Below are 72,089 nucleotides of genomic sequence, written 5' to 3'. Positions count from 1 at the left end.
TTGGAGAAACAATATAGAACTCTGCTTTTGTATATGATCACAGCTGCAAGACTGTTATATGCACAAAGAAGGAAGGATCCACAAATACCTACAGTAGAAGAATGGAACATTCAATTATTGGATTTGGCTCAAATGGTGAAGTTAACAGCATTAATAAGATATAATACTGTTTCTAAATTTGTCTCCTTATGGCAACCCTTCTTAGATTACGTGCTTATGCGGGAAAAAAATGAGGCTTTGATTGTGGGCTTTAATGGTTTGTGCTGATAGAAATAATGTGAACTTGGATTAATTAGTGGTAAGAGATTAATTTTTTAAAATTTGTATCTATATCTGTATTGGAGATAGTGGGAAGTCACTTTCTGTTTCAATTTTCTCTCTATCTTCGCTATTATCGTTTTTGTCTTTTTTCTTTTAGCTCTATCTTGTCTCTTTGCTGTACTTTCTGTTTTGTATTTTAATTGTATCTTGAAATACAATATAATAAAGTTCTTATTAAAAAAAAAAGTTACCATTGCCAAGGGATTGTGGGAGTTGTAGCCCAAAATAACTGCAAGAAATTGTGGTGGATGCAATATAAAAACATTCACAGGGAAATTTTACTGAGGTTTGATAATTTCCCTCAGAATTTCTCATATGATTTGTCAGGGATCTTTCAAATTTTGCTTTTATTGTGGGAAAAAATCTACAAAGATAGCAACTTACCCACTGGCAAATACAGTTTGCAAAATAACAGAAAAAGAGACCCCAAATATGAACATATAGCACAGTCTTGAAGTATGTTTTTGTACTTATACCTCAAAAATCTTTCATTTTCTTTTGCTTTTGTACGGCTGTAGAATTGTGCTAATGCAGCTAAAGCTAAATTTCCCAATACAAATGAGGGCTGAATGAAAAGTAATGCCTCCAATGTTATAAGTTGCCAATAGGTGGTAATACCAAGGTGCTAGAAGCTCTGCTGTGTTCTTTAGCATCTGTTCTTTCACTTCAGTTGGTAGGAAGCTGTTCTGAGAAAAGATGTTGCTGTGGTTCATGAAATGGAAAACTTCAGTGAGTACTTGTCAATGTGCTTTAAGCATCATGATTGAATGTTGACTGCTGAAGAAATCCTCCCAATTAAAATTCACTGGTGAATGCAGGTGGTTTATGGTGATGACGCAAGTACTGTGAGTTGCTAGGCCACAAAATGTAAAGATGGTGAACTGGGAAGAGCTGATTTGTGTGATCAAGAACAAAGTCGACAATTTGTGACAGCACCCAACAAATCTCAGATGAGAAACGTTGATGAATTCATTAAGAACAATCAGCAAGTCACTGAAAGGGAAATTGCTGTCAAGCTTGGTATTTCACAGTAACATGTGGGTCATATTACTGATGTTCTTCAATATTGGAGGGTTTGTGCAAAATGGGTTCCTTGCATGCCAATGGCAGAGATGAAAGCTTCAGGAATGGACATTTTCCGACAATTGTTGTCATTCTACAAGAATGAAGGTGAGAATTTTTTTTCACAGCATCATGACACCCAACAAAATGTGGGCCCGTCATTTTGACCGAGAAATGAAATGTCAGTCCACAGAATATCATCAAAAAATTAACCTGCAAGAAAAAATAATCAAGTTTGGGGGGATGCAGATGGTTATTCAAATGTATTTCCCTTGAGCTGACACTACTATCAACTCAGAGTGCTGCACTAAACACTCAAAACTTTGAAACAATGATTAAGCAGAGTTCAGAAGCACAAGAAGGAAATTTTGCTGCAATATTACAACGCTACACCTCAAACCCCACAAAATACCCAAAAGGCAATTGTTAATTTGGTTCTTGCCATCTTACTCCATCTTCCATACAGTCCGGACTTGGTGGCATGTGACTTCTACCTTTTCCCAAAATTGAAGGAACATTTTATAGGCACCTGTTTGACTCAAATGAAGAGGTAAAAGGGACTGTCAAAACTGGTTAGAGAAACAAAGTGTAGAGTTCTTTTGAGATGGCTTTAAGAAGCTTGCCCATCGCTGGCAGAGTATGTAGTGAATGATGGTGATTATGTGAAATAAATACAAGCAACAAAAGAGCTCATTTCAAGGATTACTTTCCCATTTCATCTATTAAAATATCCCTATTTAAACTAAAATTATGGAGATAGAGGTACTACTTTTCATTCAACACTTGTACAATCATCTTTCTGGCTTTCTTTTTAAGATAATGTAAGCAGATAGAGGATTACAGGATAGAGAAAGCCCAGCTTCTGGAATTCTTTCCAACCCTTACTTACAGCTTTAGTTACAGGTCCCATGAGTGGAAAGGAGGAAGGAAGGTGACTTAGGATGGTGAAATCAGATTCTGAGCTACTATCCAACCACTTTTCCCACAGGGTGAACTTTTCTGGATTGTTTTCTATGCAATTCCCAGCCAGATCCAGCCCATTTTTAATTCAATTTATCTTTGCCGGTTCCTCCCATGGTACCACATTTAGTTCCTTTCCATTCGGTTTTCAGAATTACTCTGATAGACAGATGGACAGACAGAGAGAATCCCATGCCCCTGTACACAATTTCTGTATAATATTCCATTGGGTTGGAAACAACTGAAAGAAAAGGAAACCAGCTGGTGCCTACCTGTGGTGCTTCAAAAACTAACATCTTTCATGTTAAGGTGGCATTTGATAAATGAGTAGCTGGAGAGTAGGGGAAATTTAAGTGTTTACCTGTTTCTATGAGAATTAGACTGCTCGTGACTACACTGTCATAAATTAGGGACGTAAAAGAAATCCATGATGGATTTCTTTTTAAGTCAACTAGGATGATCTGCCAAAACAGAATTGATTATGGCACAAACAGGCATGGAATTCATGGAGTCTGCTGGTGTCTCTCTCAAAATGGATTTTGGCTCAAAAATTTCAGACAAAAAAATGTGCGTTTGGAGAAGTTATGAAAAAAAGAAACCATATATCATGAAAAGTTTTATAACATGTACTGATTAGTAAAAGGTGCATATAAAGTACAAATGTAGAAAAATGCATTTATCATAGAAAGTTGTATAAATCATGCCCATATCAGGAAATAGATGCATGAAAAGCAATGTTGGGGAAAGTTATGGACTACAACAAGGGTATATTTTTAACAAATTGCAGAATATTTGACAGAAGAGATTAAAAATTGAATGCATATTGCCATAGCCCAGATTTGAGATCTACACACTCCTATCATAAATAAAAATCAGAAAGATAGATACATACTCCATATTTAATGTATTCTGCCATTCAGTCCTTAATAATGTAGTCTTCCCACCATAATCTCCAAGGGCAAACAAAACTGGAAGGAATAAAAAAGTGCAATTTTAAAAATAAATCAATTGCAAAATATTTCTGGAGTTTAGTTCTTTATAAAGTGTATCCATGTTATCCAGGATTTTTAAAATTATTTATTACTTTTTTCTCCTTAAATATAATTCTAACCTAACCATATCTGATTTGTAGAGACTGTTTCCAAACATTTGCCACAGAAATTCAGTAGCATAACATCAATAAGTCATTCCACTGAATTTGATTGTTGAATCAAGGACCCCAGATTTACAAACATATGCCTTCAGTGTGGGATGAGGCCTCAGATAGAACAGGTGTCTTTCCTAAACCATGCAGTCCACTTCCAGGAATCAGCAACAATTCTATCTTGCTTGAATTCAGTGTGATCTTGTTCTCTCACATTTAGTTCCTTAAGTCTGGAAACATGGGGACAGTCTCAAGTTATCTGAACTCACAGGACACATCAGTTTCAAATACTATAGATATTAAATAACGTGGGGGGCAAGAAAGAATTTTTCAGAATCCTCAGAAAAATTCCTGAGGGATCCAACAGACATCTTCCAGTACAATTTTCTGATAACACCTAGAAGGATATGACAGAATCATTACAAAACTCCCAGTTTCTTCAGGGACTGATCAACAGTATCAAAATCCACCAAGAGAGCCAGGAGACTAAAAGAATCTCATATTCTCTCTCTCTCTCTCTCAATCAATGACCAAAGTTGACTCCATGCTAAATCTGGTTCTGAACCTAGACCGGAAAGTATCTAGGTAATCTTGTTCCTTCTAACCACTGCCTTCTTTATCAGTTTAGCTAAAATATGGAATATTGGACATCAGCTATAATTGCTGACATCAATTCCAAAAATGGCTTCGAAGCAAATACCTCACTTCTGGGACTCTACCTCCCAAAGAGACGTTTTAGTAAACCCATGATGGGTATATTGCAAATACTACTTCCCAACAGTATAAATGTCCAGGTGAAAAGGTGTCCCCCCCCCCACACACACACACCTTGATGGAAAGGCACATAAGCAGTTAGGAAAAACATGCTAAGTCCTTGCAGCACTTCCAATCTGGCATGTATGCTTTTTTGAGACAAAGTATGTAACAGCCAGAGTAGGCAGGCAGTGGGGAGTGCGTGATTCTTTCGGATTCTAGAGGAGATGCTAGCAACGAAAAGAGTGACCAGGCAAGCAGAGTACCAAGAGGATCCATGGCTAAAGAACAGAATAGGATTGGGGAAACATCTGCAATAGACTCTAGGAGAACAGCTGGAAGAAGAAGCTGCTGAGCAAGGAAGTATATCCATACTGGAAAAGAAAACCATATAACTAGGCAGCCCTGGAGTAAGAACAATTGCAGAGCAAAAAGGTTGGCTTAAGTGCTGGTGGTTTTCCATGGTAGTTTGGCTTAAAAGGAAACATGTTCTCTTTCTTTTCTCATTTGGGTAGTGCAGGGCTTTTCTTTCTTGGAGGAGAAAGCAAAGCTAGCTAAGAAGAATATGTCTGAATTGGTTCCTATTATTACCCACCCTCTGACAAATCCCCAAATTCATTGTTAGAATATTCTTGAAGGTCTTGGAGGGAACTAGCAGGCAAGTACTGGGTGTGAATTGATCCAAGGATCTTATCTACTATATGTCCTTAAGAAACAAGCAATAACACTGGCTGAGGCAGATGCTATAAAAAATTGAATTATACAGATCAGGCATATTGCTATTTAAAGTGGCATCATCTCTGGTTCAGATCCAAACAAATTTATCCTGAAGAACCATGCAAATTTGGATGGTACTAGGGTATACCTGAGGCCTCCAAAGACCACTGGAATTATAACTTTCTCTTTCTTCAGGGATTTTAGTGACTTACACTTCACCCTACTTCCTGTTCTTCTCATTACAACTCCATGAGGTAGATTACACTAAATGACTATCAAAATGCTGTTAGGTTACATAACTGCACTTGGATCTATTTTTTCCTAATTGGGATTCAACATGTCAACCACTACTCCATATTGGCTCTAACTTGAACATAAAATAGGAATGTTGGGGTATTCTTTTTTGTTTATGCAGGTTGACATAATGAGCTCAAAGGGATGAGCTACTCATTGTTAACTTGATTTCAATCAGGCTAAAGCATGGTCAGTTAATCTAGGTTTAATTGATTGACGCTGAAAACCATGAGAAGATAAATAGCAAGGAATGGAAATGGGAGATAGAAAGAAGAGTTAATTTTTGTTATGGTCTTAGCTGCACAACTGAATTAAAACTCAACCATTGGCCAACATAGTCCCTCAGATGGGGAATACAATTATTTCAGGATACAGAAATGAATAAATAAGTAAAAGAACAGATGCAATTAGAACAACAAAACGTTCTGCATTCTTTAAAGACTTTCTGCTGTTAATGTGTTTCTCATATACTCCTATAATCCTTGTGCCACAAATTAAGCTACATCATTATAATTACATGTTAAAACCCAAGTAAGCACACAAGCACACTACCATTTTATGTCTTCCTTCCTGTGAGTATATAAATAAGTACTTCAAATGACTAAATTGCTCCCAAAGAAATAGGAATTATGTTGAAAGTACCCTAGTGCTGCTGGAAGGTTCCTACTGCAGTAGCTCCTGCTGTTTTATATGGCCTACAGAAATACCAGTCCTATTTCTGAACTTGTATTTCAAATTGTCCCCCAAGGAAGGAAGGAAGGGGAAAAAAATCCTTTTCTGCAATCAATCCCTTTGTGTACTGATAATACTAGAAATACTAAAATGAAATTAAAAATAGGCCTTTCTATATTTTTACCAGCAATTGAAAATGTATTGCATATATTCTGATATTTTTCTTTAGCCTAAATAAGAGTTGAAAGTAAACTATAATATATTATTATCTTGTGGGAAAAGGGAAGATAGCACTTGTAGATTAATATAAGAATGGAGATTGAAAAGAGAAAGTAAATATATGCATACTCTGTTTCAGAGAAACTTTAAAGCAAGAAGATACACTACTAAAACTAATGGGGATGTTTCCTTTTCTTTCAAGTTATGGATATTCCCCTTCACACACACACAGACATACCCTGGTGATTCTGTTGAGGGAGATTTTGGACTTTTACCCAAAATCCTTGTTTTTGTTTTTGTGTTTTTTCCCCCCAGTAATAAGAAACCTTTTGCAATATTTTCAAATGTCAATGGGAGAGCTATGGGGCAGAAATGGGAAGAGCTTATGGGGCAGAAATGATGGTCTGTCATTGATGACTAAACGTGTAAGCATAATTATATATTACTATGCATTATTATTAACATCATCATTTGAAAAGCTTACCATCTGGATCATGCAATAACATTGATGCTCAGCTGGAATGTGGCTTGTTAGTATAAATACAGTAAGATAAATCAACAGGTTCACAAGTACTAGGATCACAAACTTTGTCAAGAATCTATCTGAGAAGACTAAATTATTAAAATCCTATATCTAGCTTCATTTCAAAACTACTGGGGAGGTGCATGAGGACTCCAGAAGAGTGAATGTCATCCCTCTCTCCAAGAAAGGGAAAAAAAGGATCCCAGTAATTATCAGCTACTGAGCCTAACATCAATAACTGAAAAAATGTCAGAGAAGCTAATAAAACAAGTTATATGTAAGCATCTTGAGGACAATACTATGACTGCTGAGAGTCAGCATGGCTTTGTCAAAAACTAATCTTGGCTCCTTTGACAAGGTAGCTACTTTAGTGGATTTGGGAGAGCTGTGAATGTAATCTATCTCAATTTTAGCAAAGTTTTTCACAAGGTGCCACACTGTTTATCTCTGGAGGTTTTAAGAAGAAGCTGGACAACCATCTCTTAAGGGTGGTTTAATTGGTTTTCCTGAATATTGAGAAGGTTGGACTAAATGATCCCTGTGGTCCCTGCCAATTCCACAGTTTTATTGTTCTTGTCATTCCTCTTCCATAGAAGACATTACTTCTAAGACAGGGAAAGCTAAAGGACCATTATGCTCTTTGTCAGCAATTGTACTGAATGTTTTCTTTAACAAGATTTATCTCTATGTAGTTAATAGTTTTCTTCTCCTGTCATGTTAAACATTTCACTTCACTAGAAACATTGGGAGGGACTCCGCAGACTGCGATGAAGGCCTTTTGGGCCACAGATATGTCTGGACATTAGGGGGGTCTCAGGACTTCATGGAATCCAAGAGATTCTTGAATGTGAATATACCACAGTATCAGAAGCAAACTCATTCTGATTCAGTACTGCAACTAAGAAAGTAATGAAACTTACATGATACTTTTCTTGGTATAAATAATTTTTAAGATTGATGATGACAGATAATGAAAGACAGGAGTGTTTGATGCCTTCTTTCTAGAAAATTCCATAGCCTGTGGGGCCTGCATTGCTATACACATTTCACAGTTGCAAAAATTTACTTTAAAGATACACAGTGCAAAGTAACTTATAGCAGCCTCAAAACAGAGAACAAAAGTTGCTTTGTCATTAATAATCTTCCTTGTTTTGATGCAGCAGCCTTTGAAATAAGGGAAAGTATGCAAACAAGAATCATTTATTTTTGTTCACTGACTTATCAGCAGAATTTTCCCTTCCTCTTAAATATTAAGAGGGAGGGGAGGGGAGGGGAGGGGAGGGGAGGAAAGGAGAGGAAAGGAAAGGAAAGGAAAGGAAAGGAAAGGAAAGGAAAGGAAAGGAAAGGAAAGGAAAGGAAAGGAAAGGAAAGGAAAGGAAAGGAAAGGAAAGGAAAGGAAAGGAAAGGAAAGGAAGAAATTTTGGGAAATAACCTTATACTATATGTTTATAGATTGAATTCATAGTGCATATGTCTGTTTCTCAAAAACTAGAAATATCTTTTTCCATTTTCTTTTTTATCTTTCTCATCTTTATAACTATTACATATATATATATATATTCTGAGTATATATAACATTTTGAAAACAAACATATTACACCAAGGAACAAACTTTGAATACAGCCTCAGAAATCTTATTCCTCTAAATTTTTATGAAGAATTCAATGTCTACTAATTTGGACACATATCTTTTCTCCAAATACTTTGTAATGCATTCATTTATGTACAGCAGATTTCCAAAATGTTTTCTCTTCAAATGATTCCATGTGTATTCAAAATGTTGTTGGAGAAACTGTTCCCTGAAAAAGAATGTGATCAAACAACTTCCTGGGTAGTTCGTCATCTTCATCATCATCACCACCATAATATATTAAGCTTGTATGCTACCCAACTCTCAATGATTCTGGGTGGCTTTTGGTCTTGTGATCCTACCTCCCACAAATTATAACTATATCTATTAACAATAAATCAAATACTATAATTTTTCCTAAATGCATAATAAAAGTATATAGTGTTCAGTAGTGTTTTGTAATTTTTAGCAGCTTAGTTGTGCAATTTCTATTCTCAAGTCAATGTGCAGAGATTTTCATTCCAGAAAAATGAGAAAAAGAAGATAGGAGGACAGTGGAACAGAAATTTCCTTATGCGAATGGAAGGTTAAATAGAAAAATCTGAAAGATGTGAACCCTCCCTTCTCATTTATTTCTGTAGGAGAGTATGGCTGTGAAACACTGGAAAATAGCAATAATTTTTCCTTCCTCTTCTGAGATGTTTTTGGGGGGGGGGGGGCGAGGGGAGAGCCAGTGTGGAGTTTCTAGAAGATGTACATTTTCCTTCCCTTCCTGTAAGCTCTAGAAGCAGCACAAATCTTTGTACTTTTTCAACCTCGCAGCCAGCCAGCTAGTAATAAAAGGAGCTCTGACAGAAAAAGCAGTGAAGGAGCTGCTGCTGGTGCTGTGTGTCCAGAGGCTACAGTTTTCAGTGATATTTAAATAATAAAGTCTCCAAATAGAGCAATAATATTCTAACTCAGAATACCCTTTCCATAGTTGAATGGTAGATATTTCTCGATAGTATTATGCCTCATAGTTTTGTCTGATAGCTAGTTTGGTCTAGTGGTTAAGGCACCAAGCCAGAAACCAGGAGATTGTGAGTTCTGGTCCCACCTTCGGCACGAAAGCCGGCTGGGTGACTTTGGGCCAGTCACTGTCTCTCAGCCCAACCCACCTCACAGGGTTGTTGTTGTGTTGTTCAGTCAACAAAAACACCTAGTGCTGACAGCAGCTCAGATCATTAACTTTTTCTAGCAGAATTCAACTTACATTAAGAAAAACAAACAAAAGTGTCAAGCCAAGAAGATGCAATCTCAGCAATAGTATTTATGGCTATAGATTTGATAAATAGAGAGTCCAATGAATTCTGGTCCAAAATATATTAAATATTAATAAATTAAAAATTTGCTGCACTTTTAAAATTAAAAAAAAAAAAAAAAAGGTGAAAAGACTATCTAAAGATTGAAAATAGATGAAGAAAGGCCAAAAACAAACAAAAACACACAAAAAATGTTGTAAACAGTGACAAGTAAAATTTACCCAACTAAAAGTTGAATCCAAAGAAGAGCAAGAAGAGATTAGATATATCATCATGCAGTGCAAAGAAACTGAGTCCAAGAAGAGAATGTAAAGAACAAGAATATGACAGAAATTAAAACTTTTATGCAAAGATGGGCACAAATCAAGCATAAAGAAGGCAAAATTCTAACTGAGAAAGAAGAGATAAAGAAGAGATAGTGAAAATATGTGCAAGGACTATATAAAAAGGACTACCAAATTGCAGATACAGATGAAAGTATGATCACCAAGCTAGAGCTAGACATTTTGGAAAGTGAACTTAAATGGTTGCTAGCATTCAGCAATACATGGAATGAGAAATAGCAAACATACAAGGTATTTTCTGAAGAGACAGAGCCACCCAGGATCTGATTGCAGACATGTTATGTTTTGTGGAAAATGTGAGAAAATTCCAAAAAAGCATTTATTTATAATTTATTAATTATACTAAGGCTTTTGACTGTGAAGGATGTGTTCAACATTGAGAAAGAAGTATGCTAAGGTTGTATACTTATTTATTTAAGTTAGATTTAGAACATATAATAAGAAATGCTGGATTAGAAGAAATAGAAGTTGAAACTAAAATTGCTGAAAAAAGTATGGACAGCCTCAGCTATGCTAACGATCCATAACATTTGGTGTCTGAAAGTAAAGAAGACTGAAGGAATCTGTAGCTGGACTTGAAGATGAGAAAGCAAAAGCCAGTCTGATTGATTTTCTCTCTGTCTCCTAAAATTATGCCAACTGCTAGTACCAATCCAATGCAAAGTGGTGGAAAAGTAGTAATAACAACCTTTATCTTCATAGGAATTGTGGCTACAGCCATGAAATAAAGGGATGTCTCTATATGGGAGAAAGATTATGACAGATCTAGAGAAAATATTCAACTACAGAGACTTCACACTGGTATCAGAAATATGTATGGTCAAGGCCATGGTTTTCCCATCCCCAGGCTGAATGAAGATAAATGGATGCCTTTGAACTATGGTGCTGAAAAATATAGCTCAGAATAACTTAGACTACTAGAAAAACAAACCACGCAATGCTAATTGAAGTAAAACCAGACTGCTAAAGCTTAAATATTTTTTATCTATAAAGCTGAAGCAAGGGCCTGGAGAAGACCCCCATGTTTGGAGATATCAAAGGCAATAGAACAAGAGGCTGGGAGAAACAAGATGACTAAGATAGTATCACTGATATCATGAACATGAGCTTACACAAACTCAAAGAAGCAGTTACTGGCTTCATCATTAGGTCACAAAGAGTCAAAAGCAACAACAACAACATTCTAGAATGTCACCAAGATGTGTGAAGAATATTGCATCCTCTGAGTACTGCTACCAAGATGGAAGAGGCTGCAACTCTCCCTTAGTGCAATGCTTGCATGTAAAAAGAGCCACAGTCTCTATTCCCTAGGGTTTTTTTTTTTTTAAGTATGTTGTGCAACTGGTGCCCAGAAGCTTCAACAAAGCCAAGATTCTGTAACTTTCTGAAAATGGAAGCATAGAGCTATGATGAGCAAGAACTAGATATTTCCATTTCCTTCAGAGAAAGAAAGACCAGGAGAGAGGGATACAGCTGCAGTGTTGTTGCTTCTTCAAAAGAGAAGCATTCTCAGCAACAGAAACATATTCACACTTTCAGGCATAGTGAAATATTTTCTAATCTGAACATCCTTTAAAAAGAGGTAAAATCAATAAGTGCCATGAAAAAAACTTCAAAGGGGGACCTCCTGTCAATGACAGAGGTTCTTTAGCAATGTAAAGTCTTTGAAGAAAGGTTCCCAGTGCTGGGAAGCCTTTGAAGTGACAGAAAGCAGGCATTGATAATTACAGAAAGGTGTGGTGTCCAGCAGAGATAGTAAAAAGATATAACAGAGGTATGTGTGGGGGGAGGTTGAGAAGTGACACAGGCAGTGACTGACCCTGTTCACCAGGACCCTGAAAGGGAAAAAAGGACCTGCAAGGTCAACTCCATATCACTATGAAAGAAGCAATTTGCAAAACAGGAGCTCTGGATAAGGCTTAGGAACCAGATTACATTTCCAACATGTGTTTGTGAAGCAAGGTATTATCCTTTTCTCTAATATTCTGAAGTTTCAAAACACATGAAGTGTTTTCCCCACCTTTTAATCTTCTAGTAGCTTTCTGTAAAATCGTCATGATCATCAACAACAACAATTATGTTATCATATCTCTTTTAGTTGGTTATTATTTACTTACCTCAGTAGTGACAAGAAATGGGAGAGAATTCATTTTACACGTCAATGGTTTCAAAATTTAGTTTCAGGGAACAATTTCTGCACTCCTGTATATTTCTTATGTTCTTTTATGTGTTCCTGAGGATAATCAAGACTTTTTGTGAAAAAGCAGAAACAGTGTGTAGGAGTATCATTCCTTGTAATATAAATCTGAGTGGATTAGATAGCAGAGTCTTGGCTGTTGCAGACTCCAAAACCTCTCCAAAGGTTACTGCCAAATTGTAATTTGTAATATGACAAGACAGAAAAATTATTAATATAGGGACAGTCATCATCTTAACTGTGCCTTGCTCTTTAAAATCTTTCACAGGTCATGTAGAAAGATTTGAAGAGAAACTCTCCTAATTTGCTTGAACATGATTGTCTCCATTATTTGCCATAACTCTTTTGTGCTGTTATGCATTCCCTGAAAAGTGTGATAAGGGCTTGAGAAAGTAACAAATGTATTATTACATAAACTAAGTCAAGGTGATAGTGAAAGTTGACTCTCCAGCTTAAAGGTCCTGCCTTTTAATGCTGAGTTAGTTGCTAGTAAAACATTTATTTATTTTTTTATCCAGGATTTAATCCTGGATTAAACTATTGCCTTGGCATGTATCACAGAGACCTGGCTGAAAAAGGAAAGGAAACTGAATCTTTCCCAATTCTGTCCACTGTGTGGTGCAGCATGCCAGGGATGGAGGACAGAGAAAGGTGTAGCCATAGTTAATAGAAAATTTATCTCACTTACCAGAAGGCCCATCTGTTTGAGATGTTGTTTTTGTTAGGCACAGGGTTTTTAAAAACTCTTTAAAAGAAAATCTAACCCGGTCATGGTTTGCTGCAGGGCTGGCTTATTATTATGACTCCAGAGAAGCCTAGACATTTGCCTAAGGTGCCACAATGAGTGGACATGGAACAGGCAAAGCCTTTGTGTCAGCATGGGAGACAGCGTCTATTGGTCCTGACTAGTGGCTACTAGATGGCAGCAAAGAGACTCACAAAACCCTAACTCTAGTGGTAATCTTGAGTTTTAAAATCCAATTTTAGCACTGATGCAACCTACCAACACTGCTCTGCCCCTGAAAGCACCGTGACTTATTGCTTCTGCCTTTCCTCCATGACACTGGCTTGTGTGTGCAATCTCTGAGCACCAGAATGTAATTCTTAGGTCTTTAACTGATGACTAATGTTGGAACAGAGAGCCCTCCAGGCCTTGGGGTTCCAAGAGTTCTACTTATACCTCTGTTCTGGATGTCAAATATCATTTGGATTAGATGACTGAATAATCAGGAAAGTTGGTACTGAAGTCTAGCCGGCAACTTCATATGTAAACATTCAGGTTTATGATCAAAGTAGATCACTGACAGTGCAATTTCAGGCACACATGCGCACACATGCAGCAGTGTCTTGCAGAAGTCATTATGGAAGACTGATATACATTAATATGCTGCTGGGCACAAATCACTACATTAAAGAACCTGTTTAAGCATTGCTTGCACCATGTACAATTCCCTAAGATTAGGCATTTCACAACAGCACCATCATTGATGCGATTAGCCATGCATTTTCACTCAGTTGGCAATACGTCTGCTTGGTAGCCACACATTTCACTTCAGTTGCAGTACTAATACCAGTACTTTTCATCATGCAAGAAATAAACTATAAATTATAGATCATAACACCCTGGTATAATATGATCATGTTTTATAGAAGCTTTTGTAGTAATCAAATTAGAGATTTTCAAACATGAATAAATGTAGACAGATTATCCAGAAAAGGGAAGTAACACATGGCCAACACTAAGATGATACAATGGTATGATAGAACAGCTAGAATAATTACAATATTAAAAATAAACTCTAACCAATATTGAAAATAAACAAACCTTTCTCCACCTGGCTTCTGCTCTGAGGAAGACAGTATTTGTGTACAAACATGTGAAATACATGAGTCATACCTGGATTTTACAAAGTGACCAGATCTTTGAATGTTAGTCGATTGCAGGGAATTCCCCAGAGCTTTCTAGAAGACACTGGAATCTACAGAGATTTATTATAATAATATGTAGAGGAAAAATTGCAAGGATCTAAGTACAAATAAAAACTGATCTAACCGTTGCCCAGGGTTGATGTTAAGTCCCCACTTACAGAAAACCACCATCCTTACCCAGTCAACATAACCATATTGAGCACATGTTCCACTTCATTTGAAGTAAATAAGGTGCTGAGATCAAGTTTGTCATGACCTCAGTCACCCCAAATTCTGTGGCCAATGCATGGAAGTCTAACCCCCAGATAAGCTTCATTCTCAGCACTCAAACGACTCTTAAATTCTTTTGCAGACATAAAAAGCTTAGAAGTATTATTTATCAAAAAGCTGTTTATAAAAGAAGTATTTGAAAGTGGAGGAAAAAAAATAAACCATCTATAGAAGAAAAAATAAGAAGCTTTGACTAAAAAATAAATTGTTTGTTTTATCGAAGTATTGCCACTTGGAAGTTTCTCGCTGACAGTTCTTCCATCATCAACAAGAAGATTGTGAGGTCAAAGCAGTTGTTTTCAATTTAGTAATGACTCAACAGCTCAACACGGTTTCAATTAAAATAACAATTAAGTTTTATACTTACATAATGCTTTACACGCTCATAGCACTTTACAGCTACTAGCTAATGAATTTTCACCATACCCTTGTGAAGAGTTATCTTCACCTTAAGTACAATTAAAGTGGCCCATTAAGAGTTTAAGTTCAATGTATTCAAGTTTTCATCACATCAGAATGCAAAGATATGTCTATTAAATAAGAGACTTATTACTGAGAGCTTTTGGATTCTCAAATTAAAAAACAAACAAGCAAAATGAACATAGACATTTAAATTCAAAACTGTGGTCCTGTAAAGCAGTCATACTTCCCATAGTTTGGGCAAGAACTTTGCAAGGATACATGACAGATTGCTAGTTATAATAAAATGGAGAAGGCATGAGCAACCTATGAATATTATCATAAGAGTTTCCAGTGTCTTGGCAAATACAGTTATGTTCCAAAAGCCTAGCAAACTTTTCTTTTTCCCTGAATCCCATATCAGAATCCAGAGTTATTTGTGTTTCTTATGAGTTAACTGAAAGTGTGAAGGAATTCCCCAACTGTTACAAACCCTATAAACTAAATTTCTTCCCACATATTTGAAGTTCTTTCTGGGAAACTTTCCTCACTTCCAGCCACACAGTGACTCAAATGCTGCAGTAAGACCAACATTTCCAAGATGTTGGAAATGTAAAATAGGGCAAAATAATAGAATCATAAAGTGGGAAGCAGACATTAAGGCCATCAAGTTCAACACCTTATAGAAATCCAAATTAAAATATCCCTGTCAAACAGACTATCAGCTTGTGCTTCAACATGTCCAATGAAGTTCATTCAGCATCTGTCTTCTGTTAATTTAAGACTGTGATTATATGTCCTGTAGTCTGTGATGATAAAGGGTAAGCTCCTGGTGGAAGCAGGATGGGGGTAGTGTGTCCATCATTGCTCTTTGTGACCTCTTACCAGCTTTCAATACCATCAATCATGGTATCTTTCTGGATCGGTTCCAGGAGTTAGGTGTGGGCAGCACAGTGTTTACTAGTTATCCTCCTTCCTCTGGGGCCAGTTCCAGTTGGTGTTGATGGGGGGGGGAGAGGTCCAGTCCACGGCCCCTAATTTATGGGGTGCCGCAGGGTTCAGCCCTTTCTCCCCTCCTGTTTAACATCTACATGAGGCCACTGGGTGAGGTCATCCAACAGTTTGGTGGGAGGTATCACCAATATGCAGATGATACCTAGGTTTATATCCTTACCCCTGGCCACCTGAGTGATACTGTGGATGTCCTGTCCCACTGTCCCTCCAGTGTCTAGAGACCGTAGGGGCCTGGATGGTGTGCAACAGGCTTTCGCTCAACCCAAACAAAATTGAGTGGCTTTGGGCGTTTGGACATTCTGTTGCCGGGAACCTTCAATTGTTGGTCTTGGATGGGATGGCATTGCCTCAGACAGACCTAGTGTGTAACCTGGCAGTCCTCCTGGACTCATGGCTTCTACTCAAAGAGCAGGTGACAGCTGTGGCTAGGAGGGCCTTTGCACACCTTCAGGTTGTGTGCCAGCTGTGCCCATTCCTGGACAGGGGGTCCCTGCTCACTGTCACTCATGCCCTCATGATCTCTCATCTGCCTACTCCAATGTGCTCTACATGGGGCTGCCCTTTAGAACCTTCAGCTGGTGCAGAATAAGGCAGCATGGGTAGTAAGTGATGCCAGTAATTCAACAAATCTAAAACCACTATTCCATGAGCTGCATTGGTTGCTAGTGTGCTTCCGGGTAAGGTGCTGGTTGTCACCTTCATGGCTTGGGACTGGGTTCCTTGAAAAACCATCTCTCTCAGTTGTATCAACCCATCTGATCCGGTCAGGCAGGATGGACATGCTTCAGGTCCCATCAGCCAAAGAATGTTGGTTGGTGGGGCCTAGAAGACATGCCTTTTCTGCTATAACACCCAGCTTATAGAACATTCTCCCTCTGGAGATCAGGATAGCCCTGACCCTGCTGGCCTTTCATAAGACCTGGTTCTATGCCGGGGCCTGGGTCCCCAAGGGTGTACCAGGACCTGTTTCTTGCTTATGGTAGTGATTTGGTTGATGTTGCTCAGCTGTTGTGTATTTAAACTTTTGTAACGTTTATAAATGCTTTTATTTTATTTTAACTTTTTTCCCCACTCAAAGCCACTTGTTGAGATGGGCAGCCATGTAAATTGGATAAATAAATAAATAAATCTTTACTTTCTTCAGGCTAATACCCTTCAGATAGCTCAATAATGCTACCATACTTCACCTTCCATTCTTCTCCTCTCAGGGCTAAACATTCCTAGATTCTTATTGGCCTTCTCTGGACTTGTTTCAGTTTCTCTGAATCCTTTTAAAATTGTGGTGCCCAGAATTATATGTAATACTTAAGGTGGGGTCTGATCAATGCACACTTGAGAAATTTCTGTCTGTAACTTCTGTGATTTGAAAACTATATTTCTATTGTTCCAAATTAAAATTGCATTTGCCTCTTTAGCAGCCATGTCATATTGCTGAATCACATTCAGCTTATGATCAATGCCAAGCTCTTTTTCACACACTTATTATTACCAATCCTAGACCAGTGCATTTTATTTTTGTTTTTTAAGTGGAGAACATTGCAATTGTTCTATTAGATCACATTCTGCTATTTTCAGACACATCCCTAATCTTTAAAGAACATTTTGAATGTTGTTTTTGTTGTCTAAAATGTTAGCTATCTGGCCCAATTTTGTGTTATCTGCACATTTGATATTTTTTTCCCCCACATCTTCATCCAGGTCATTAAAGAAAATAATTAAACACTCCAGATTCAGGACCAAACTCTATGGCATCTTACTCAATATGACATTCTTCTTTTATTAACCACTGATAAAAGACTACCTCACAAGCCTACATGCACATAATAGCATGAAAATGCTTGGGGTAAAACTGGACTTTAGTTGCTCTTGTGGCCAAAATGTGTCAAGACTGATCAGTACTATCCTTACTGTTAGCAGGAAATACCGCATGTGACACTGATATGATTAAGAATGGTAATTCAGACCACACCTTTGCTAAACGTTGATGTATAACTGTGCTTGTCTGGTCTACACTAATTGTCCAGCCTCTTATGCCTGGGGGATTAGCCAGGGGAGATCTGAAACCTGTAGGCATCTCCTTGTACAGTGTCATATAAATATGATAAATATTCCCCATAAGTATAAAACTTTTTTGGTGCTTTGGAAGGGGAAGAGTTATAGCAGGGCATTCATATCCAAAGTGGCCAGATTGTCTACAGTATAAATATAGGCCTTGTATGTGTTGCCATATCTTATCTTGGGCAGTTAGCAAAGCCCTACTAGCTCCTACTGCATGAAGCCAACTTGTGATATCTTAGATATGAGATTAGATCAGGGAGGACAAAACAAACGAGAATAGTAGTGTCTTCCTTTCCCACGTACACTCTGCTGCAATTCATCATGTCTTTCACTGATACCCAAGCAGTCCTGAATTAATGCAGTCAAAGCCTCTGGGATGCCCTGATGAAAGTATTCTTCTTGCATTTCATCTGATAGTCCCTCTTTAAACTTGTCAGTTATATTTCTCTTATTCCAGCCCACTTCCTGTGCTAACAGGTGAAAGTCAGCAGTGTAATCCACACTGAGTGTTTACCCCACTGGAAGTGAAAGATTTCACAACTGGCAGTCATCCATTTGACTGAATCATTAAAGTTAGCCTTCATATGGATCACAAAATTAGTATCCATGTCTAGGCTGCTCTGTATCACATTTTGGGTGGCCTATTTTAAAGTTCCCTCTATCATTAAGACAGTTACATGAATTTAATCAATGAGAAGATTGTCCAATCCCAGGTACATATATACTGAGCTAGGTACATAGTAAATTTGCTTGAGTTCCGATCATATTTACCAGGCAGGATGGCAGGTTCTTGGTGACAGGGTTGAAGCTGATGCAGTTGTTTCACCAGTGGCTGTCAGGTCTTGGGATGGTGCTGGTACAGGGGCAACCAGTTGTGATAGATTCTGTCCCATCTGCTGGGTTAACTTGGCCATCATATAGGCTAACTGGTTTATCTGGGTTGCAGCTTGGTTCTGGTACAAGACGAAGCTATTGGTAATTTGACTGAAGGTTAACAGGGTTGCAAGAAGCTTAGTAGTCATAGTTTATTATTGATCTCAAGATTCAGCTTCTATAGTTCTGGAAATAGAAGTAGTCAGATTTTGCTGTTATGCTTCAGCCTAGCACAACTATAAATCTAAGCTTTCCTGATTCTTGAGCTCTTATTCTGAAATTGGCTAATTCAGTAGTAGTCTTTTGGAGACAACTCAGATTGAATAAATATGTGATCAAAAACAAGAATAAATTGTATTGGTTGGCAGTTTGCTTCTGGCTCCAATTCAAGGTGCTGGTTTTGACCTTTAAAGCCCTTCATGACATGGGGCTGGGTTATTTGAGGGATGCCCTTTTCCTGATTACTTCTGCCTATCCCATCAGGTCTGACAGAAAAGGTATGCTCTGGGTCTTATCTGCTAAGGAACTACATCTAGTGGAACCCAGGAGACTGACCTTTTCTGTCATGGCACCCACCCTATGGAACATCATCCCCCTACCCCACGGTAAGACTAGCCCCATCCTTGATGTCCTTCCAGAAGTGCCTCAAAACTCAGGTTTGGAGTCTCATGGAAAGTCTCATGGAAATGGGGATTTAATGAGGTAGCTACATTGCACGTAACATCTAATGCTGTCCCCTAGCCCTTCAATCTTTTATAAGAATAATATTAATGTTTTAATAGTAGAGTGCTTTTGTAATTACTGTTTTCTATAGTTTTATTGTATGCTGTCCAGAGTAACGGGCGGCATATAAATATGATAAATAAATAAATAAATAAATTATATACATGTAATTTCTGTGACTTGTTAAATAATAAGTCCTTATCTTCCAAATGTTTCTGCGTATGTTTGTTTTTAAGCACATTTTAAATTAATTCTTCTGTAAGAATTATCAAAATAGAATAATACTGCTCTTCACATTCTCAGTTCAAATATAATAATCTAATCTGAGAAAAGTTAGTGTTGCAGATTTAACAAGTTTTTGTAACCATTGGATTGCAGCAGTCTCCTGACATTCTGAAAATCCCATCTGCAGCATTCTGTAAGTGCTGCAAATGGGATTTTTCACGGGATTCCTCCCTACTCCCTTAAAACTAAGTCCAGCATTAATGAATCATCACCTGCCCACTGCAAAAGTACCAAATACATACATTTGCACAATTGCATCACTCTTCTCCAATCTAGTGCCCTCCAAATGAGCATGCATGGTGCCTCTTAGGATCCAACTTTGCCTAGGGATTCTGGGAGCTGTCATCCCTGCATAGCTGGAGGACATAAGATTTGAAAAACCTATATTGATCTGGAGCATCGTCTAAATCTGGATAATTCAAAATGATTGGAAAGTTCTGGATGACAATTTGATGCATACATGTGAGATGGATAAGTACCAAAGAAAGTGTGCAAATGGTGATGCAGTTATTTCAATGAACTCTTTGGGAATATGTATTCTAATTCACATCACAAAAGAATTAAGAGGCTACATACTGTATATACAACATTAATTACTACATCCTTCATATGCTGAGATGGTTTTGGCTCAATGTCCCAGATTTTTTCCTGGAAGAGGAGAAGAGGAGGAGGAGAAGGAGGCAGCTATCCTAATTCTTTAGGTATATAGGAGAATTTGTAAAAGCAGAAACATGCTACAAACTATTTATAATAGCATCAATGCTTATAGCATTTGTTGACATTAAAGAACTCAGAGCTTCACAAGATTTTTCATATTTAATTTGTTTTATGGTGAATTCAAACAACCCCTCCAGTAGTTGTGAAGATGTGATAAGATAATGATATACTTGCTTCTATCCACACACAGTGATGGCACTTTGTTCCAACAATTAAAAAGTCTCTATGCATGGTGAATAAAGATGCCAGGATTCTGGGTAATGTAGGAGTGCTATATATTCACCTCACTATTAATATGAGAAATACAGCCATGTTAAAAAGCCTGTATAGTAACTCAAGACACCTTGTCAACTGAAGTTTCCATGTTATGTATTTTTCCAATTCTTCTGTATTGCGTGTTAGTTTGGATCCTACTTGCTCATCCATAATATACAGTACCTGCTTTTAAACTTGCCTCAGCCTACTGCAAAGCCAAAGGTCCTCTTTCAGAAAGCTAATCAATTTGCTTTTATTAGCTGTATTAATGTTGCCACTTTGAGCACAATTTCATGTGCACAATGGCCACCGGTGTCTCTTGAATTTGAGCAGGAATAAACAACATTTGAGCACAAAATTCATAAAATTTTGTCCCAACCATCTGTACTGTATTTACAAGGAAACCACAGTTTTAGAATATTGCTGTCTTTCCAGGCACAGCAGATTTGCACTAGACTTAGCAATGCATGTTTTCTTCTTTAAATTTCTTCTTTATTACTGTATATTGTAGACTAGCTGGTGGTAAATTGTAAATATGGCTACAACCTGTGGAGATCTTTTTAAAAGTGTTTAAAAAGCAATTTAAGATTCCAGTCAATGGATTATTAATTTACTTCAGAATCTGTGTCTTATAATGCTCTTCTGAGTAACTGTGTCTGTGTGTTTTATTGTAGGACAGCCGTATTAGTCTATGGGAGCCCAAAATCAGAAAGAGTCTAGCAGCTCCTTTTCAGACTAACACATTTTATGCCTTTCAACAAAATGTGTAAATCTGAAAAGGTACTACTAGACTCTTTCTGATTTTTGTGTGTATGTGTGGTATGTGCATACATGTTTTTATTTGTAGACATACTGAGAAAAGTGGGCTAATTTTATAAACAAAATATACATACATACGCACACTTATGCAGCTTGCTACACACATCTTGTACTACATCCCCAATTTGTAAAAGCACTTCGCTGACAACAAATGAGCAACAATTTGTCATTTCTTTGTGTTTCTTAAGATGTTTACTAGAAGTTGTATATATGCTATGTTTCCTCAATTGGAAAATTAGGAAGATGAAGGACAAATAAATGGATGCTGATTTCCCCAGAACATATTCATTAACTCATGAGATTATCACCATAAATATGCATGTGCTGATCCACCATGTGTGAGAACAGCTTTCTAGATAACACTTTTTTCAGGCAGTAGTCAGGAAAACCTACATTTAACATTCAGAAGCTCATACTAGTTAAAAGTAGATATAATATTTCTTCAGATGGATTTTTCATCATAGCCCCATCTACTATAGGTCTGGTTATATAACTTAGGAGATGTGTATGCCCAGCGTCATAGACTCAGACAAGATATACAGTATATTAGCGGTTAAACTACAGCATTGTATATTTTGACGTCCCCGGTTCTCAGTTCAATATAGTTACAGTCAGGACTATCTTCATTCTTCATGATGTTCTTTCCTGAGAACTAGAAGCTTTTGCTAGACGTGAATGGAGTCCAGAATCCACAAGTGCAAAAATGTTCAGAAGGTGAAGATTAGGTGATATATGAGAGGAAACATGAAAGTTCAATACTGGATTTATCTAATCAGGTAGCAGCATTTCCAGTTATCAACTAGATATTATCAACTAGATACTAAAGAGTTTACACAGTAATTGTCTCCATTCTAGTAAACTCTACACATACCCACAAGATAATCAAGGGGGGAATTGTTGATATATAAGCCAGCTCTGGAATTATAGCATATATCCACAGAGAAATAACTGTTAGAAAATGTATACAGGAAATATTTTTTTTGAAGAATGGAAAATTTATTATTTGCTTTCTTTATGAAATGTATACAGTAGTTCCTTCCAATGACTCTGGGCAACTAACAGTACATATAAAAATATAATAATCGTAATACAATAATAGAAAAAGAAAATGATGCCCTATGAGCGGGGCCAGTAGCAATGGTCTAATTTTGCTTCAATGGATCTTTCTTGTGAACTTTTTTGTGGAATTTCTGACAGGAGCCAAGATTGAATTAGGAGGTCAAAAATAATTCCTATAGTATTGAAATTGAGCTCCTTTTGCTCTGGCCTATCAACATGTCAAAAGCCACTGCTCAAAGCTTTTCTGATGTCTTTCTCTACCCAAAATGTGTGCTCTTTCACTACATCATTGATTTAGGCAGGGACAGTTGTATCACCTACATTATTCTATGGGCAGGGTTATTATCCTGAATTCACAGTGCCCCTATATGTAAGTGGTGAATCACAGGTAAATTCACCCACATTTTTGTTGTTGTTGTTGCTGTTGTTGTCTGATCCTTTTCAAGTCAGTGTTTCAGTTTAGTAAAATATAGAAGTCTCCTCCACACGTAGAATGCAACGTCCATGCCATTCTTTATACAGTCTACTAGGAATTAATAAAAACTTACAATGAACCACTGGAATCTCTCTTTTTCCTCATGTTAACTTTTCAGAACCAACTGATATAATAAATAAAATGACAGATTAAGGAACTGCAAGATCACTCACTGGTCAGCTTATTTAATAATATTATTCGGTTTATTCAACATGTAAAATGTCATCAATTTTTTAAAAAATATGAAAAGAAATGGACAAATCTGTCACACTAACTTTGTCTCAAACCCTATTCAAATGTTCAGAAACTAGAAAGATTCTTGAATATTCCTTATACATCCCACCCCATTACTCAGTTGACAAAAATAAAATCTTTTGCATGCATGATTATATGTGTGTTGGCTACCATGGAAGCAATAATCCTGCACCTCTCTCTCTCTCCCCTTCTCTCTCTTTAATAATTTTTATTGAAGAAGTTTTTCAACAGAATTAAAAACACATTTTGAATGAAAGAAGAATAAAGAAAAGTAATAAGAAAATATAGAAAAAAATAAAAAAGGAAAAAAGGAAAAAGAAAAAAAAAGATTCTAAAGAAGCAGCTTCTGATCTTCTTGACAGTGGTTATAGATACATTTAACTTTTACCCTCTGTCTCTAAGATTACATCATCCTTTTCTTCTTTCCATGAGCTATCCTTTCTCATCTTCAAACCCATAAATCACAAGTTCATTTTTCTCTTTTTTTAGCAAAAAGTCCATAAGGGGTAACCTCTCTTGACAGATAATTGTACTGGGCCCATGCACATTCAATGAGTGCTGACATCATTTGAGAAACCTTGCTAGGAAATTCATACATGGTGAGAAATCTTCTACCTGCACAAGGCTTTAGTTTTTACTGTACTTTTTAATTTGTCTCATTTCCACATCAGGTAGGTAATCAGGGCACTTCCACACATAGTGCTTACACCACTCCTGGTTTGCTCCATGCTGCTGTGTTCCCACAACACTTCTGTTCAGCAACTAAGCCAATTTATTTCTGGCTCAGCTGCTGTTCAAAAAAAACCCACAGAGAATCTAGTGTTCCATATCAAGCTGATGTTCTGTGGAACTTGGGGATGGCATGTTTTCTTACTTGGAACTCTTAACTCACCCCACTTCCACCTACATACTAATTGAGCTGCTATAGCACCATGCTGTCATTGATTTGTGTTAATAAACTGAGCAGATGAATGATGCCTTGGTGGTGAACTCCCTTGGCACCACTGACTGTGGATGAGGAGCAGTTATTGGTTGGAATGGATGACATTTTATTTTTGTACCTCTGCATTTCATGGTTGACAGCACTAAGGATGAGGAGAGTTTGGCCTGAAATTCTTTTAAAGTTTTGGAAAGCAAAACTAGCAGTGATGTAGAAGTGATCTCATGACAATGTTTATATAGTTCCATGCAGCATTCCTCTGTTAATAGAACCTAGTTGTATATAAGTTTGTCCTCTTTTTGCACATTTTCATATATAAAGTGTTAAACCATTTTTTCTTCTCTTTTATCCAATACACATAATTGTGCATATGTAATATGACTGGAAAACTGAACTGCAACTTTTGTAGAAATGCCCATTTTGAACTACTTAATTTCATGTATTGATGCAAAAGTGTAAAATGAGATAAATTTACATTAAAATGTGACTCTTCCACACCTAATTTGGGAGATAGACAAGCATATTTTTATGTCTTTCTTATTGAATTTATCTAAAGAATATTGCCAGTAATATTTATTGTACTGTAGCCCTTACTGGCATAGATGGAACATTTCATAACAGTATGGTAGATTTTCTAGTTGCTATATTAGCATAGCTCCAACAGGAAATAAACATGCAGCCAATTGCTAAAAAGCAAATACAAGTTTTAAAGTGCTTAAATGATCAGTGTGAAGTATCATAATTCAGCAGCATGGAACAGGACCTCTTACTGGGAGGGTCTAAAGAGGATAACTGAACCAGTACAAAGGAAACCCCCTCCAGGGAAGAACTCCAATATTTGATCCTGAATACAGTTAGGGTAGGCCAAAACCTGATACTTTTATCTTCAACCTTTGACCCTAACATCTGGAAACATAGTTTGAGTCCAACAGAAGGAAGTTTTCTTTTCTATTTCCAATGCTTTATTGGAGAACTCCAACTTATCTGCAGTCAAGTGAGTTGGCTCAAACTATATTTTGAATGATACACTCTGAAATGCAGAATATTTGTAGAGGAAATCACAACTTTTATAAAGACTGGGATAACAGAAAGAGGAAACAGGATCAATTAAACTGGAATATGTATGATTTTATGTTAAGTATAGAAAATAAGTTTAACAAATATTTCCAAGGAAGTGCTGAAGAACGTAGGCCTTTGAAGTTTGCGGTTGTTTTATATATGTAAATTTTTTATTGAAAACATTTACTTAGATAAAAGGTAAACATGAAAATATATAAAGAAAAGTTAGAGACAAAAAAGATAAAAGAAAAAGTGAAGAAAGCAATACAGTTAAAGAAAGAAAAAAAGTAAAAGATAATTAAAGAAGTGACTTCCAATCTTTGCAGCAGTTACAAATAAAATTATTATCCCTCCTCCCTCTTTCAAATTACATTACAGAGATCCCTTCTGTCCCATATTCAACCCCTTTTGCAATCAGCAAATCCACAAATTGCCATTTCGCTTTTTTCCATATTCAGTAAAAAGTCCAAGGTTTCCAGTCTTTCATAAAAGTACTGTTTTAACCCCTGACCAAACAGAAGTGTTGCCATTTCTGCTAATTCTGTCATCTTTACAATCCATTCCTCCATTGTGGGTATTTCAGTATTTCTCCATCATTGAGCATATAATAATAAATTCTTGTCCCAAATTTAAAGTCAAATATTTTTATCTTTTTTCCCCCCTTATATGTGTTGCCTGTAGACAAATTACATCTTGTTTTATTTTTTTTCAAATAGGGAAATACTTTTTTCTTTTTTGCAGGGCGTTTGCCCCATTGATATTTCTCATTAGGCATTTAAGATCCATATTTATGCTGTAAACTAGAAAAGTCTATACCTGTAGCGCCTAACATAGTTATCTCCTCCTGATCTTCTTGCTGGCAGATGTTTTTTTCTTTAAAGGCATTGGACCTCTTGCCAGAAAGAACAACATATTTAAACATCCCGGCTGCACACACAAATTAAATTCATTTAGCTTAACTTGCATTTCCAACATCTACTGAAACATTAAATGTGATATAAGTCATGCTCTCTGTGGCACTTATTTTCACTGTTATGTTTATTACTAATTCAAGAGACTCTTCTTTGAGAAAGAAGGGGGATTACTGAATTTAGACTGCACATTATAACATCAAAACTGCTTGAACTGCAGAAGATCTCGCCTCCTTCTTATAGCACATTAAATGCCAGTATTGGACATGTTTCTCATTTCAGATTTACATTTTCTAGTTTATGGAAGTTAAAAAACCCATGTCACCCCTTTTCACAAATTACTAGTAGAAACATGGCATCATGGGGAAAGAGATTTAAGCCAGCTCTCAAAATCATACTATTCCTATTTCACTGGTTAAAATTATCAACTGCATACAATAAGCACAGTGCCCAGGACTTAAATATCTCCCAAGAGCCTACAAAAAAAGTTTTAGGCTCCCAAAAATCTTAAATTCCAAAGATACTGTCAAAAATGAGAAGAAATTAGAAATACACATCATACGCAGACTGTATTAAAGACATATAGTCAAATATGTATAGTCATATACTGTACACAGTGCAAATATTTATATAGATATCTTTTGGGAGACTAGGACAGGGCTGAAACTAAGCCCAATTACACCCTTTCTTGATGCAAACTAATTCATTACACAAAGATCTGGGATTCATTCAGTGATAGATACTACAAGATTTTTTCTGATATGGTAAACTAGTGACAATTTTAAGTGCCTTTTTATGGGAAAAATACTCATATTCCCATGAATATTTTAAAATGGTATTTAAAAACTAGGGTATTTCGCTCTTAATTTAACTGATATTGGATTGCATTCTTTTTTGTTTGTTTGTTTGTTTGTTTACATTTTATCTTCTTATTTTATATTGGAATCATATTTTAATATTGCAGCTTAGCTCTATAGGTACTGTAAATGTATCTGTGATCTATTTCCTAATTTATTTTGAACATAATATTGAGATTTTCTATTGCTATAATTAAGAGCCCAAACATTGATAACTGTAACATTTGAAAATGGAGCATTTCAGCAGTTCTGTGTACCTTTCTGTATGTTATATATGAATTTTGTGGTGCCAACTGCAAATGGTTTAGTGCAGTTATAGAGTTCATGGCTACATTATAATTATAATGAATATTTTGCTACCTTTTAATGACTTTTGTGTATTTTTGTCACTTTTTTATAATAGCATTTTAATGCTCTTCTTCTTGATAGTGTATTATTATTATTGTGTTTTGTTTTTCTTTTTTTGTTATGAATTAAAAAGCAATTAAAGTTATTTTAAAAAATAGAGCTCATGGCTACATGTCTCACAAATGTCTCAAAACAATTTCACAATTTATTTTTATCTATTGGACGAGGGGGATTCCATATATGTAACATAACAAAATATGCATGGTAGGTGCTTTAAAAAATCTCCTGTACTTTCTATTTATTTTTTTAAAGCATTTAAAGGTGAAAATAATACACAGAAAATAGAACACACAAAGCCCAAAAAATGCATCGTTTGAGGGTATACATAATGATATTTTGAATTTTAAAGATAAGATACAAAACTGTAAGCTAGCATATATAATATTTACATTGTATAAGATGAAGTCAACCTGCTAGGCATTACTTTGTTGATGCAACTAAAAAATGGAGACAAATATAAATTACATATATTTAATTAAGTGATTCCTCAGGAATTTTTGCTGCTGTGTTAATTTTTAAGCATTGTTATTTCTCAGATATTTCAATATTGTTGATCCAAAGAAAGATATTCTTTAATTTTCCACTGTTTTGCAGTAACTGACGACTAATAACAAAGTTCAATTAATTTCTTCTGTTGTGCCATTTAAAGGTCCTGAGAAAAATGTACTGGAAAGTTACTTTGTATAGATTTTCTCCTGCTATTCTCTTTTTATATTACCCAGAAAATCAGTGACAATCAGTTTTTTTCCTCTTGGCACAAACACTTTCGACTTGATCGGTGACAGATAGAATTTCATATGTTTTCTAAATAATTAACAAAATGACTGTCAGATTTGGAAGTGAGAAAAAAACCCAACGCAATAATGCGTTCATCCAATAGAAAAAGTCAATTGCTACGAGAAACTGGAACAGAAATTTCCATTAGTTTAAATGAAATGACCAAGGCAGCTATGAATCATTTAAAAAACATAGTTGTAAGTTAACATATTTATTGCAAGTGTTCAGTTATGAAATTTGTTTTAAGCAGGACATTTCCCCGGGAACCAAATTAAGCCTAATGATACTTAATAGCAAGGACTGCTGCTTAATTGGCATGGTAATTCTGCCTAATTGGGATTCTTGCAGGTGAGAAATGGTACACAAACAGGTATAAATTGTTAGGTCTTTCTCACTTTTTAATTCTAGTGATGCTTGATTTCTTTCACAGTAGCTCTTGGCCAGTCCTTCCTAATACAAACTGGTTCAGGACTTCTACACTTTGGAATAGCTTTCTTCAGCTTGGTGTCTTCCAGATGTATTGGCATCACCGTTCCCAGAATTATGTCCCCAATTCATCTAGAGAGAACCAAATTGGGAAAATTGCTTTAAACTTTCCGCTATTGGGGAAATCTAATGCTATTTCACCACTGTTTGTGCCTTTGGACAGTCCTGATTAAAGTTAGTCACACATCCATGTAAATAAAATAATGAAATAACCAAATAAAAACCTATAGCATTTTCCATTTGATTGGTGTCAACAAGCCCATGCCTAGGCTTCTGTTTTATACTATTTTATATACTAGTGTATAAGTTCATAATGTGCCTGAATCTCTATGGGAAAATGTTGATGTCATATCAGAAAATGTATTTTAATGAATTCTGCCTTTGTATTTTCAAAAAGATATATTTGTTTATTTCCTCCAATAAATTTAGTCTACAAACAGATAAATGAGGGATGAATTCAGACATTTGGAATACATGAGGAGAAGAGAAGGTGGGAGGCTCAACAGCACAGTCAACCATGTGCTTTGAAGACCTTATCTCCTATGCTCTGGGCCTTTATATGTACTAACTGCCAGGTTTCCAACTGTTCTGTGTCAGCTTAAAGGCTTTTGATTCAGCACTTGCTCTCTATTCTCTGTTCTGCTATTTCAGCTTTGATGATCTTCCTCCAATTTATCCCTTCCTGCACTCCAGTATTGAATAATTCCATCCCAAGCCAACATTTTTCTTCTTCCATCATTACATAGTTAAAGAGTGGGCATTAATTCTTCTACAATGGTATAAAGCTTGTTGTTGTTAAACAAATTTAATGTATTTGCAATATTCAGCTTATCTCCGTTGGTTGCAAACTTTAGCCTGATGCTGGAAAGCTTCACTCCCCAGACAACTCCTATTTCTGTTCTCTATGGATTATTCAGGGTTCAGGTCTCTCATCACTCCTCTTTAACATTTATATGAAACCACTGGGCAAGGTCATTTGGTGGCACAGGGTGCAGTAATATCAGTATGCTGATGATACCCAGTTATACATCTTCACTCTGGTTGGGCAGAAGATGCCATCAGGTGTGAGGGTCTGAATAGCAAGGGGCTGGCTCCAACTCAATCCTAAAGTAGAGTGGCTTTGGTTCTTGCCCCCCTGGATCCAGAGAGGTGTCATCTTTGACTCTCATGGATCAGAGCTCATGTACATTTTGTCATCCTGGACTTGCAGCTCCTGGACAAGTGGCCACCGTGACTACAGTGGCTTTTGCACAGATCTATCTTGTATATCAATTGTACCCATTCCTAGATTATGCTTTGGTCACTTCCCAGTTGGATTGCTGCAATGCATGGAGCTGCCCTTGAAGTCCATCTGGAAATTGCAAGAAGTCCAGAATGCAGTGGCCTCCTCAGTTTTGCCTATGTTATACCACTGCTGCATAAGCTGCACTGGCCTTCAGCTTCTTTCCAGGTGCAATTCAAGGTATCACCTTTAAAGCCTGAATGGCACAGGGCCAGTTTAGCCTCTTCCTAAGGGTATCTTCCTGTAGCAGCCGCAGCCCTGTGGAACACCCTCCCTGCTGAGATCTGGGAGGCCCCACCTTTCTAGCCTTCCAGAAGGTTTAAACAGCCGGCTTTTCCCCAGGCATTGAGATAGCCAAGGCTGGAGCCCGGTGAGTTTGGCTTTTTACATATTGGGGAGTTTTAGTTTAGGGCACCAGGAGTTTTTTTTTTATATTGTTTTTTAAATTGTTTTTTGTATTCTTACCACTGTTGTGAGCAACTCAGATTTGTGGCTTAAATGGGTCACCATATAATCTTGTAAATAAGTAAGTAAATAAATAACTAAATAATAAAAAAATCTAATATTGGCCATTGGTATAACTATCAGAAGTTTTGTTTAATTTTGTTGAAAAGATTTATTCTTCTAGAAAAAAAAAACATACCTTGCTACAGATGTTTTAAGATTTTGACTCAGCAATGGCCACCATAACCAATTATCTTGCATGTTTTCTGTCTTGAATAATGCCTAAGTGTTTTTCACAATTACTCATTGCATCTCAACTGGAATAACAATTCTAGTTCTACCTAGAAGTAGTTCCTATGATATTGTATGTCTTCTCTCTGCAGAGGTTGGCAGGGATACATATGTATGGCATATGTATAAAGTACTGCTTGTAGCTCTGGATCAGAAGCATTTATGTGGCACAGCTGCTAAATAAGCCAACAAGAAATAGGTTCTGAGGCATGCATCACTTTGTAAATCTTGGTTTCTTTTAAAAACTTATTTGAGGCTGGATCAGAGGATTTTAAGCATATATTGGGAACAAGTAACTGCTACTAGAATTCTAAATGAAAGGTAGACAACTTTTTCAAGATGAGAGCCACACTTGATCTTTGCATTTTATGCTGGAGTAACACTCAACAAGTAGGCTAATAAAATTAAATGTATTAAATAAATACCGTTAATATGTTAACTTCCAATATACTTAATACTGTATATATTCAATACTTTTCAGACATTCTACAAATCACAATTCAGCAGTATCTTTTGAAGGGGCAACAACTTTTGAAAGGTGTACCCATGGCTTCCAGGGGTGACATATGGTCCTGGGCCTCCAACTGGGAACTTCTACTCTAAATTCTAAAGTTCATGGAATCAAGTCTGTGCATTCTCCCCCCTCCCCCCAAAACACACATACACAAATCCCAAGTATCATTTTAAAGTCTAATGGATTTACTGAAGCATCAATCTACCTAGACTACAATCTTTCATGAAATGCTACTGGAGGGGAAATCAATTATTTAATTAAAGCTGGAACAAATGGAGTCTTTATATGAAGTATCTATGTTGAAGAGTGGTTCCATTCTACTGCTGGGTTTTTCATATTGTCATTTTTATCATGTAAATATTATTTTATTCATATATGTATAGAATGATGTGTTTGTTCTAGATGGAATAGGTGGGCTTCCAAAATTCCTCATCAAATTTGTGAACAGAATATACAGTCGGAGGCCAGAGTAAGCAAAGACATTGGATGAACAATTTCTCCAAATTTCTTCAGGGTAAGAAAGAATTCTCCAAGAATGTTTCAAGAGTAGAATTGCTTCGTTTATAATGGAAGTTATTGAAAACAAAACAAAACAAAACCTATAATGAGAACAGTTCTCACATGAAGACTTGCAGTGGAATTTAATTGCAACATAGAAAGCCCAGGAAGGCTGCAAACAGCAGGAGAAATGATTATACATATAGTCCCTGATCATTTAAAAATTAAGTAAGTGCAAGAATACCATAAACAACCAATCAAAATTTCTCTGAATTCTCTGCTATCTAACTGAATGAAAACTGGTAGAAAAAAATGTAGGTTAATTTCTCTGCCAGCACAATCATTAGATACTGTAATTATTTTATCAGAGTTGATATGTCGATTACCATGCTATGTTTTTACTCTATAAGGTGACACATAGGTTCTGGTGAATAAATATTATAAACTAGGGAGACATAAGTAAGGAGAGATCTACAACTCAAAACTTTTGTTGGAGAAGTATCATTGTCAGTGACAGATGTGAGATAAATGATTATATGTGCTAATGGATTTAGCTAAGGATAACTGGGTTAACCACTGTTTACAATACATTTTCATTCCTATTTGCATTATTCTCTCTCTGTTTTAATTTTCATTCCCATTTTCTATTACCATTTTTAGTAATAGAAAAGAGCCTTCTCTGCCATTGCCCCCGCCCTGTGGAACATCTTGCCCCCTGAAGTGAGGCTGGCCCCCACTCTCCTGGGTTTCCAGAAGAGGATGAAGACGTGGCTTTGCCATCTAGCATGGGGATCTAATGGTCTCTCAACACTAAGAGTGGTTGGTCGTTTGATGTCACTTCCCTCATCTTTTAACCCTGTGTCTATATCTTTTTGTAAAGATTTTTTTGTTGTTTTTATTATTTTTTATGTGTAAACCAACTAGAGTCATTTGTATAGTGAGATGGGCGGTGTATAAATTTGATAAATAAATAAATATAAATAAATAAATAGTCTTAATTTTCTATTATTCTTTCTTTAAAAACTGCCATTTTTTTTTTTTTTTTTGAAAAGTCAGCTTTTGGATGTGCATTACCATTATTCTGCCATTGATTCCTTTTTTTAAGATGAGTATTCTTCGCCTTTTGATTTAAGTGATTCTGGTGGATGCATCACTTTTGTAAATTGGGTCGGGTCTAGTCTAGGGCCATGCAGTGCAGCCCTTCCACTTTGATCCAGACATTAAAAGACCTTCTGCATATGTACAATAGCCCCTTTCCATCACAGGGAAGCAGCCATCCAAATTCAGTTGGCTCATTTTAATGTTTCCATGGGAGGTACCAAGGCAAAACAACTTGAATTTCTGAATCAAGGCACTGTATAAAATCCGATTACTGCGATGCTCGATGTCAAGGTGATGCCTAGAGCTGGAATGGAGCTACTTCACATACAGTAGGTCTATAAAGTTGGCTGAAAATTTCAGTAGATATGCTGAACCATACATAAAACACACTCTGTGCATATGAACTGACAGTAAAAGCATTAAAGACAAAAATGAAGCAGTTAAATATCTATTCAGGCAAGGTGAGTTACTTGTAAAATCTCTCCATTATCCAACAGTTAATGGCTTTTTTTTCTTTTTTTTTGGCTGCATTACAAATTGAAACCCAACCTCTACCAAGACCACTTCCTCAAAAAAAAAATTCTTGAATAATATTAAAAATGTAAAGCTAATTTTAATTCCATTCTCCCTCTGTGGCCTCTAGTATAATGCACACTCTAAATTATCTGCTATTGAAAATTCAACAATGCTAAAAATGGCCATAATAGCTCCAATTGTGCTTCAGTAGTAGGTCTTAACATTGTTATTACTCGGAAAATTTCAGCACACAGTAGATTCATTTTTTGTTGGGGAGGGAAGAAAGGCAGATATTTTCACATGCCATCCTCCAGCAAGACATGGTACTATTCTAGTGAGTCAATCTCCAAGCAACAGAGTCATTCCAAACATCACTTTTAGTCTTCCATGAAAAAATTCAAATGTATCCAACATCTAATTATTATCTTTGAAGAGTTTTCCATCTTGCTTCTCAGAATAGCACCAAAAAAAACACACCCCTTCTATTTGTCTCTTTTCAAATATTGAATGCTATGATAAATCAGACTGCACTGAAATTAATATCTATCAGGTGCAAAACGTTAGCATAGCAATTCATAATGTAAAAGTCAACTGGCATGATGAATTATATTATTAATGAAGGCTGCAGTATAACTGAAGAGAAAATAGGAAAGCTCATTGAGAGAACATTCAACTCAATTTTAGACTGTCATCATAAAAGAAAAGTAACTCATCTTTACTCAGGAAAGACACAAACAAATAAAAACACTGGAAAATGTTTATTTATCAAGAGGAGATTATATACCCCTCCAACATGACCACTTTATTAACTTTATCACAAATGAACATATCTATAGATTTGGAAAAATAGTCATAGAGGTATTACACATAATTTTTTATTTATTTATTTATTTATTTATTTATTTATTTATATTTTTCCTTTCCTTAACACACACACATCCCTGTACAAATTAAAAACAAAAATAGCCAAATCATTAAAAGGAAAAATGATGAAATATTCAGCAAGGGAGGCCAGAATTGTAAAGCCCCAAAGAACTCTCAGTAAAAGGATGATAGAAAGAGGGTGATCTATACAGTTCATTTGCTTTTGTCCTTTAAGGATTTCTGGCCAGGAACGCTCTCCACATCAGTAGGGAAACATAGGGAAATGGGGATGGGTCAGTACTAGGATTTTCGGGAGAAAGATCTACCTCAGGATCCACATGAACATGCTACTGCATGATAACAAACTCACTTTAGTATCAGAAACTGTGAGATGGTGACCATGAACCTATTAAGTATTAAGCTATTGCTGAGACTCTAATAGAGCAGGGCCACAACTGCACTGAAGTTTTAGAACTTAAGTACAATAAACCCAACCACAACAGTTATCAAATATAATAATTATCAACCTTTTCTCATAACCCAGTGAATTCTTCATAGGATCAACATGTTTTGTACACATAAGATTCTGGTGTCCATGTGTCAGTGATTCAGGTTTTAAACCTATGGAAGAAGCTTTGCATTCACTATCTGTCCACAAAAAAAGATAAATACAGGTTTTAGAAACACCTTTCTTCCATTGTGATCTTGTTTCAGATGTTTTATAGCAACCCATCTACAAACACACACACTCCTACACACGCTCTATTAAAATGGCATCCATCACAGCTTCTGATATTAGCAATCTGCATATTATTTTCCTAGTCCTGTCCAAACAATCCTACTTACCTTTTATATTTTTAATCCATTCTGTACTATACTAAGGCAAAAGCCTTGGATATGCTCCAATTTTGTAACGCTTGTCGTCTCTGAACACATTTCCAGATAATTATTTAACTTCTCATAAATCTACTAGCAGTTCTGGAAAGTTGCATTACCCCAAAAAAAAAAGCAACCCCCTAATTTCCTCTCATATCAAAGTGACTTGTTAATTATTAGCATGGAAAATGTTATTTAGTGACATAGGGTCTTATGCAATTCATTGAAATGAATTGCAAGATTCACAGTTACAAAAGGACAGACTAGGGCCTGGCCCTTAATTTTCTAAAGGCTTACTGTATCATTAGTAGAGCTTTGCAGCATTTTGGATTCCATCCCCCCAAATGCTTTAGAGTATACAGAATTATAAACACAGCACCTGTCTCCAGTATTTTAAAACAGCTGTGCCTTTTCCCAGGATCCTGAACCACCTTCTGAAGATCAAATACAAAGTCCTACACAGTCGTAACATTCTTACATCTTTCAACCGTACTTTTGATGATGCCTCTCCTCTCTTGCAGTGATGAATTAGTGATCATTCTGTCTGACTTTAATGGTACTGAGCCTCTCCTGCATTCACTCAAATTTCCATCCTCTGCTACCTTTTCCTTTCTTCCCAAATGAAGTATTTTCACCAAGGGAAAGGGGAAGGGAGATGAGCAAGCAGAGATGGTATAATGCAAGCCAAACATTCTTGCAACAGAGCTGTATTCATGTTAACTTGAAAGTTTCCCAACATTAGCCAATAGGATCACTGATTTTATGGGACAGTCCTTGTACAGAAATTGTCCGTTATTTGGAAGTGATACCTTTATATTACACATCTTATGCTCGAACCTCAAAATCTCAAAAAAGAAGCATCTGTCTGCACGTTTATAATTTTTGTGATTCCATTAGCATATTAAATCAGCTTTCTTTAAAAGTGCCACAAAACTTCAAGACAACACACTAAGAATTCCAGTTTCCTTCAGCTTTGTTGCTAAACATTATTGCAGTAAGTGGCAATAAAACATCTATCTTAAAGCTATAAGTACTTTTGTCTTTAACTACAGCCCTTGGGCCAAAGCTTCAATGATTCCTGATTCCAATGATTCCAAATCAATGATTCCTGATTCTTTTTGCCTTCAAATTCAGCTTACAGAACGATAAGATTACAGAATAGGAAAGACTTATTTAGTCCAAGCCTCTGCTCTAAGTAGGAATCCTAATTGAAATATCCATAAGAAATGGTTGTCTAGCTTCCATCTGAGCATGTTCAGTGAAAGTAAGCTTGCCCTCTGTCTAGATAACTGTTTTTAGCATCCAACATTTTCTGAATGTTCAAAAAAATATCACTTCTGTAACTGCTAAATGTCTCCTGCATTCTGGCATGACAGAGAGCAGATGTTGGGCTTCTCTATGGTATCCTTTCTGGTATTTGAAAAGTGCTATCATATCTTCCCAAAGTTAATCGTGCCCAACTTCTTTCTAGACTCAGTTTCTAGTCCAATGATCATCCTTGTTGCCTTTCTCTGAAACTTTGCCAGTCTGTCTAAATCTTTTTAAACTGGACCCAAAACTGGACACAAGTATCTGAGGAGAGATCAGACCAGTACAGAATGAAATTGCTTCCTGTGATTCCGAAACTATTCTGTGAGTGCTGCCTAAATTTGCGTTTGCATTTTCAAAGCAGTTAGTTCAAAGCAATCAACTATTCTTCCAAGATTTCTTGTACAAATGCTATTGCCAAACCACTTATCCTTCAGCCAGGAACACCCATATACACACAGAAGAAAGACAGAACAGAGGAATTATAACAAAATTATAACAAGGCAGCACAGCTCAAATAATTTCCCATAAGAGAACCAAAATTCTAATCAACTTCTAATTTCCACTAGTATCTTGACTGCTATACTTTCTGAGGGCTTGGTTTCTGCTTACCTGACTTTCCAGGAGGCACTTTCACTGCTCCCAAGAGGGAAAAGGTAAAATGGGCCTGTCCTTTCCTCTTTTTAAAAGCCAACTCAAGAAGGGAATCATCCCATTCCGGTTTAGCTCTTTGTTGTTTGACTTTCATGGGCTTTGATGGTCTTTGCCTACTTCTGCAATTGACAAGTTAGATTTGATAGATCAGATATAGGTTTTCCTTAAGGTCCTAATCTTTTGGGATGAGATTTGTTCCCATTTGCTACCGGAATATAGAAAAGCTGATTCTGCAAATTATCTTATATATCTTGTGGAGTTTGGTAATAGCTTCATTCTGTACATATAGAAACAATTCCCAGGAATCTTCCAATTGTAATCAGACTTGAACTTGCATCTGTACAGGCATATAAGTATATGATCAGATGCTAGAAAGAGAGATTTCACAGAGGTGTGGCGCACAAACCATATATTTATGTGCAGGGTTTTTAAAACTAATTTGAAGGAATGGAAATAATTTGGAACTAGTATAGCTAGTTCTATAGGTTAGGCCACCATTACTGGCCACCAGATGATTAGCTAAGCACAGTTCACACCACATATTAAATTTTGAACCTTGAGTTAGCAAAATACAGTTCCTGTATTTACATAATATGCTATGCTACAACCCAAAATAAATCATATTATGGCTTAATGTACCGGCTGGATTCATACAACATGCTAATACAATATCCAAGTTCTTACAAGATGATCAACTACCCAACGGAATTTTAGGCTAACCTAGCAAGTTACACAAATTCAGCTAATAAATCAACTTCTTCCTCATTTCTCTTATTCACATATGCTTCCCCTAAAAAAGAAAAGAATGGAAAAATATTGTACTGATTGGAAAAAAGTAAAGGCAAAAATATTGAAGGTGGGACTACTAAATAATTTATAAGTTCTAATAAATCATTTTCTCTAGCTTTACAAATTAACAAACATAGTCTACTACCTAAGTATCATTTTAGTCAGATGTCAAGCGGGGAAGGGGAAGAATCTCTGACTTATCCCATATTAGATACATTCTAAATCAGGAAGGGGCCATATTATTCATTTCTTATTTTAAACATTTGTTTTGTCCTGGTTGACTTCTAAATTAATGCACTCTTTAGCATTCTCATTTTCAGATCACTGATACTGAAATGTGGCATTCCTTTTAGAATCTTTGAGTTTCTAACTGTATCTGAACTTTAGCAAATTTCATTACTAATACAATACTATACCCCTTTACTTAGAAGTAAGGTTCCTGATTTTTATGCTAATATTTTAATAATAACAACATCAACAGCAATGTTGTTTGAATTGATTTTATCTCACCCTGGATTTACTGATGTATAATGGATGCTCAATCAATCCATAAGCAAATAAGTAAGATACATTCGTTGGGAAAGTATAGAAGAAAAGGTCAAAAGATATGGGAATAATAAAAGATTCTAAATGAATGTCCCATATCAATTATCAAATTTCTGAAAATATCACGCCTGGGAATCAAACAATAGAAATGGCTATCAACTTCATACCTTGTTTGTATGCTTTGCACAACTACCTAGATGTAAAGCCTGATAACACCTGGCTAATCAGACTTTATTTTTATTTTAATTCAACAAAACAATGTCCATGTTATGCCATAGCTCAATCAGAAGTAAATTATCCCAGCTGCCCAATACATGATGATACGGGCATGAAACTGATTTGGAAGGAGAATATATGCTGTCTGTGTCAGTACATTTTGTACACATCAGTAAATAAATTAGATAAATGCAGAACAATAACAGGAAACTCCCAATTCTAATACAGTCAAATCAAATCCAGCACCACCAGTGACTATTTAATAACATTAACATTAACTAAACTATTTAATAAAATTATCGTTAACATTTTTATCACCTTGTGTTAGGGATCATTCATTGTTGGTCCTCTTTTAACCTTACAGCTGTTTCAGGATTTAGGATGGATGGATAGATATATGTATTTTCCTTTTTCTTAGTTTTTCATTTTTGCACGCTTTCAGTTTAGAATAGACAAACCTGAGATTAAAGAAGCAAATTGCATTAAAATGTATATGCTAATGTACATTTCTCTAAACTATGGTTTTCTGTGTACATTTTACATAGACTTTCATCTAATGTATTTGGAAAATATATTTTAAAACAATGTTTAATGTAATGATTTGAAAAGGCTAAATTAAAATTAGGTATTACCACAACAACTGCTGATGACACATGACATGACATGACATGACATGACATGACATGACATGACATGACATGACATGACATGATCTCCCTGCATTTCCTTGGAGTTCAAAGTGGTCAACATGAGGATCTCTTTTCATTCATCCCCACAATATCCTACCTTGTGCGTGTCAGATACACCACCCCCACCCACCAAATTGTATCTTTAATGATGAAGAAGAGAAGAGGAAGCACCTGCTGTCCTATTTTCCATCTCTATTCTGCTACTGCTATATACATAAAGTAGTTAAAGCTAGAATAACTAAAGGCCATGTCCTCTGGGACTATCCATGTTAATTATGCCAATATTGTTTCCAGTGCCTTTGGAAAAGTCTGTGTCTTTTAATAGATATAGAGACAATGTAAATACTTGCCTGTTCAAGTCTTTTTCTCCCTCTTTTTCCCTGTCTTTGTCTTGTTTTGCCAGCTGTTTCTTGAGGTTTGTTGATGCATCAAGTTACATTTTTGCTAGCTGTACTGAGTGGTGTGTATGCTTGCTGTGATCTGGACTTAAGGGCTGACTAGGTGTGTCAATCCTTATATGCAAAATAAAATGGAAATTACCCACAGTAACAATGAAGAAAATTGAGCTAAAGATGGTGACCAGCTCAAGATTATCCAGTAAGTTCTGTGGTCAAGGAGAGAATTGATATAGGGCAGTTCACAGTTCCTAAATGCAATTCACAAATATAAAAGTTCTCCTGTATTCCAATTTATTTTTATAACAGAATTTGTACAATACAGAAAGAGATGAAACAAAAATGCACATAATTTCAACCGTGAGTGACTTTCAGTTTGCTTAATTCAGATATAGACTTCCAACAGTAAAAGTCTTCAGAATTATAATTTAACATCATAATTTAAATTTTGCCCAATTTTTATATAAACATATAGGTAGCATACTAAGTTATAATGCAAATCAGCTGTCAGATACCATCTGCTAATGCAAAATCTTTAAATGATAAATATAGACATTATATAAAATAGCATGTTTTTGGCCACCAAAATTCTCAGAGGAAAATATTGTAGGAAATTTCTTGGAACATGTTTCTTTCAGCTCTATGGCATAGTTATAACCATCAAGGCAATGAGAGTATTTCAAGACATCAGTTTTAATAAGTAATAAAGAACAGATGTGGTTTAGCAATCACCTCTGAAATCTCATGTATAAATGTGATAGATCTATAAAGAAAAATCTAAATATATTTACCAATTTAAATATTGGCTAGATAACCCACTGGGTCTTTTACCACATTTTTCAGTTATAGTGCCAGAAAAATCTACCATTTAGACTTTCAGGAGAATATTTGCCAAATACTTGCCATCATCCATCATAGTCTTGGACTAAAATGCTAAATAATGTGCCTTGAGGTATTGAGGTTTATGATTGCTAGTTTTTCTGCCTGGCATATGCCAAGATAAACTAATGTCAAAGGCTACTGCACAAAACTGAAATTGTAAAAGGATTTAGAAAAACTTATATCTTACTGGCCTTTTGCTAAGAGAAGAGCTAATAGTTGATCAAGGAATGGTAGATATATTTCTCCAACAGAAGTACACATGTGGAGCCCAGCAAAGAGGGATAGTTTATTAATGTGTTTATAAAGTGTTAGTGCCAAGCTCAACATGGATGAGATCACAGTGATTCATAACTCGATCGCCTATCTCGATTCATTTCGTTTAAAAGCAGCCAGATTGATTCCAATCTGAATTAGGATTATGGTCTGATTCAAGGAGATTGGTAATCCATGACTGGATAATACCATACACCAATGTAAGGATAACAGGCATTAGATGGCAACCAAGGAAGATGCTTTCCAAGGACTATGAAACTGTAGCTTTCTGCATGAAGTAATGAAGCCCTAGAACTCAGAAGAGAGAAAGAGAAAAATAATACTTTCTCTTCAATATTTAAGATGATCCATGAATAAGTACTGCTGTGCAATCATTTTTAAATTTTCCAATTGCTGAATATCCTTGAAGTTTGTCCTTAGGCTTCTCATTGTGGGATTTTATGTCAAGAACACAAATTGCACATCTATGGCTTCATTTAAATTCCATGTCATTTACCTGTAGGCCTCTTCTGATCTTCTTATAAGTGCTAAATGTTGAGTGGGACACAGTACACAGTCACAGAAAGGGATTGTTATGCTACTCAGTTGGAAGCCTCTTCCTGATGCCATTTTGCTATCTCGCTCCTCTTTGTAATACCTTTCTCTTAGTTATAGCTAAGACTGACAACTAGTTAATTTATGGTGGACCCACATTCTGTTGTTGTATGCAGGTGCAATTGTACACAAATTTTCATTTCCCATATTATAATTCATTTATTTCTCAAAGCCAGGGAGAATGGAGGGAGTCAGTGACAACACTAGGTTAAAGTAAGCAGCTTTTTGAGTAGCCACATAAACAATATCTGTATTGTTGCAATACTAACACTTAGTATTGAACAGTGATTAGCAGTATTTCTTTAGAGTTTCAAACTGTAACCTTTTCTTTAGGGATGGACACATCTATCTGTTTGACTTTCTCCTACATTTGAACCTTTGTCACATAAAGTTCTTGAAATTCTCTCTCCAATTTATGGAAAAAAAATGCAATTTTTGGTAATTTTTTGAAGGGAGGGAGGAAGAAACGCTAAATGAAAATTTCACTCATCTATACCAGCCATTAAGTACACTAGCAATTCTAAGAACATTAAGGTCCACACTGTTCCTCCATGCTATATAAAGTAGCTGTTAAAGGGATTAAGCATTTTTGGTAACCTCCCCAACAAATCCCCCTAAACCTATATAAGCATTAGATGATAGTCATGTATAGTTTTTATATATCAGTCTTTGCACAAGTGCATGTTTGTGAACAATTGTGGTTTGTAAACAATTCTCTCACTCATAGGCATCTAAGCTAGCTGTGATGATAAAAAGCACAACAATGCAAATTGTGTGAATTAAATACTTGCATTTCAATGTCAGATATAAGTATGTAAGTCACAAGGCTTGCATTCATCACAATATATGTTTTGTCTTTTGCCCCCCCCCCCAATTACTGATTCATGATAATGGAATCTGGGCTCATCTATGTTTCAGAGTGGGTTCTTTTATGCAGCAAGTTAATTAAAGATCCAATCAGTAGCCTTTACACGGCATTTTTCTAAAAGCAAGGTTCAAAAAGAAACAGAAAAACAGAAAACATTATTCCACTCTTAGTTTTATTTTTAAATGGGAATTAGGAAGTAACTAACCACAAAAACTGACTAGTGCTGACCTCCACTTTATTATTCTGCTTATCTCACTATAAGTAGAAAAGCAGAAAATTTATGACTGGCATTTGCCATCATTACTGGTCAGCACTTATTCTATGACTATATAAAGGTTGTTTGTACCCTCCTTCAGTGGGCAAAACTTTGTAGTTTGTTCCCACTGCTGTTCAAATAAACTTGGCTCAAGCAGATTGTGTGGTCTTCACTCATAAATTGTGTCACTGGGTAATTTTTCTCCTACAGTGACCATATAGTTAACTGACTTTAAAAGAACATTAGATATATAAATGGAAGATAAGGATTTTAGTAGCTACCAATCATGATACTGGCTGTCCAGAGTCTTTTGGAGTGGGCAAACATACTAAATTGTAATAATAATAATAACAACAACTTGTCTTTTTTTTTTTTAATGCCTATATTATCTATTTGCTGAACTGTTTAAAACTCTGTCAGTGCAGCTAAGACACTTGATCCACTGGGTTCACCCTGATCTAGTTGTTATTTTTTATTGCATACGTTTTTGATCAGGAAAGTAGGCATGTCAAATACAAGTTTATTCATGAAACATGGCAGGGATGATTCTTCAAGAGATTAGCATTTTTTGAGAAAGTGTATCCAAGTAGTATAAAACTGAGTATCACTTTGGAATAAAGTGATGTACTATATTTGAAGATGTTATTAATATTTAGAATTATCTTATACATCTCACATGGAACCTTAGAAAGAAAATTTATATGTTACTAGTGATACAAGCAGTTACTAATGAAGCCCTGTTAATATTGTAGTGACTGAAACCCTAGGGAACAATTGAATTTTGTGAGTTAGCATGTAAGTAGATAACCAATACAAAAAACAAAGATAATATATCACAAATACTGTTTCTTTTTGGTCATTAATTTTCATTTAGACAATCTTTGGCAAGGGTAAAGGCATAAAACGTGCTACCCTTGATGTAGCCCCATGTGGCCTTAAGCTTAAGGCCCAGAGCATGCTCTTGAACTTTCACGAAGAACAATAATTAGTGGCTTGTATTGTATTGGCAATTTTTAGTTTGAACTGAATCAGTCACTTAGTGGATGACAGGCACTTGACTAAAAGAATTCAGCAGTCAAATGTTGTGTTTGCTCATTAACGGCTTATTGTTAACATCCACTGACCTGCCAGCTGCATCCACACAGAAGCTCCAGCTCTTGTAGTAAAGCAAAATGGCAGTCCCTTTAGGGGACTGAGCCATTATAAACACAATGGACCATGGTGTTCAATTGTGCTCATGCAAACAACAATTTCCCCACATTTCTGCGTCTTTTGATAATAGGACAAGTTTCTGATGATTGAGTTTGCTTCATCACAGCAGGCTTTTGGCTTAGCTCAGAACTCTCTTGGTATTGCTCATATACGGTGCTCAGACAAGAAATTCACAAATAGGGAGTCTTTGTTATTATTTCCTTCATAATTCTCCATTATACATAGTTACTTTTTATCACTGAATGTTACTTTACAAATCTCATACGTTACCAAGAAAGGTATGGATAGTGTCAGGAAAGGGATGCTAATTTGGTAATTTATTTCATTTTTAATAATTAAATAATCCAATTTATTTAAATGAGGTAGGAATTTATTTAATTTACTAATTTGGTAATGTATTTGGTAATGTATTATTAGTCAGCTTTGATTCTAGATTACCCACATTAATGGCAGGAGAGTATCTGTATCAGATACTGTGTGTAGATATGCCCTTCCTGCAGTGTCCTCAAAGATTCTGGAGAACACCTTCAGAAGCTGCCATTAAATTATAATTTTTAATGTAATGTAATGTCATGAATGAATGTAATGTAATGTAATATAACGAAGAGATAAGTTAATAAGTACATGGCGGGGGGGGAGGGGGAATTGCCTTAACTGATCATAGACTATGATCTACCTTGAAGGGATGACAAATGAAGAGCAGACTAGGAAACCAAAATCAAGGAGGATCTTGTCTGAGATGCTTACTTGGATTACAGCTCTGCCTGGACTCAGATTTCTTTTATCTGACTTGATCGCAGTTCTTCCTCCTATTCCTCAAGGTTCTTCCTTATGTTCATTACATTAGCCTTCAGTGGCAGCACCATGTAGAGCACATTGCAGTAATCCAACTGGGAAGTGACTAAGGAATGAGTGACTGCGAGCAAGGCCTCTCAACAGATGCAACTGGTGCACAAGTTGGAGTTGTGCAAAGGGCTGTCTGGCTATAGCTGTTACCTGGTCTTCCAGCAGCAACAAGTCCAGAGGGACCCCAAATTGTGCACTAGTTCTGTCCTAGTGAGTATAACCCTGTCCAGAGTCAAAGATGTCATCTCTCCTTACCTTGGGGGTAAAAAACCCACAAACACTCTTTGTTAGGGTTGAGACACAGCTGGTTCCTCCCCATCCAGCTCTTTATAGCCTCCAGATGCTGGACAACCTGAACAGCATCACATCTGAATATGGGATACAGATGTATAATATGGTATCATCAAAATCCATGCCACTGAATGATCTCACCCAGTGGCTTCATATAGATGAAAGAGGTGAGAAACCCAAGTTGTGAGACACCCCAGGGTGTTGCAATTAATTTTAAATTAATTTAAGTTAGATTTAATTTACGTCCTAGCCCCATCTACTTTAGATCTACCCCATCTACTCAAAGGCCAGGAATGGCTGTTAGCTCAAAGTTGCGTACCTCTGATGTGCTAGAACTTATGAAGTTGTCTAAGCTGTAATTTTCACTGTGCTTTCACAGATTCCAAAATGTTATCAGCCATATATAAAAGGAAGAGATACATAAGCTGGATAAATTTGACAGGACTTCAACTATCCAGATCAAAACATTAAGCATCCTTTAGGCTTGCAACATTTTTGCTATTTGATAAAGAGGCTCGGTTTTGACAACTTTCAGGCAAATCTTTTACTAGCATCATCCCAATTATTTCCCTAGGACGTCTTCAGTCTGTTCCACATACATTCCTTTTTAACAGTGGAGTTTTCACTGCAATTCACAGGAGGGCAAACCTTTCTATCTGCTGTTGCTTTATCAGTCCTCATCTGATGCAGTATAGTATGGTATGAAAGCCTCCCTAATTTAATCAAGAAGCTCATGGGCTTGCAGAATGAGCCAATGGATACAGATAGCAGATCCATCAACATCAGGTTCTTGTGGTCTCTACTGAAAATATATAATCATTTTGAAGTATCTATACTGTGAGAGTGTACATGTGTTGCGTGTTTCAAAGAATGTCAAAAAAGCAGAGAGTAATTTTATGTGCGTGGGAGTAACTATTTGAGCTTCAGGCAATATAAACGTTGCTATTACTGGGGAGTAAAAGCTCTGCATAATTAAAAAACATCATCAGCCTTACAGTTCCTGTAGAATGTGGTAACTTCCTTGCCTGAAGGCTGCTCTTGTCTTACTAAGTCTGTTTACCCTGTCCAAGATTAGATTAGTTTAATTATTATGAAAAAGACTGCTCAGATCTTACAACCTAATTATGCAAATGTTTTTAAATGTTTGCAAAAGTAATTTATTTATTTGGGAGATAAATGAATCTGTTTTGTCATAAAACAGATTGGAGTCCTGGCAATGTGCAGGCTAGGTTATATCCCCTAAGGCAGATTTTTTGCCATAGATATCTGTGGGATCTCTAGATTACAATGTTTTCTAAAGGCATAAATGATCTCTTAAAAAATAAGAGGGTTTGTATTGCATGTGTGTCTTTGTTTTACAAATGATCATAATCCCAAAAAGAACTATTACAGGTTTAATATACAACAAACCTTGTTATGAAAACAGGACTTCTCAGCCAGATTCATCTATAAAATGCTAACAGCTAAAACATTCCTAGCAGACCTATTAAGATGCACCTGTTTTATGAAGCTTTGGATCAAATTTCTTGCAAAGAGTTTTCTTACACATACTGCTGTGAAAAGAATTGTTCTAGAAATAGCCCTTTCTTCAGAAGACAGCAAAAACGTCCTTTCAGAAGTTTCTACAACTGATTATGTTGCAAGTTATAAATGTGATCACTTCATGTCTTAAATGTAGTAATTATCAATTATAATGATGAAGCTTTTAGACACTTATATATCTTTTTATGGCTCCTTCAAATTCATTTTTCCAACATCAAGGGATATCTCATGATTGTCTTCAACAACTCTATCTAATAGGCTAGCTTAAAGAATAGTAAATAGTCCAAATCTGTATACTCAGCCTAGTGGCATAATTAAGAATTAAAAAGACAAAAGAACAGATGATTCTTTGGAGTGGAATGTAATTTGGAATATAGTTTGGAAAGTATATTTCAATTACTGCTTTTGCGGGCATGATCAGTCGTATTTTTCTGACAACCCTTGCTCTGGAGATGTTAATCACAAGCATCTCCTAGCAAGGCTACAACAAACTCAGGTTTGAAACCTGAGAAAACCGCTGTCAAATACAAATCCTGGCTTAGGGATAAGGCACCTTCTTTAAAAGGGAATAAATAAATTATCCTTTCCTTATTTGCCTTTACAGCATGGTCATAGTTTTAAGTTATCCAAAATGTATGGGATCAAATGCTGGATTTAGCACTAACCAGTCTCAGGTTCGTAACCTAGAAATTTTAGAATCATAGGTCATTGAACCCAGTTCCCTGCTCAGCACAAGAATTCAGTTAAAGCACCCTTGACAGAAAGCTGTTCAGCCTTGGCTTGGATCCATCCAATGAAGAGCAGCTCATAACCTCTTCCCTTTGATCACTGATCCCACTGTTAAAGCACACAACCACTTCATTGACAAAAATATCATGTAAAAGACAGGGAATGGCCAGAAAGTTTTGTCCATTCTATTCTGATGGTGTAGTTGATGGCCATATTAAACATTAGACATTAGCTACTCTCAACATTGTATTGTTTTAAATAACTACTTCTATAAATATTTGTTATGTTGGCTGTCAGAAAAATAAATATAATTAAACAAGATTATAGAGAAGAAAATTAGCAAATATATCTGGAAAAATTTTAAAAAAAAATAAAAAGAGGCCTGCAGTAAGGTACAGACAAAGAATTTACACTGTCCTCAATTTAAGCTGATGCGCCCATTTTTTTCTGTATAAGTTCTCCTCCAATGTGAATGTTCCAAGTTTACCTGCATCATTAATGTCACAATGATGCATTAAGGCCTTTTACACTCAATGTTTATTTCCCCATCTCAGATGATGTACTTCATTAGAAATATATTGCACTAAGAACAATGCATACTATCTCCTTGATTTGTATATAAATTAACTGCTATTTAAATAGGCAGGGCAATGGCTCTACATGGAGATTCTATCTAGAGTTCTCTGGTGTATTAAATGGAGAATGTGAGCGATGATATTAAGTAGCTGGTATGACATCACCATTATCATGGATATTCAGGAGATTAGAAGCTGATGGCTGTCATTTAAATGAACACATCTCAAGTGCACCTGCTTTATAATTATTTGTTGGAGTAGGATCATTAACATATTCCTTAAGTCATTGTAATTTGCTAGCAATTTGGATCTACATTAATGATTTTATATATATATATATATATATATATATATATATATATATATACACACACACACACACACACACACACACTCTTACATAAATGCACAAACATATATACTGTAAGTACACTTACATACCATTCATATATGGATAGAATAAAAAAAGCTTTTCAAAATGCACAGTACATTTTTCAAATTATAAATCACATTCACATACCCACATTATGACATTAGCAGTACATGTAACAAACATTGGAATTTGTAGCTATTTGGCATTTGCTAGGAGTATTTGCCTAGCTAATGTTTCCCAGGAAAAAACAAGTTACACTGTATTTCAGAAGGTTCACGCAGTTGCTATGAGAGTTACAGGTGATACTTAGTCTTCTCCTTCAGTCTTCTTACCATGAGTTACTTTGCAGAACATAACAGGCAGTGTCTTCCATGCTCTTTTTTCATTAAGAAGAGTATACTGGGAATTATGGTTTCAAAAGATTTATTGGTAGTGATTACAATCCCTTCTGATGTTACCTCATCTATCTGATGTTATAACTAGTGATAGGAAGAGAATAATAATGTCTTAGAATTGTGGAATGGGAAAGAACCTCAAGGATCGTTTAGTCCAACCCGCTGCAAAGCGCAAGAAAACCAATTAAACCATCCTTGAGAGGTCCAGCCTCTTCTTAAGAATCTCTAGATGGGGAGAATCCTAATGTCCATACTTAAACTGTTCCACTGCTGTATGGATCTTCTTTATATTTAAATGAAACTTAGGTAGTTGCAACTGGCATCCAATATATCCAGTCCTAGTATATGTGGCAATAAAAAATAGTCCCATATCATCTTCCCTTAGGTACTGATAGCTTGTCTCTCCTCTTAGTCTTCTTTTCTCCAGATTGAACATCCCCATTTCTTCATACAGGATCTCAAGTCCCTGAACCACATTTGTCACTCTCTTCTGAACCTGTCCTAACCTGTCAACATGATGCCCCAAAATGTATATGGTACTCCAGATGTGGCCTATCCACTGCAGAGTAAAAGGAATAAAAACCATGTGTACTTGACACAGTGCTTCTTCCAATGCAGACTTTCTAGCATTTGTCTCACACCCAAGTCCTTTTTTAATGCAGTGCTTCTATGAATCCAGTGTCAGCTCAAGGCTATGCAGCACCCTCAAGCCACATTGATTGATGGTGCCACCTCATGCCAATATGAAGATTTGCATTTTTAGAAAGATTCGGTATGAGGGGTGACATTAGCACCCCCTAAGCTTTGGAGACCTAGGCCAATGCCTATTTGGCCTTAGCCTAAAGCTGTCACTGTCCCCATTTTATATGTGCATCCTATATTTTTCCTCTCTAAATGTAATACCTTACATTTCTTCTTGGTGAAGGACACCTTGTTCTTCAAAACCCAGTCTCTGTCCAGATTATATGCCATCTCTTTCTCTCGCCTTTTTCTCCTTACTAATTCATTCAATTTGTTGAAAGATTATTTGTTTTTGAAATTTCTTTCACCGAAGAATTTGTGGTGAAATGTTCATGGGTGGAATGGGATGCTGTTGCTTAAGTGTCAGGTGGTTGTGGATCTCCTGCCTTTCATTTATAACATCTTTGCATCAGCCATCCTGCTTTCTTATGCAATATTAATATGGGAAAGGATTCTTTTGTGGGCACCTCCCATGCGACCAGGGTGTTCCAGCATTATGGAGCACTGTGTGGGTAAGAAGAAGGCTGCAACGTTTGAAATACTATAAGCTTCACTCCCATAAAATGAAATGAGATTAAGTATTGTTGAAAGAGCCTGCCTAAAACTTAGCTACAAATATAGTTGGACGTATAACTTATGGCCTATCTGAAAACATAGATATTTAAATATGAAAATATTTAGCAGCGTTTAACTCAATTCACCACTCATCTTGAAAGTGGCAAGTTGATGGCAGCACATTTTATTCCTCTATGATGAGGTTATAATTCTTGCTCTTGCCACTTTTCCTCTTTTGTAAAATTCACAAGCCAATGAGCAGACTTCCTTCTCTGTTTTTAAAATGGCTGGCTCTGAGTGTGGCTTTAACAGTGCAGGTGCAGAACAACACTGAGGGGACTATGCTAGAGGAAAGAAAAGAGTGGTGATGGATCCAGTGCCCTCTGCTGTTGCTCTGTCCCATCCAATCAGCTAAGTAAAGGCTTTAAAAAATAAAGAGAGGAAAAGCAACATTGAAAAGTTGTTTCTCAAAAGAAGAAGAAAATGAATAGTGATCATGGTAGTGGAGCATGGGAGTTAGATTAAAACAATCCCCTTTCTCTTCCACAATTGAATGCACCTTTCCTATTTTGATGTTCTTTTGGTCTCCACCCTAAAGTAAGGTTGTCTTCTTCTTTCAATTTCCTTTAGGGTAGGAATGTGCAAGTGGAGGTTTCGGGCATGGTGTGATCATCAGCATCTCTCCAAAATTTGCTGGAGAACTGTAACTTACAGTGTGGCAGGAAAGGAAGATGACAAAAAATGAAATATAGACCACTGATTTATTTAGGTTTTAACTGGATTTATATAAAATCAAATCTCAATTTTGTCATGACCTTTCCTGTGCCTTAGTGCAGCTCTAGCCTACAGAACAGTTGCTAGATATTTTTACCCAAATTACTCTACAAATTCAAGTAAGGCAGAGGAGACATGGAGAGAGAGACAAAGGCACACAAACTCTCTTTTAGGCATTCAAAATGAGTGAGCATCAGGAACTGCCCTTCCCTCAAAAAATCCTGGGAGGGACTTCAAAGCTTTACCCAAAGGATATAGAAGTCCTGAAATGGGCTGCTAGACTAAGAGCCCTTAGGAACCCATTTACCTGAATTAGCTTTATTAAAATTGCCTCTGGGACAGACAATTCCCCCCTCAAAACAATATCACTTGTTATAAAATATTCAGCAAAGAACAATTGAAAATGCACACAAATACACATACCCATCATGCTGTTCCCTTTAACAATAAGCAATGCTGTGCAAAGCTCAGAAAAAGAATAAGAAATATTAAGCCAAAAAAAAAAGAGGCTACAAAAAAATAATGAATACTGCTCAATCTAGTTTATCTAGTTTATCCCAGCACTGTTCAATGTACTTTTCCATACATTTCTGTCTTTGCTTCTATTAAATTCATACACTTATTTCATATATTGCCTTTGGAGGTTTAAACTTCTCATCTCTCTTTTTCTGAAGATCTCACCAGCTCCATCCAACTATAACTTTGTCAGTCTTCCACTTCCTTTCAACTTATTCACTCTTCCTTCATATGTTTATTGTGTATTTTGATCCTCATTCATTCTTTCTGTATGACCAAACCATCCTTATTCCCTACTGATCAGTTACTTTTGTATTCGATCTGTATTCATTCACCTCCATTCATTGTCTAATAGAATTTATTAACTATTTGGAAAGGTAAATAAGTAAAAAATAGTAGCTGAATTAAAGAGAAGACACAGGAAGATTCCCAGGGAATTCAGCATAGTTGATGTTAAAAAACTAATGATCATGCTGATTTAGATGCTATCTAAATAATTTAAATAAAGCTCATGACGTAAGATGAAATAATTATGTAAGGAGTGCAGAGGTGTAGAACTATACTATTTAGGTTTAAAGCTGTACTTATCAGTTAATAAGCAAAAATAAAAGCATATATACTTTAAAGACTAGAATTAAGAGGTAGATTTTAATTAATACATTTTGAGTTAAGTACTGTCACTTCAAAAATATGATTGATTATCTAACTTGAGAGAGAGAGAGTTGTAGTTTTTTATGTTTTAATGAGAAAGGTATGCCTTTAGATTTAAGCTTGTAAGACCTTGTTTAAGGAGGAATTTATGGGACCAATATTAATTAATTCACAAAGGCACTTTTTTCCCTGAAACTTCTTATTCTGAACAAAAATGATATTAAAGTAAAATGAAGTCTTCTTCAAGTGGGCTCCTGAATACTTTATAGATACAGTATGTCTCAGCAGCAGAATGGACGGCTTCAAAAATGAATAGAAAAATATGTGATGGATGAATAGTTGCTCTAGTAACTTTTTGGGACAGATATTTCAAGTATCTTGCTCAAGTAATCTTCCATAGAATTCAACAATTTAGAGAACCACTGAGGTTGGCATATCAAAGTAGAACCAAGAAGAAGACACCCTAGTCATGAAGGCAATTGGACGGTCTTGGGCCAGTCACTATCTTTCAGTTTAGTCTTCCTCACAGATTACATGATGCACATCTATTTGAACTCAGTGGAAGAAAAAGTAATTTGAATGACAAGTACAAGGTGAATTAGAATACTGTTACTGGTATTTTCACTCATCCTTCTGTCATCACTTTTAATTATCCTTTTTTCTTCTCCTAATATAATTTTTAAAAATTAAATTATGCATTTAAGAAGTTTTATTCCAGCTGAAGGTATAATTTAAGTCAGAGATAGAGTGAAAAGTAACAATATTGCCAATATTACGGCTGATTTAATTTTCAAATCAACATTATCACATCATTACAGATTTGTTAGTTTTATGGAACAATTATTCAGTTGGTTTATTTCAATTTCCAATTATTTCACATTCCACAATTCACTAAGAACACATTCTTGTTAACTTTCTTTAATTGGATGTTTTGTTCATAATAATTTGTTTTAATCACAAAGGAAAAGCACTTGGCCTGAAATGGTTAAAGTAAAGTTCATGTTTCATTATGAATGATAGCATTCATTAACATCAGTATTCCAAACTAAGATATCCAATGGCTGAAGTAAAACTCAAATATATTATAAATAGGTCTACAAATTTATAAAAAAATACATGTACTAATGGCAAACTATGTTTCCCAAATTCTGATATGATTGAAATCTCAATGGAAGGTGTTCCTTTAAAGTAGTTGAGTCTTGGAATACAAGTAAACTTACACGTGCCAAATATATCTTTAAAAATCACATATCTTTGATGAATGATTTATCTTATGTCACTATATTATGATAAATAAATAAATATTGTTTAAGCTAAATAATTACATGTACATACTATTTCTTACTAAAGTTTATCATGTATTTTTTTCTTTAACAAAGCTTAGCTATTTTCATATGAACCACTAGATGGCAATAAATATAACCTGAATATTAGTAACCCTTAATAAGAGTTCAGCATTTTAAATTATAATTATCACTAGTGTTCAGCCAGCCACATAAGTCATCTTTCATCAGTGAAATGTAGAAAAGATAGACCACCTTCTAGCCTGATCAGTGTATGGGTTGTATCTCTACAGATCACTCTCAATCTGACAATAATGTTTTCTCAGGAGCAGTTTGGCCATGACTCATCACTAGCTGCAACTGTTGAGCTACCAGACCGTGGTTAAAACAGAATTCTGTCATGGATTTTATTGGTAATAAATGTGCACATTTTACTGCCAGCAGATCCATGGTAGAAAGAATGTAATGATGTAGGCAGAAGTTGAATTTGATTGAGGCAGATAGCTTGCTCTGTTTACATGCCATGCCATGCTCAAGCTAATAATAAGGCTTTGTGAAGCTTTGAAGGGGTGCTTCAGTTTGAAGGAAATTCAGTGGACACTTCACTTGAAACTGGATCTTTGAATCTTACAAGCACTTTAAGACATCAAATCAAGTGGATGTGAATCACTGCAGAGAGAATTCATAGATGATATGTAATTCGGTGGATTATCTGGCGTTGCAGTCTTAAACATTGCAGTTTTCCTTCTATACACAGACAAAGCTGAGAAGAGATTGAGTTGGATGGTGATATCAATAGCCAGCCAATAACTTCTGACATTTCCAAAGGATTAGATTCATTTGGATTTCCATGTGAACAGTTTGCCCTGGGGTTTGCCCTTGGGTTTTTATGAATAAGAACTTGGGTATGATCAGATTTAATATATTTTAGATATTTAGTTAGATATTCTGCCTCCTTCCATGCACACATCTCAAGCAAATTTCTACTCTTGGGAGGGGAGGAAGATGATATCAATTGTGATATAATTATTCATGATTTTACTTCTAATTTGAAAAGCCCCCACACCATAGAAAGCTTCTTGGTACCCATTAGAATACAACCCAATTCACTGCGCCTTGCAATGTCCATTAGTATTCTAACTTTTGCATCAGTATTTGCATCAGTAATCTCACTAAGGGTGTGGTGGAGAATGCATTGTCTCATGTGAATGATTTTTTTCCCTCTTTGTTGCAAAACTAGGAAAGATGTCTTTGTATCAAAAGATTGCATCTTCTATATTCAACAAATTTAGAGTAACATCACCAACTTTGTTATATACTGATATCACCTGGAGAGAGGGAATAAGGTGTAAATAACCAATGCTTGCACTAGGTTAGCCTAAATACAGTCTGTATAAATATGCCAAATATAAACATATTATTCCATTCTATCAATTTTACAAATTATTTCTAAAGCAACATTACCATGCACAATGTTCTGAAATATTCAGAGATCTTGTCTGCAACTTTCTTTAAAGTTTATAGCTAGCTGGGAATAATGGAAGCTGGGCCAATGCATTTGTAATGGTAAGGCTGACTTACAAATCAAATCCAAGCTCACCATTGATATACGAGTATCATGCTGTGCTGAAAACTGCCTTGAAAGTTCACAAAACATTTATTTCCCTGTGAAAGAGGCTTTTGTTTTTCAACTTTATTTTCCAGTTGTCTGAGAATTTGTTTCTAATTTCTCCTGATGGCATTTTTGTATTTCACTTCACTTGACAGATTGATGTACTGATGATCTTCTTTTCTGTGAGGCCTCTTTCACTCATTCCAAAGTCTCCTTTGCTGCCCACACTTTCCAGTTTGAAAAAGGCCCATGGAAAAGAGTTCCTTCAGGATGTCTTTCTTTGAGATTTAATGGAAACATGGAAGGTAAGGACAGCTAGAACTCCCGGTGAGATGATTGTACAAGACAAGACATTTTTACGCACCCCTTTACCATCTCATCATTAAGTTCTCATAAGAACACCTTATTCTACCTTTGAGAATTTCACTGAAATTCTCTTTTCCTTTGAAAAACATTTTAAAGTAAATTTTCTTTCATCAAATTGAATGAGGCCTGGTAGTTTTTAAAAAATGCAGGCAATTTTTTTTCTGCATATCACTATCCAAGTCATGTGACCCCACTCTATGAAGCAGAGAGAAGAAGTGGCTGATGAGGTAGCACTTAATAACAATAGACAGGTGATGCTCCTTTCACATATCTAAGAGAGATTCAGGAAAATACTGAAGAAGCATTTTTGCACTACAGTTTAACCTGTGTATGTGGAAAGTGACTCTCTCTCTCTCTCTCTCTCTCTCTCTATCTTTCTCACACACACACACACACACACACACACACAGAAAGTTTAGGAAAATCTCATAAAGGAGACAATACATGTTCTGCCATTATGACAATAAGACTCCTGCATTTATTTTATTTAATGTGTTGTGCTGCTGAAATCTAAAAATATGAACCTAACAAGATGGAGCTTCATTCCTCCTCTCCTTTTCAGATATCACTTTTCTTCCCATTATTCCCCATCCCCATTCTTTCCCCCTCCCATCTAAACCTTTTTCTGGATTAACAAAAGTAAGAACCAATCAGGAAGAAAGATAAAGATACCCATTTTGGAAAAGCCTGAGTGCCTCTAAACGGTAAAGGCCGACCTAGCAGCATTAGGGCAAGCATTTTGGTAACCAGTTACCACCTACTGTGCTTATTACCCAGACTACAAATAGGGGAGATAGTGTGGTATGATTATAGAACTTTCTGACATATATAACTCTAGTGCAGTGGCAGATCTGGAAAAAAAATCCTCTTTTTCTGACATATGAACTCTTTGCAAATTATTAGCATCAACAGAAAACCTTTTAGAGCTCACCAGCTTCCAAGTTCCCTGCTTTTTTTTCCTATATTGAATAAACAAGCACTATCTGTATGAAAAAAAGAGAGAAAGAGAGGGAGAGAGTGAACATGTTATCTGTGTCATAATTTTCAGTATTAAGTATGGAAAATATTTTAAAACAAAATTTCCTCCCTAAAGTTTCTTAATATATACACCCCTTGAACAATGCAGCATATGCTGGGGAGTAATTTTTTACTTAGATACATTTTACACAGGTTGTATTGTTTTTTTAATGTTATTATTTGTGAATTGCCCAAAGTCAGTTGGGATCAGGCAGTATCTACATTGAAATAGATAAATGAGTAATTCCAGGTTGCCAGTCTAAAGATTCCATTCACCAATTCATATTGATAGTAGTAAATAAATTTATTAAACTTTAGTGTGATGGTTGTAAAGTTTCAGCCCTGTCCAAATTTGAAACTTGGGTTCTCCAAAGAGGAGGAGGGAAAGAAACCCTATGGAAGTCTTCAGTCACTGAATCAAAGAGATTACCTGAGTATGACTCTTCTCAAGAAAATCTCCCAGAATACAGAGTTTTCACATTTGTCAAAATGAATCACCTGAAATCTCTCCACAAGATACTACTGATCATAGACTTATGATCAGCACCTATATTATCTATTTAACTATCAATCTGTTTATCTATCAATCTGCTTATCAATGTCTGTCTATCCCTCCCTATCTTCCTAGAAGCCCTCTGGAGTACTGAACAGAACTGAAATTTTGCTGTGGGGTTCAAATAAAGAAAAAAGAAGGAGAAGGAGAAGGAGAAGGAGAAGGAGAAGGAGAAGGAGAAGGAGAAGGAGAAGGAGAAGGAGAAGGAGAAGGAGAAGGAGAAGGAGAAGGAGAAGGAAGGGTGGATTGTCAGAGAGTGGGAATGGATAGTAAAGAAGCCACACACACACACTAGCAGATAATGAGTGAAGATAGTGCTGTTTCTTACTATGCAAACACAGTGCAAAGTGTATTTACAAGATTTTATGTGTGTTTATATCTATCTATAATGACCAAGCATAAATATGTATGCTAACACTTAATTTAATACTTAGAACTAAATGACTTAAATTTCTACTTTGCTTGTAATACAAACTGCTTCACTGCTGGTTTCTTCTTCTCTCATGCTACTGTATCTATAGGCTTAGGAACACTAATAGCTTCTCCTCTTAATACTCTGTTGCCTAGTTATCCAACACCTGAACTACGTAGAGTTCACTCTGCCACCATTTAGAGTCCAGAGCTGCATTTTGTTCCTCCTGGCTCTTTTCTGCTGGTTCTTCTTTGGTTTCAGCTGTTTCAGGCTCCTTTCTGGTTCTTCTCTCTGGCTGTGGTTCCTCTTCCAGCCATTGCATCCTCTGCTCCATGCCTTCTCCATTTGCCTCTCATTCCAGCAGCATCTCCTTCCAGAAATAAAATAAAATCTCCTCTTTCTGTCTACCTGCTCTGGCTTCTTTTATACTTCTTTCTTTTGAAACCTACATGCCAGCCTGCAAGCATTTCAAAAATGTTTCAAACTTTTTTTTCTTTGTCTGCAAGTGCCTATGTGCCTAAGTTGGGTAGGTGGCAGTCAGACCACTGTTGAGAAAAAAAGTTCTGACCTTGACAGTCACATGTAACATTTTTCTGTTTCAGGGCAGTTCATTCTTCCACATGGAGTCCTGTTCAGGGGGAATAGGAAGAGAGAAACACGGAATGAGGATTTAGAAATATATGAAAAGGATATGAGGGCAAAGAGAAGCCAACTTACTTTCTGCCCATTCATTCATACTGGAAAAACAGTATGGTTAAGACCCAAAATAATGCAATAACAGCAGTCATAAGCCCTAAACTGCCAACATAGAGATATGTTTAATATTCTTTGGCCAACCTGATGAAGTGTCTATCATGTTCACCCCATCACCTCAGAGTGACAAAAGGAATGCATTCTGTGGCTGGATATCTGTCAAATCTTAAACAGTTTTCTATGTAGCTAGAAAAGGTGCCCAAAAGATATGGTTAATTCCAATCCCACCCCACCCCAGCTTCATGGGTACTTTGTCCAGATGGAAGAATTAAAAAAATGTGGGCTCTTTGGAGGAAACTGTAAGTAGTCTGACTTTGGAGGGAGCATTAATTTCAGTTCTGAGATATGGAGGGCTCCCCTCTCCCAGTTTTTCCTTTTTTTAAAACAAGAAATTTTAAAAACTCTGTGGTGCACGTTGGAATTTTGAAAATGCAGCTGCACTCTTCAAAGTATTCAATAGACACATACTGCCAAACCACATTTAAGGCCAGAACTGTTTTTCAGTCTGATTTCACGATTTCCATCATACTGCTCTACCCTAAACAGGTTTGCTGAAGTTTCTTCTTCCTGTCTGACTGCATTTCCCATGCAAGGTCTTCAGTTTCTTAAAATCACAAGGCACAGTCTCTTAAGCAACATTATCCAACCTGGTGACCTCCATGATGATGATGAAGATGAGGATGAGGATGATGAGGATGAACTTTATATACAGAGATTATACTCTTTCTAGAGGAGACAAAAGCAAGTTCTTTTGAAAGGAATGATGACGTTCTGGTTTACAATCTCTGGTTGTTTGCCAGGTTAAGGAGCTGTCGCATCTTTCAATAGCTTTATTTTAATGGCAGGAAGAGAACTACTGTAATCTTTCTTTCAGTTATTGTTTTGTAGTAACAAATGATGGCTCCAAAATTCAGAAAACAGAGAAACCAGGAATTAACCCCCAATTTAAATCTGAAAGGAAATAACTTCTCAAAGGTGTAGCTTCTGAGGAACAGCAAAGAGTTGAATATATTTCTGATGCAGAATACAGAAAGAAAGGTGGAGTTGATTGTCTGTTCTTTAAAAGCTCATAATCTTTGAGAATTATTGAATTTTTGCAGATTAAAATGCAGCTGATGAGATAAAGCAGAATTATTTGAAGATGAAACAAATACTCTGGATTTTAAAATAAATAAATAAATAAAGTACCAAGGTCTGTTGTGCCTGGTGATCAGCCTTTGTGGATTGTATTTGCACATCAAAGATGGCATGTCAAAGAGGGTTTGTCGATTTGGTGGCTGTGGCAGACTGGTATGGGACTGTGGAGTCCTCAGAACTTCCCCAAGTTGGAAGCCTGGATTCAGGAATGAAGATCCAAGCCCCTATCTGGCCAGTGTGGATCATATCTCCTTTAAGGCAGCTGGGAGATCAGGGACTGAAGAGCACCTGGCAATGGATTGACAGGAGCAGGAGCCATCTGGGGACAACTTTATTAGGCTGGCCTGGTCTTATGGCTGCTGTCTGCCCCTTTGCCTTGGGTTAGTAGACTTCTTGCCTTCACTGTGGTGGCTGGACTTGGGAAGGACAAAGTGATAACCATTAGGCTTATGGGCTGTCAGCCCACTTCTACGGACTTTTCATCTTCCCCTGGTAGACTGTGGTTTGTGTTTCTTCAAAGCTGGACTTGGACTCTCCATTTATAATTGGATTTTCTTGGATTGTGGAAGTTTCTTTATTTCAGCTGTGGTATGGCTTAAGCCACTCTCTGAGTGAGATCTGTGGAGGGGGAGCAGGAGCCTGTAACTACCTTCAAAGTGGGACTGTACATTCCCCTCAGAGTGGTGATGAGGGGCAAAATCAGAACTGCATTTTTATGTATTAATGTGGAGGTCATTGGGTGAGGGGTTGCTGGTCTGTGTGGCAGGTGGTGTTAAGTGTAATTCCCCTGCAAGTCAGGAGCCCACCCTTTTTTTTCAGGGTGCTGGTGTGTGGTTTGAATGTTGATAAGACCCCTTGGCCTACAATTAGACTGGCATGGATGCTGAATATTATAGCGGGTTGAGGGCAGGTAGGAACATCGCTGTGGTGACGGGTAGGGGGAGGTATGGTGGAAAGCAGAGAGCAGGCCACACTCAAAGAACTTGCCTCTGGTGTTTGGTACTGATGTTGTGCTCTGGACCTCTGAACTCTACCTCTTTCCTGATCATTAGACGTTCAGAGGCATGGGTTATTGGCTGCTGCTGAATGCCAGATCAGTCTGCAATAAAGCCTCTCTTATCCATGATTTAATGATGGATGAGAGAGCTGACCTGGTGTATACAACTGAGACTTGGCTGGGCACTGAAGAGTATGTTCCCCTTTCAGAAATGTGCCCACCTGTATTTCGGGTGTGGTCTCAGCCAAGAGCCCAGGATGTGTTTGGGATGGTGCTTATTTTTAAGATGCACAACATGAGTTAATATCTTGCATTGATCTCAGCAACCAGAATCTCTGCATAAATATTTTATCAGATCTCCCTCCATAGATAGTTCAGAAATACAAGCTCTTTATGGAGCTCATTTGGGTGCAAGGCAAACTGGCCAGTCTAGTGAGTAGGGCTGAGTATATATACTAAAATAAATAAGACAAAGCAGGTTTCCCCCCTCTCCCCCCCCCTGTAATTTATAAGTACATATTGTAATGGATTGATGTTCTGTTTTTTTTAATATTCATTTGTTGTAAGCTGCCTAGAGTCATTTGATGAAGCAACATATAAATATGATAAAATAAATGATTTACAAGCATGAGATAATATTAGAGCATAAATCAACATTTTAGATATACATTCAGAAAAACTGGAATCAGCAAACATGGTCATGTTAGATGCAGAAAAAAACCCAAATGTGGTGCAGTTTAAACTTTTGGAGAAATTAACAGCAGTTCTTAGTGGGGAAAAAAATGCTGAGAATAATTTAGGTTCAGTAAGAAGTCAGTCAAAAAATCAAGACAAACTTTTTTGTTTTAAATCCTCTTTCTTTCTTATTTGCTATTTTCAAGCATATCATTTTTGTTTACCTTATCAGTCCTCATTATGATGCAGTTCAGAGATGCCTATTTATTATGGTCAGTGGATACTTCATTTTAATTACTTCAAAGCAAATGCATTTTGCAAGTATTTTATTCCAATTTCAGGCAAGGAAGAACAAATTATAACATCATTTGATGTAATGTAATCTTCAAACATGAACAGCCTGCAGTTAAAAAAAAAAATGATGTGTTTGCTTGTCGTTTGCTATTTTGTTTCTGATGATGACAATTTAACTTAATCAACATATCTAAATGTTTTTCCAAACTACATGAAGATTTTCTGTTTAATATTGCTGAAATATAATATTGTTGTGAAAGTAGCCTGCATGCCACAGTGCAGACTGCAGGCTCAGATGCACGATACATATCTCTTTGTCACATACACACCCAACCCCACTTCCAAAACAAAGGGTAGAATTCAACAAAAGTCCAGGGAGAGAGGCTGCTAAAAAGCAGTTGTTATTTTTGGTTAATCATTCCAGTAGTCTCTTATTAAGAAGCTGGAGAAGCCCATGCAATTGAAGCAGAAGAACATTTGCTTCAGGAGTCTTGTATTTCTGTAGAAATGGATAAAATGGATAACCAGGAATTTACACTAGGTTTTAGATTTTTGTTTTCTGTGTTGTGCCAAGTCTCACATTTTCCACTTTTTTGGACTCATTACTACATTGAGTTCTTAATGTCAGCTTTCAAATTTACCTCAGACTGTAAAAATTCTCTTTCAAATTTTTTGATTGGTAATAAGAATTTGAAATCACAATCTTTTCAGATGTTCTGGTAGTGTTTCATTTTTAGAGTATCAGTGTCTCTTTATGGTCTATCCAGGGTAATATACTATCTTCTGGATTTTTCTATTAATTTGCCAACTGTTCTATTACTATGATCTAGACCATTCTGTGATTCATCTTCTTTTACAATGAATGTTTTCATGTTAAAAGTTTTAAAGGTTTGTTGTTGTTTCAACATTTTAACTTTTCTTTTTTTTAAAAAAAAAAGTTTGATTTTGTGTATCTCCTGTGAGATTGGATAATATTCTGAAGGTGTTAAGAAGAGTTGAACCCTCTAATTACCATATTTCAATGCTATACAGCAAGGAGGTGGCATTGTTGAAATTATTTCAGTTTTTGTATGTTAAACTTTAATCATGAGAAAGGCAACACATAATATGGGAGCCCTGTCTATCTCACCCATGGGGATATCTGGCAAGGTGTCCCCTAGAAGGCAGATGGCAGCTTCCAATGTTGGAGCATTCTTTAACTGAAGATAGGATTACTCAGGGCTCATACATGTGAGAAAGAATGAGTGACCTGCTATGTCAACAACTGTGATAAACAGCTTAGCTATACATGAAACTTTAATTATGATGTACTGTTATTGTAAACCTGAGTCTGCTTTGCAGTTTTGTTTCTCTTTCTTTCCTAGTCCTTTTCTATAATACTTGTATGAAGGACTCTGTGCATCCAATGTCACAGCAGGGCTACATTGCACCTCCATCTTTAATGTTACCTGTCTTCCTTACTACTATGAGGTTTCTTGTCAAAGTAGGTTCAAAATTCAAACTTGTTTAGTACTCTATGTGTTAGGTCCTTACCAATGCAGACAACCAAACTCAAGATGTTGGTACTGCTGTAGAGGACTGTCATATGACCAGAAATCAATTCATGCAAGTGAATACATGAAGAAGGTTTCTCAGGTTCTAGCTGCTAGACTTCTGTGATATATTTTATTCAGCTGCCTCAGTCTGTAATGGTAATAAGAAAATGTACCACTCATACTGAATTTCATGCAATTGTTTACTTTTCACATAAGGTCCTAAACCAGGGAGCTTCTTTTGAGGACTGAATGTCATCCCTAGAACTTTTCATGGACCATAATGAATGTTTTGGCTGAGAAGTTATATTCAAAGACATCTCTAGGCACTAAGTTGGGGAAGACTGCTGGGGAGTTTCAGGTCTAGTTTATGGAGCCATTTATAAACTGATGTCTCTATAAATTACATTGAAAGATTCTGGAAAGTTAAATATTTTAATTTTTTAAAAGACATAATATTTTTCTATCTCATAGTGTATAGCTGCTGAGCTTCTGCTTCTTCCTCTTCGTTTCGGTCCTGTTCATGGGAAAGTGAAGAATGTGCGTTTATATTTTCATTACAGGACAGGACGTCATTGCCATATTGACTGAGACTTCAGTTATATTGAAATTAGTAGTAGCCAAAGAAAAGGAATGATAGGACTTTGGAAATTTTCTGGCAGAATAACACCTTGTCTTTCTGTTTTGGTTATAGCAGGATGAGATCTGAGCCTCAAAAGAGAATGTTAAAATTACTGATGATATGCATATTTGCTTTGAATTCCTCTGAGTCTGCTTTCATATTACTCTTTCTGGTCTGCATCACATGAGAAAGAAAAAGAAAATTTAGTAATTCTGCCAATTGATCTTAATTGAATTAAGCAACAAATTAATATCAACCCCTCAATAATTTGGTTGTTTTGCCAGGCTACAGCCCAAATTAAAATATGTCATGAATGGGAGAAATCAACCTTCTGTTTTTTACAAGTTCTTTCAAGCACGTATCTTTATATCCAATAGGTAAAAGTAACTGAGGCAATTTAAATATGCTCTGATCACAGGAACGCATGCCCAAGCAATGCTGGCCTCTTTGTTGAAACCCATTCTTTCGGAAAATCGTTTTCTTTACCCATTGGACAACAAGAATGCATTGTCAAGAAATTTTATAGCAATAATTATAAAAGATGTCCATTTGAACCCATTGAGGTCTCACTGATTTTATCACACCCAGCAGACCTCCCGGCAGGAGGACACTATATTTATGTTAGCAATATATGCGAGAATTGAGATCATAAAATTAAATGACCACATAGAACTGTCATTTGGGTGATGAGCGCCTACATATGTGCAGGCCGGTTTGTTTTTCAGCCAAGTATATACTAAATGGTCCACTCTCAGTGAATGTTCTTAATCACACATTTCTTCACTGTTTCTGCAATATTACACTTGAAGGACTGGTAAGCAGTTTGCTGTAAAATGGTAAATGGCTACTGGCAGGACACGGCTGATCGAAGAGCTCACTAAAATAGAAGTACAGTACATCTTGTATGCAATTGTTTTATGAGAAACATTATGGTTACTAGAATAACATTTCACCATTACCAACTGCTGAGAGAAAAGTCATTAAGATATTTGGCAAGCCCGTGTAATTTTTCAAGAGAGCTATACTATAAGACCTCAGAATAGCTTTTGCTGAAGGTGGAGGGCTGGGCTGGGAGGGGGGAGAGAGAGACTAGCTGTCGCAACGAAACAACTTAAGTCTTCTGTGTCATTTTATTCACAGGGGTTTATTTTCACATTCCAATGAGAGAAAGTTATTGCTTCTGGAGAGTGAACAATTGAGCCTTAACCCTTATTATAACAGTGCAATTTCTGAGCAGCAAAGATAAATCTTACAGCAGTCTTTCCATTAAAAATCACACTTTTATAAGGCACTTTTATAGTCATTCAGATACTTTTTATGCTTGATTTCTAAATAGCAGCTTTAAAACAAAAAAGACTTTGAGAGAGAGAGAGAGATTTAAGTAGAACTTCAGATATTGAGAAGCAAGCAAACCCAGAATAATAATCCAAGTAAACACTTGTGATCCATTTCTTTTCTTTTTCATTTGTTGATTCTGGGGAACACAGAGGGGCAAGGAAATTACTGGTTCTCTTCAACTCTTTGTCCAAGCATTGGACAAATTCGGTTTCTATTTCTTGTATATGTGACAACTTGCTTTATAATCTTGGTATTATTTAATCTCCCATTAACATATTACGGTTTAAACCAGAGCTGTCAGCATATGTCATCCAACTCCTGCTGCTCTCAGTAAATAGGGTTTTTTTTCCCCCACCTTCATAGGATCACACCCTGATGAAGTGACAAGGCATTGTAGCTTCAAAGTACAAACAGTAATCCTCTGGAAAACAAGTTGCTGCGTATCACTTACCCAAATCCATTTCTCTGTAACAAGTACAGTAATGACCTATTACAGTAATATCATGAAGCAAAAAAATGCAGAATAATAATAATATAATAATAATTATAATAATAATAATGAGGCCCAGTGCAACCTAATTCTTCCTAGCGTCAACATTGCCAGAGGCAACAATGATTTCTGGTTAACACTGTATGCCGGATGATTTCATAGAGGCATTGTAAATGAGGCGATCCAGCACTAAGTAAGATATTTCATCTCTGTTTCTCATGTCAAGTCAGGGAAAAGAAGTTTTGAACTGTGAGTGGGCTAACAGTAAAATTACTCTTTCCCCCCAGTTTAAGAAACTTCTGAGGTTTGCCATCTAAGGTAAACTGATCTGTTTCACAGCTGCAGAATAGCAAACTCAAATCTGTAACCATAGAAAAACTCAGTTTTCCTGAAAACATAAAATAAGATGATTAGCCATAATCCAATATGAAGTAGTGATTACAAACTTAATTTTAGGAGACCCTGATGTCTATTTTTACTTAACTAAGAACTAATAGAGTTTGGGGCAGACTCAAACCTTCATTTATGGAAAGTTCTGCTAAATAATTATTGCTTTGAAGATGAATGAAGTTATGTTTAAATTTTTCCATTATGGTTGCACACAGTAACCCCCAAACATGCAAACAAGTTTTGGCTTGAAAAATACATTGGAAGATGGTCTGAAGCCCAAACTAATGACTGCAAGAGATCCATCCATTACTGAATGTTCTGCTGTTTCATAAAGGTTTCATTGCAACCGATACTGTGCTGAAATTCTCTTTTGTATTTTTTTTACATTCTCATTCAAGCCTGATGAAAAAGAAATTAGGTTCATAAGCAGCTTTCACACTCAGTTTTAATTAATAAAATTAATTATTAATTTAATTAATTAATTAATTAAAAGGTGGCAGAGAGTTGAGTCAGAAGTCCATCTTTCCTTATATAACAATCCTCTTTCTAGAAGACTGCAACCTCCCTGCTTTCCCATGCTTCAGTTAAGGGAAAACATTTTGAGAAAATTCTTCCCTTGTGGTTTTCCTTTCCTTTCCTTTCCTTTCCTTTCCTTTCCTTTCCTTTCCTTTCCTTTCCTTTCCTTTCCTTTCCTTTCCTTTCCTTTCCTTTCCTTTCCTTTCCTTTCCTTTCCTCAAATGGGAAACAATAGGCAGGCAGGGAATAAACTCCAAAACTTCTAAAACCTACCATGAATGAGCTAGAAGAGCAAACACCTCTTTTGTAGGGCTTTCCCCCCTCCTCCTCCCATTGAAAAAATTGGAAGACGTATTTTGGCACACTAATAAATTGTAATCACTGAATGGGACTGTGGCATCTGAGGAGATGGTTAACCCTTTCTTTGTGCCAGGTCCCTTATGGAACACTGTTAACTGCTAATTTGCTTGACAAGTAAAGCATATATACACTGATATTATATAAATATATAATGCAAAAGGCTGTGAGAAAAAGGGGCTGTTCAGAACTGATGCTGTTCAGAAGTGATCTCTCAGTTGTGGAACACATCCCTCCCCCCAAAAAAGTTGGATACAGACACATGTTCTTCTGGAAATGTAAATATCTATATTTACCCAGACAATTACAATTATACTGTGGCTTTATATTAATATTTTGAGCTCTGTGGAATTCATGTCATATTAATTGCCTCCCAAATGCAAGTTGCTCCGCTATGATTAGCAGTGACAAAAAATGGTAATGGCCATGTAATGATTTCATTATAGATTTACTTTAATGAAGAATAGCATTTAGAATATTCTATATTTTTCTTCCAAGTAATATGTAATCTATCTATCTATCTATCTATCTATCTATCTATCTATCTATCTATCTATCTATCTATATTTTGGTAAAGTTGAAATCCTGGGATAATCATTGATTACTGAACTAATAGAAATAATGAGTACAACCCATTTGTAAATTCAGTACTAGTCTTATGGAAATTTCATGGAGGACGGATTGATGGAGACTGATGCTATCAGTCACTATCAATCATTATGAATATATCCAATCTCCAGAATCAAAAGAAATATAACTCTGTATACCAGTGCGGGGAGAACAAAATGGAATATAATTAATGTGCTCATATTCTTTTTGGGGGCTTCCAAAAATATTTACTTGGCCACTCTGAGGAGAAAAAAAATAGTAGACTAGATAAGAAGTTGGAATCATCTATGCAAAGAATTAGATCCAACATGGAAAAGCAATTGTAGGATAACCCTCTGTGAATCTTATGGATAAAAAGATAAGATATAATTTGAAAGTATACAGAATAAGTACTGTAAAAGCCAAAGAATATTTCCCAAGTGTTTCCAGGATTACTATTCTCCTGATTGAGTTTACTTCTAAGAAATTGGAGGAGTTCAAGAAGACAAGTGATGAGATTAAGACAGACCTGTCAATGTGGATACAATTTGTTTCTTAATTATAGTCCATTTCTAAGGTCCAGAGGGCAATGAGTCAACAGCCACTTAACATGTTATAGTGCTTGGGAGTACGGTGAATCATTTCTTTAATGACTATGGAATATGTTGTAGCATCATCACAGCTGAACTAAAATGAGACTATCAAAGTCATGAATAAAATGTGTGCATTTTCTATTGAGCAATATTCACATTTCAATTTGTGCTACCTGTGCCCATTAGCTTTGTTCTACAGAAAATGAAAGAAATAAAATCATACTTCAGAGGCTTGGGATCATACCTGCTTCCAATTTTTTGGTAACATAATACACAAACTATTCATGAATATAGCAAGAACAAAGAAGTTATACTTCTGCAGCATGGAGAAGATTAAGAAATGTAAGCATTCTCAATTTTTCCCCACAATGAAAGCAGTGCTTGACCTGGCAAATAAAGATGAAATCAAAGAGTTTCAGTCAGGACAAATTAAGTGATGATTCAGTACCATCAAGCAGCCTAAATGAATTCAAGGCTTTATACAATTACATCTTAAAGGCATTTATAAATATAATTCAACTTTTGTCTAAAACATTATTGTACAGCCAAAATATGCTGAAATATGGAAGTGGGCAATCATTGTGCCTATCTTTAAAAGAGAAAAGGGAGAGTCAGCTTGATCTCAATGTGTAAAATAGATAATTAAAACATTTAGACTCAGGACATTAAAAAAAAAGAATATTGGGATCACAAAAAGATAACAAATATGTAAAAAAAAATATTTGCAGCACTGGTTTAACACTTCTCATCCTGTAGTAGTTCACCTACCTTGTCACAATGATCAGATATCATGGTTGGTTGTTACCTGTCTAGCTGGATCATTGAAAGCAGCTCTCAATCTGCCCATGAAGTTAGCATAATTGTGTATCACAGGATTGCTGTTTTCCAGAAGAGTTTCATCATATTTTTCCCACAATGAATCCAAGGAGTAAAGCAATGTAGTTATATGAGACTGTGTCACAGTTGGTGGTTGGTAGATCTGGCCCATAAGTTGTATCAGTTAGTTCATTGTCTTGTTCAAATGTTTAATTTAGACAGCTACTTGGATCTGATACATAATCCTTATATTGGAGTAAGGTATTGGTGACCAGCAGCCATCTGTGTAGCAAGATGATTACTTGCCATAGTCTGGGATAAGGAACTAAGTAAATTCTGCCTCCCATGTTGTGGTGGGAGTTAATGGAATGAGTTAATGGAATTATTATCAGATTTCTCTTAGCTAGACTAGAAACTGACAAATAAACTTCTAAGGAAGCCAAAGTTATAAGTAGATTTATTGTAATGAAGACATTATAAAAGAATTCCAGTGACTGCTCTTTATCAGATGCAATTTTTATTTATTTATAGTGAAATCAAGGTACAAATTCTTGAGCCTCTTTCTCCCACCTATGTGATAGAATAGTTGCCACAATGATCAAATCTCATGGGTGGTTGTTACCTGTCTAACTTGATCATTGAAAGAAGCTCTCAATCTGGCCATGAAATTAGCAAGCCACTCTCTTTTAGGCAGGACTGATTTAGTGTTAGGTTGTTTGTTTCTTGTCATATGAGAATGGGGTCTCAAAAACTGATGCATTTGATTTCACTTTGGAAGCCATGCTTCTGCAACAAACGACAGACTTAAAAAACAAACCAAAACAAACCTTCTCCCATGTGCATTCTATTCCTAACGACTGATGCCAGCCCAGTAAAATTGCAATATATTTGATCAGAAGTTTTTGGCCATCAGGTATGCCTTTCAGAACATGCAGAACTCAGGGCTGACCACAAGAACCTAGAGCAGTGTTACTGAAAGTATAGTCTGCAAATTGTTGGTTACTAGATTGTGATGAGATAAGTACAGGATCTGAGAATACACATGTAGAAGTTTTTAAAGCAGTTTGTCATTGCTGCAACTTCCAAGTATTTTTTATTATTATTTTTTTTAATTTATTTATTTATTAAATTTGGACACTGCCCATCTCACAAGGAAGTGTGATCAGTGGACTCATTGCACAAGGTATAGAGCAGTTCAGCTGTTTACAAATTTGCATGGTGAATCACATGCGGGGCAAGCTGTGTTCTAGTCATGCACAGTAGAACCATGTTACAATGTGTGATATGTTAATGTAAGTTTGTCAATTGTAAACCAAAAGTATATAAAAATCTGGGAAGATATAAGCATTTATTTTTATAACTTGTGGTTTTTGCAATCATTTTAGTTTTTAATTAAGCCTGCTTTTTTAATTTATAGTTTAACATTATTAGCTAAATTAGGGAAACAAATTTGTAATATTTATTTTTAATCCTAAAATTTCCAAAATGTGGCAGTAGTAGTAAACCAAATGATGGTGATGGAAGTGATTCTGAGGAAACTAAAAGATTTCATAGTAGTTTTACTATATTAAGTAATATTAACTATATTATCATATATTAAGTTCAGTTTCGCAGCCATAATTGATTAAGAACTGCTAAAACCAGAGTATGTTATTTGTGGAGATGTATTGGCTAATGAAGCAATGAAACTATCAAAACCTAGCCAACATTTACATAGAAACAAGTTCAAAACTAAAAGAATTATTTTAAAAAAGAGTATTGAATTTAAAAAATTGACAGAAGCAGATATTCAACGTTTTACTTAATAAACATTAGTACATTGCAGGCTTCTTATAAAGTAGCACTTTGATTTACTAAGACTAAAAACACATGTACACTTGCTGAGACATTAGCTAAAGACAGCATCAAACATATTTGCTTGGGTGAATCTGTGGCAAAAATGGTAGCTCAAGTACCACTTTCCAAGGACACTATAGCCTGACATATTCAGAACCTGCTAATGATAGAGAAGACCAACTCATAGAACAAATAAAGCTAACAATTATATTTTTCATTGCAATGTGACGAATGCACAGATATTATTAACATGGCAATTCTTGTAGTATAATGTGATTTGAACATGATAGTGATATGAAGGAAGGATTTTTTTTTCCTGTTGCATTGCTGACAAACATAATTAGCTCTGAACTATATAAAATTATGAAGAATTAAATTGTCAAAAATGTGGTTTGGGTTTAAGTTTTGTGAGGAGTATGTTCTGATGGTGCAGCTGCAAGGACAGGAAAACATTCTGGAGTAGTTACCAAAATTAAAGAGTTTGGGCCAGAATGTAAATGAATGCTGTGCTTCCTTCCTTACTAATAAACAAACAAACAAACAAATAAATAAAGTCAGCTGAACTAAACAGTATGCTTAGTGACATAGTAAAAATTGTGAATTATGCAAAGGTTAATGTCTTAAAGATTATTCTCTTTATTATGTTGTTTATGATCAACTTCCATATTATCACATAATAAAGCAATAAAGAGGAGGAGGAGAAGGAGGAGGTGGAGGTGGAGGTGGAGGTGGAGGTGGAGGTGGAGTTGTTGGAGTTGTTACTGCATGTTGAGGTGTGATGCTTATTGTAGGGAGAAGTTCTATTGAAAATTTTTGAACTACAGAACAAACTCTTAGTGTTTCTCTAAGATAAGAAACCAGCTTGCTCCCAAATGTGAATTGGATAGCCAGACTTGCTATCTTTGGTATTTTAGTTATCTTAATACTTTCATGCAAGGAAGGAATACAACATGTTTTTCAAGGGCAAATACGATGAAAGGGCAAAAGTGAAACTTAGATGCTCGGAAGAACAGTATTTCTATAGATTGTTATGACATGTTCCATAATTTAACAACAATTATCAATGAAAACTAACACATCTGTGAAAAGTTATCACTGAACACCTTAGGAATTTGATAGAACATTTTGAATTGTCCAGCAAAAGAAGATCCAGCCATAGGGAATTCATGGATCTAGAATCCATTTCTTTCATCCAAAGATAATTTAAATTAAACTGTGACTTTACAAGACAGTTTGGAACTGGCTACTGATGAATTTTGAAAATACAGCATCCCTTGCCTCATTTTGGATAAAAATTAAAAATGAATATCCTGAGCTTGCTGAAATTGCTTTAAAATCTCTTATTCCATTCCAATCAACATAATTTTGTGAGACTGGTTTCTCTACTATGAATGTTATTAAAACAAAACATAGAAACAGTTTAGATATATATTTGTCAGGTTCAGCCCAAGAAACTTAGCAGGACAATTCAGGAACAGTTCAGTTACTTTATTAGCTTATAACTACTAGACAGAATCTCACCAGACTAACTCTAACCCCCAATGACCACAACTAAACACTGCATTCCTTAGGGTGGTGCCAGTCTCATCCTCTTAGTTTTCACATACTCAGGCTACAGGCTGAGGAGATGCTTGAGATTCGTCTCTGACTCCCTATGACCTCACTCAAGTCTTCCATCACATTAACTCCTACAAATAGGTTGTCATCAATCCAACCTAGATTAGACAAATTAACAAGTGAGAATCAAGCTAATTTGTCATATTAAAAATATTAATTTAATATTATATTAAGGTATTGTATTGCATTAAATTATTAAATTTAATTTTGTAATAAATCATTAAAAATTGATACACTTAATGTTCAAATAAAGTGTGCATATAGGCATTTAATATGAGGAATCACTATTTCCCTCATAATATTTTGTTTAGTTACAAATGCAGAACAATAAAAAGTTACAAGTGTAATAGCAATTTTCTATATTAATTGCTTTCTATGAACATATACAATTTTGGTAATTATTTTCTTTTTTCCTATGTTATGCTTGCTCTGATTATATTTATTGAATTGTAATTTTATGTCTGTTGAAACAAATAAGACATTGTATTTTGTATGCATTATTTAAATTTCAGTTTTCTAATAATTCATTTTTATTGCATGTTACAAAGTGTTAATCTGTGACAGATTATAACTTTTTTAAAAAATCATAGTTG

This window comes from Python bivittatus, unplaced genomic scaffold (assembly GCF_059951505.1).
Source record: "Python bivittatus isolate LINGU-HERP-01145 unplaced genomic scaffold, Pbiv_v1 ctg000980_np1212, whole genome shotgun sequence".
In the NCBI taxonomy this organism is placed as follows: domain Eukaryota; kingdom Metazoa; phylum Chordata; class Lepidosauria; order Squamata; family Pythonidae; genus Python; species Python bivittatus.
The sequence above is the reverse complement of the archived record's forward strand: the minus strand, read 5'-3'. Positions refer to the sequence as shown.